This window comes from Pyrgilauda ruficollis, unplaced genomic scaffold (assembly GCF_017590135.1).
Source record: "Pyrgilauda ruficollis isolate IOZ18807 unplaced genomic scaffold, ASM1759013v1 scaffold24, whole genome shotgun sequence".
NCBI classification, from domain to species: Eukaryota; Metazoa; Chordata; class Aves; order Passeriformes; family Passeridae; genus Pyrgilauda; species Pyrgilauda ruficollis.
Window position 1 is genome coordinate 8,369,179 of NW_024523648.1, and position 72,089 is coordinate 8,441,267.

General features: G+C 41.4%; 1 protein-coding gene across 1 annotated transcript; it reads left to right on the forward strand.

The window, feature by feature from the left end:
- The first annotated feature begins 35,173 nt into the window (after positions 1 to 35,173).
- IYD (iodotyrosine deiodinase) lies at positions 35,174 to 47,383 on the forward strand. The gene is made up of 5 exons (XM_041470110.1): positions 35,174 to 35,462; positions 41,569 to 41,763; positions 43,784 to 43,943; positions 45,156 to 45,312; positions 46,890 to 47,383. Exons 1-5 carry the CDS (start codon positions 35,282 to 35,284, stop codon positions 47,070 to 47,072), a joined length of 876 nt encoding a protein of 291 aa, XP_041326044.1. The 5' UTR covers positions 35,174 to 35,281; the 3' UTR covers positions 47,073 to 47,383.
- Positions 47,384 to 72,089: the final 24,706 nt, after the last annotated feature.

The window sequence follows — 72,089 nt, forward strand, 5'->3', positions numbered from 1 at the left end:
CAGTTCTGTTGCCTAAACAACAGCCATCTAGTGCTGTTTAAGTGCCTTGCAGCATCAGCAGATGTGATCAGAGTCTGTGCATAGTCCATTCCCTACAGGGGAGCAGGGTGCAGTAAACCTGGCATCTTAGGGGGACTGGGGAGGAGTGGTGGATGCCCTGAAAGTATCCAGTGCCAGGTTGGATGGGCCTCTGAGACACCTGGTCTAGTGGAAGGTGTCCCTGCCCATGGTGGGGGACTTGGAATTACATGATTTTTAAAGTCCCTTCCAACTCAAACTATTCTATGAATCTATGATATTTAGAAAGGAGAGCTGGTCCCATCCTCTCCTGGTGGCATCCATGCATGACAGAGTCAGAATGAGGACCACATGGATGGATGGACCATGTCCTTCTAGCAGGAGGCTTGCCTTGCAATTCCCATTGGCAAAGGCCACAGAGGAGGTGATGGGGCGGAAAGGTAGGATTAAAGTGTTTTAGGAAATAAGGACAATTCTGGGACAAGAGGGACCTGTGCAGGCTATGCCATGGTTAAATGAGGTCAGGCTGTGCTTCTGAAAAGGCTGGGAGGGAAATAAACAGATTGGAATGAACAAGGAAATGAGGCTGCCTGTGGTCCCTCTTGGCCAGCAGTGCTCAGTGACAGAGACGGGGAAAAGCAAATCCATGCTTTTACAGCAGCACTTAGTGTTTAAAAATGAGGATGGGAGAATGAGCATTCCTGGACTCAAATGGGAACCCTGGCAGAGCAGTCATCCCAGGCACATGCTGGGAGGAGTAGGATCAGTGGGAGATGGTGTTGCCAGGCTACCAGTCTTACAGGAAAAGAAAGCAGGACATATTGGTGGGGGAGTGACATTGTATTTGAAGGATAATATGAAGTGTAATGGCATAAAAATGTTCCAAGGAAAAGAGGCACGCAGTGGAATCCCTAGTTAATGGTGGCATGGTGGGACTGTACTGACAAGCCCCTGATTAAGGATAGGGACTGATCATTGTAACAGGACTGGGCAATATGGGGCAAGAGGAGCTGCACTTGCAAAACAGAGAGCACAAGGGTACCCCCTTGTGTGTTGTGCTGTTCCTCTATAGGCTGGATTGATGCCTTGTCAGGGAAAGGTATGGAGGTAAAAAAGTTTGACATGCAGTATTTTCTGCTGTGTAGAACAACTTGAAGAAACTGATCTCTGTTTGGACTCAAGTGGTTCACAAGACCTACTTCAGGAGGTAGCTGTCTCAACATGATTAGATTTCAGCAAAAGCAAGCCAAGTGAATTCAGAACATGAATATTCAATTTCAAGACAGGGTGCTCTGTGGAAATGAGGAAATTTGTCAAAAAAGAAAATAAAACAACCTTGAAAACACTAGTCTAGGAAGTGAGAAAATTGAGGCTTCTAAAAATTACAGTATTAGAAGTTGAGGAAAATGTTGCATTACAATTAGAATCCAGTAAAATCCAGTAAAATCTCTTCAAGACTTAATAAAGAAGTCGAGGCTAGCACAAAGAGCAGATTGATATTAAAAAAATGGGAAAATTGCCCAAAAGAAGAGACTCCATAAGTTATGACAAGTAAATAGGCAATTAGGAAAAAAGATAAAACTTGAAGAGAGCCTTTTGCCAATGATGCTTAAGCTGTTAGTGACAGGTTCTTCAAATGCATAAGAACTGGGAAGCCAGACGTGGGGTCAGTGGGACCACTTGCTGGCCAAAGGTGCTCTCAGTGCTTCATATCCAAGAACCTCGCTGTATTTGTGCAAGTCTTTGCTGCTGGGGAGATTCCTACACCCAATGATTTTTTTTTTTTTTTTTCACAGCAGGAAGGTCACAGGACCCAGATGAGGTTTGACTAAGCAGGTAAATGGAGAAGTTCCTAGGACTAGATGGCATCTAGCCTGGACTACTGAAGGATCTCCAAGATGTAAAGTTACTGCTCTTTGGCCTGTGTGACGCATTGTACCTGCTGTGGCAGCAGACTGGTGGGTCTCCCTGGTAATTCCTCCCTATGACATGGGGCTGGAGAGGATCAAGGCATGTACAGTGAGTCTGATTTCCACCCTTAGCCAGTTAGTGTTGGAAAAAAGGTGACTGAAAGTATGGATGAACAAGGTTGGCTTGGAAAGTCTTCGTCACTGCAGTGAGATCCTGTCTTGCTGCTCTGCTTGAGTTCTGTATGTCCATTAAAGAACATGGATGAAGAAGTTCTAGTTGGCACACTGTAGCTTGGATCTTTCACATTCAGAATGCCAATGTAGATGGACCATTCCTCTAACCCAACAGGCTGTCTCTTGTGCTCTCTGACACTAGATTTAAACCTGTGCAAATCTTTGCAAACAGAATGAATTCTATGATTCAGGGTGCTGGGGAAGATGATACAGGAAAGCCTTATAAATATGATTGCCTGGCAAAAGATTTTGAGAATATGGAAACTATAAGCGAGATTGAAATGAAAGCAAGCTTTGAGATACCTTAGTTACTGAACAACTGGAAAACAATATATGGCCCGCTGAAGGTAATCCCCTTTTGATGAAACAATACCCTCTGCTTGCAGGCAGGTCCAAGGGTCAGAGCAGACCCTACTAGCTTAGCAGAAGGGGTCCAAAGAGTAGTTTTTAGGGTTAAAAATGTAACACAGTATGGTAATGTAATGATTCTTATAGGCTGTATGTAAATGCTATAGGATTTGTATCTTGTATTAGATTGGTTAGTAAGAATTAGAATATTCAACACAGAAGATTTATTGTATTTTAATGGGAACCATCCATTCATTCTCTCTTCATTCTCTTCATCTTTTCTTTACCACACTCTTGCATTCATTCTCTCTCTACTGCTCTCTTTGCCTCTCTCTCTTTGGGGCCTGCTCTGAGCTGCGGCTGGCAGCTCCAAGCAGGAACCCTGCACCCACGCCCTCTGCCATAAACTGCAAGTCCCAAGACCTGACTTCAGGGATCTCTCATCTGCGTTTTTCCCGACCGTCCTGAGCCCCTGCAGCTCCTACAGCAGGGCACTGCGCAAAGTGAAGAGCCACTGTGGGCTGCTGCTGTGGCATGGCAGTCTTTCTCCTCTTGGAGTCTACCTGCTTGTTATGCAGATAAATGTTTATCCTTCCTTTCTCCAATTTTGTCTGAACATGGGACAGAGAAAAAACTATATCTGATCCCTCAGAACTTACATCTAGTTTCCCCTGACTGACAAATCACCAATGTAATTTATTTGCTGTTAAGAATTGGCAGAGCTGTCCCAACAAAAATGAACTTACAGAATCCTTCAGAGCAGCATGTGTTGTTAATGGGGGTTTAATTACCCAGGCATTTGCTGAAAACAAACATGACAGAACACAGATGGTTCGTCCAATTTTTAGTGTACTGGTGGAGAGTTGTGATACTAGGTGGTAAAAGGAACTGGGAAGAAAATACTTAAACCCTTATTTCTTACTAGAAGGAAGAGTTGAAAAGGTTATGCTAGAGAGCAATTAATATGATGGTGATCGTGAAATGATACAGTCTCTGATCCTCTGGATGAGAAGAAGAGGTGACAAAACAGTCAGGGTCCTGGACAACGAGAAAATTACAAATGTGATACTGATAATTAAAAAGGAGGAAGCAGGTGAGTCATTTTTAACCTGTCACTTCAGTTCTCTGATAAATTCTGAAACAAATAATTATGTGATATTTCATAGGCACCCTTGAGATAGCAAAATAAAGATTACCATTATGAATTTGTCAAGAACAAAGTGTTAAACCAGTGTTTTGGATTTTTTTTTCTAAAATAGCAATGCATTGGCAGGTAAGATAGAATCAGCAGGAGCTGGCATTTGACACTCTTTCACATGTCCTTATAAGTAAACTACATAAAAATGGTAAAAATGGAATTGTTGAGGTGTAGAATCAAAATGTATACAGTACCCATTTTCTCAGGTGACATTAAAGGTTTGTAGTCAAAATGATAGGATGGATCAAGTGGGGATTTGGGTAGTTTATATTGGGCTTTTCCTTCTTTTAGGATCCCGAAGCATTTTGATAACTTGAAGGAATTTCTGGGAAATACAGTGGGACAGTTCAATAGGAACAAGTTCAAGGGACTACAAGCTGGTAATTGATAAATGGAAGCAGTCAATATTTACCCTGAGGCAGTCTGATGATTCAAATAAGACACAGGAAAATCTTTCCAAAAACAAAGCACTAGAATAGATTCCAGAGTGGCAGTGTTGGTGATGCCTCATCACTACAAGTGGTTCAGGCAGGTTAGCCAAATCTGTCCTGGAAAAGACAGAGGTACAAGGTGATCCTGCTGTGGGACAAAATTATTCCGAGACTTCATTTTCTTCCCATCTTATGTTGTTCTGACTTCTTAATTTTAAATTAAAAGCCTTTTCTGAACTGCATTCCCTTCCCCACTGCTCTATTTCGTGTTCTCTTTGATGTGATATGTTCTTTGAATAGTGCCGCTGATACTTTTCTGCTCATCTGTTACCCGATTCAAAATCATTGAAATTGTTTGCATGACACTTTTATTCCTAGTCTGCAGTAACAACCTGATACTTAACACAATAATCACTGAAGAGCATGATTGCTTCAGTGTTCGATGAAAATCTCAGCAAATACTGAAGGAATTAGAAATACCTTCCTGTGTTTGCTTTCTGAGTACCCTTCGGCTTTTTTTTTTAATTCAATCCTTTAAATATTTTATTCTGTGTCTCTTCTACCTCCACCTGTTGTATTCTGTTCTCCAAAGCCAGTAAGTTTATTAGGAAGGCATTTCTTGTTCCCTGTGCTTGCACAGTCCTGTTCCCTCTTTAAGCATGCTGCTTCCCTTGGTGTTGCCTCGGTTAAGTAAAGGAGGATGTAATGTAATTACTTAGTGAATTTGGAGAGAGCTTGCATTGTTGGTAACTGGGACTAATTTGGGTGTTTGCTGTATGTCTGTCTGTCTGAGCAGAAGGAGTTAAAAAGATAAAAGGCTGCTGTCTGGTCTCCTGAGTGCGTTGTTTTACTCCCATGGCAATTTTTAACCTTTGCTGGCAAGCATGTTCCCACCCATTCTTTCTGTCTCTCTTATTAGGAGAAGACAGAGCAGTGAGTCAACATGTTTCTGCCTTCTGTTGGGGAGCATTAAATTTCCACAAGGCTTCGTGCTGTGAGATAGTATGGTGAAGCATTTATTCCTGTCACCATAAGCTGGAAGTTTTGCGTGGAAAAATTGCTTCAAACTATGTTCAGCCATTTAGCACTGCTTCTGAAAAAAACCCACCTTTTATTCTGTGAGACACAGGGAACCTGTGCTGAAGCCATCTGTTTTAAGCAGACACTCAAAAAGCCATAGGAAGGTGTCTCAAAACTCAGATGGGGTGATTCCAAATAAAGGCTGAAAGAGGAATGGGACTTCCATGAGCAGGAAGCAGAAAACCACATCTGTGCCTCAGCCGCCCCAGATATGAGCCTGTATGAGTTGCGATGTGTGTTGCAGAGTGTGGATGAGAAGATCTGAGGTGCTGGTCACCTCAGCAGCCTTGGGAATTGCCAGCTGCACCTGCCCCTCTGTGCTGATGGAGGCTATAGAAGATAAAACAAGCTTGCAGAAAGGCAAATGAAAAGATGAGAGTCTTCAAATATTTGCTTTTCCCTTCTGTCAGGGTTTCTCACTTCTGGAAGTGAATGGGATATCCCTATGAGATTTGCCTTGTTTGCAGGAGGAATGAGTGTTGTGCTCTCTGCAGCATCCTGCACAAGGGCAGCAGCTCAGGGGAGAACAAGAAGACAGCTGGGCACAGAATAATCAGAAAAAAATGTCGAACTGTTGAAGGCCATGAAAAATCTTTTTTCTGTCCTGCATGTTAAATTCACTAGTAAATCCCTCTGGGGCCATTGCAGGCAGCCTCTGCCCTTGGGATTGGAGTGGCTGGTCAGAGTGGCCACCGTTGTCCTGGTGGGGCAGCTTTTCATGAAGGGGCTGGGGAGGGCTCTGATTCTCTGCTCTGTTTGTTGCACAGCTGCACTAAGGCAGGCCCACATAAGATTCAGCAGAGTGGCTTTGGCTGGAGACAGGGCTCTGCTGTAGATGTGTGGGTGCCTCTGTTTGGTCTTCATGCTGCAGTGGTAATCAGGGGTGTGACCCTCTCGGCAGGCGCTGTTGTTTTGGAGTAAGCGTTAACATTGATGCCTTGCTTATTGCTAGGTTTGATCAATGATTTCAGTAATCAGGGGGGAATCAGTGCTTATCTATTAAGATTCCTCCATAAATCAAAGAGTGACAGACAGATAATAGACCTTGATGGGTAGTGACCTTTCATTTCCTTAATAAATGCAAATCAATCGTATTCCTTATCCAAAAGCAAGCTAAACAGCTGTCAAAAGAAAGGACTATCTTTTCCTTTGTGAGGTATCCTTGCACCCCAAAGTGTGCCAAAACCAGGTTGTACAGAGAGCACAAGCACCCAGATTGCTCCTGGTGGGGCCAAGGTGGAGTATGTTGATTACCAGAAAGGTGGCTGTATAGAAGCCAAATTGGTGTGAACTCCTGTGGAGAGTGGGAGAGTCGTGATCACTTGTTTTCCATGAATCAGCTCTTCTGACTGTTTCTGTCTTGGAGGGGTGGGTGGGGGAGGGAGGATGGCAGTCAGAGGCAGCAGAAATTAAATTACAGCAACTTGGGATAGCAAAGTAGCATTTGACGTGAATTCCGAGGTTGAGATTCTTATAATTATAATTCTTATAATGATCACAGCTGGCATCAAAACGTCTGAGCTTGGGGAAATGAAAATTATTTGTGTTGCTAGTTCTTTGTGACAGGGAGTTTAGTTCCTTACATTCTAAAAATATGCAAGACCTCCCCCCACTTTGAACAGCAGCATTTCAACATAAAATATTTCCCTCTACACAACCTTATTTCTCAATGGAAGGGTCTTCTTCTGTAGATGTTATTTTAAATTTACTGTACAACAGACATGTCAAAGAATTTCCCTCTCTAACATTCTTTATTAGATATGATTTAAATTGACTTGAGAAACAGTTCTGTCAGCTTGAAAATACCCCAACTCATTAGTGTGTTATAACAAGATGCTCATTCAATAATTTCAGACAAGTGTCTCCATTCTGGGGTTTTCCTTTGATTAGCACCCATTACAATGCTTCTGTGAATGAATTCTTTTAGTCCTCAAGAATCTCATGCTGTTCAGACAGTGCTGAAGGGAAGATAGGACCTCTCCTTTCAGTGTGTGCATTGAAGTATACAGCAGTGTTTTACAGCATGCCTTAGAAAAAGCAAGAAGTCAGGGACTTTGTGAATTGCATTCATAAAACCACTGGACTGGCACTTTGTGATGCTCTTTTCTGGGTGACCTGTTATAATTCCAGGCAATAATCCCTCCCGCTAAGAAATGCCATTCTGTGTGATTTAACCAGACCTGTTCCTATGCAAGGCTTGCCTCTGCCTATGTGAGAAAGGAAGCAGGTGCAAGTGTTTGGATGTCAATACAGAGAGAGCAAGAGGCTGCTGCAGGATATGGGGCTCAGCCCACTCTGTATGAGTGGAGAGCAGCAAGCCACTGCTGGGATCCAAGAGGGGATGGGGAGAGGGTGTGTGTATGCAGGTGGATATGTAGGAAACAAGGACAGACAGTGATCTTTCAGGACTGCTACACATCCAGAGCTTGCTGTATGTTGACCTTGGGATACACTTTAGAAGAGATGGCACAGCCAACTACAGGAACAAGTTATACATTCTGTACCAATTTCATCACATTCAGACACATGAATGGGTGAGGTGTGCTCAAACCTCTGCAGCAACTTCTACCAGCTTAGTTGACAAGACATGATGCTTCTATCACCTTGTTAGGAGCCTTTTCCTTTTTAAAGGAAACCTTTAAAACCTTTTAAACATGTTAAACCTTTTCCTCTTTAAGTTCCTGTATCTCACTTGTTTCTGTATTAAATGTGGTGCTGCATTTTCTAACTGTGTTAAAAAATGTTTAGTGTGCTGTTCAGTGCTTTTTTTTTATTACAAGAACACTGCTTTATACTTAAATATCTGCACTCAAGTAATGTGAGCTATATATTGAGTCAATGACTGCTAAATAAATGAGGCTGTAGTTCCCTCCACAGTAAGTGTGAGTTATTCCAGATTTTGCAAGACCATCTGTATTCCAGACTTCTAGCTGAACTTAGTGCAGAATATGTTTGATAGACAATAGTGTTATTAGATAAATTAAGTGTTAGCAATTGGCTGTCAGCTTAATTATGGTAGCTGCCTGCTTCTAAAAAAACAGTGAGTTGTTTGGGATGGAAGTGTCTGTGTGATAACCTTCTCCATCTTCTTGCAGATCTTGAGGCTGGTACAGCAAGGCAGGAAAATGCCTGCAGCAAAGCCCTGCTCAGATGCCTTATTTACAGGTTCCTATTAGCATTTTCTGTTTTGACACATGAAACAACCATTGACTGAATGAAAAGATGACCGCCACAGCTCTCTGACAGGGCACTTGGAGATTCTCTGTTATTCACTTGGCTTGGCTGTTAGATTTTTGTTTTCCCTTTTATCAGCCAATTCGTGTCAGATGCCCTATGTGTTAACATGAGGCTGAAATGGTCAGGAAGCAAAATGTGCATGAAGCATCCTGGAGATGTCTCATGCTTTCTGTTGATGCTTGAAAAATACATTCATTCAAAAGTGAGCATGGGGCTTTTTTCATGGACCTCTGCCCTGGAATTCACTTTCTCCTGCATTAACTTGTAACCCAGTCAAAACCTGTCTGCTTTTGCAGTCTTTTTCCTTGCTTGCTTCAAGGACCTGGGATGGAGGTTAGCTTTCTGGTAGGAATAACTAGAGTCTGCAGTGAGAGCCGTCACTAGCACTGGGTTTTGTAATAAATAGGGACTCATAGTAGAAACGTATTACACAAGTGTCTTATATTCTAAAGCAATTATTATAGTTTGCTTTTAAATGACACTTGCATAACATCATCTGCTGCATTTCAAGACTAGGGCTAAGGCAATATCCAGGAGCCACAAAACCTGACTGTAACAGGGTGCTGTACCCCGGGGAGTGGGAATGAAACTGGAGGCTCCTTCAGACAAAGTTCCACCGAGTGTGTTCATGAAGTGACCTTGTGCCAGCTTCTTGACTGGCTATGCAGCTACGTGACCAGGCCTTTTCCCCTGCTAAATTCTCCTGACAAACTTATATTCAATGGCAGTGATCTATGCTGTCTCTCCCAAACAGTGCTGAATGAAACATCTCTGTCTCCTCTTCATCTCATTTGCCCATTTATGTGAAAATATCGCGTTACCCTGAGACTGGATTTCTCCCTCTTTCACTAATGTTAGTTACCATGGGGACTGCTAATAGGAGAAAAAAAAAAATCAGTGATTTACCCAAGTAAAAGAGGAAAACACTGCCATGTTATGTTTATGTTATACATCTAGGTTCCTGAAGGATGGATATATTAGTAAGGATTATTGTGTGAACGACCTGTAAATGCTAAGTGACGGAGTGTTGTTCTTGCCTTCAATATATCTGGTATCATAAAAGAGTGTTCTGATACTTTTGCTTCCATGTACTCTGTGCCATAATAGAGGGATTTCTCTATGCAATCATATTTTTCCTCATTTCAAAATACTCATAAAATGCATATATGTCCCTTCGCTGAGACTGGCATTTTTAGGATAACAAATAAATTCTACAAAGTTTCAAAGAGAAAGAATACTCAGATCTTAACCAATGACTTGATTTGACCTGAGGTGAGGCAAAAGGCAGATTCCCAATGACTCTTTTGAATGTGGTGACAAGTGTTTTATGTGTACACTGCTTGCTGAATGGCACCAGGCAACTGCTCAGAAATCTGAAACTGCTTTTTTTTTTTTTGTTTTTTCTTTTAAGTAGAAGTTGTAGATGACTGAAAGAAATTTCAAGAGAGTAATTTCCACTTTTCATTACTGCATAAGATTTTCCTCTTTGCTGGTGGCTTTCCTATAGAGGATAAATTCAACAGAGAGAAGAAACAGCTAAGAAAAATTTCAGAGCAGCCCAGCACCAAAGATCTGATATTTGGCTGGGGCTGCTGGTAGCTCTGCTAAAGAATGTGGCTTCCAGGGAGTCACTGGCTGGGTCATCCTGTGTGATGTGATGAAGAGGAATGGATGCAGCCCTGCAGCTTGCCTCTGCACACCTGTGCCACACTGCCATGGGGTAAGGTGAGGGCCACCCTCTGTCTTTGGTGCCGAGCTTGTTCAGGCACTGATTTTGGGTATCATACAGGTTTGGTGCATGCTGAGAGAGTTGAGCAGGAAAAGGGAGCGTGTTGAAGTATTCTAGTTCAACCTTTAGCTTGCCCTTGGGATGCGTTAGGTGTGGGTTTCTGGTCTAGATTCGGCAAATGGTACTTACAGAGTTGAAAAATCCCCATGTTAGTCTTTCCCCCTCCAAAAAAAAAACCCCAAAATGCATGTACATATCAACAGACACGCAGAAGAAAGGGTGTAATGGAGGAATTTGTATGAAAAGCTTCTTTTTTTTTAATGCCTATTACATACCTATATCTAAATATGTGATTTAGCGTTCTGTTCTTTTCCAGCAAAGCAAAAAATGTATGTATGTGTTACCTGCTCAGCCCCGTTTCAGTTCTATATAGAATCTCTTCCAGCTGACCTTTCCCAAGCTGGCATTTATGTTTTGAGGGATTGTCCTTGAATCCCTCACCCTTATCCTGCCTCCTTCTGTCCCTAACATCCCAGTGAGTTGGCTAAGTCATCATGGAGTGCTTTTCTCCCCTCAGACTACTGCAGAAATAAAAGTTGGAAGCTGTGCAAAACACTGTCACCCAGATTGAAATGAGTGAAGACAAGACCCCACGTGCCAGACTGCATGGGAAACAACGACTGAGTGATGAGGGGCACGGTTTCCAGGTGGAAACCCCTATTCTTGATATGCCTGCTTTTTCAGGGGTCTTGTGTCTGGGGCTTCAGCGTTGCTGCTGTGGACATGTTCACTGATGCAGGATGAAGTGCTCTCCTCAGCTATTCTGTGGGGTTCCACCTAAAGCCTCTCACATCCCTTGCCCAATCCTTCAGTGAATGCTTCCAACTTGAGTTCAGCCCAGGGAACCTTCACGTCCAAACCAAGTCATCCCAAAACTCTAAAATATTTCATTTGCCCCTTTTTATAGCAGGAAGAGAAAATATGTCCTTCTGTGGGGTTTTTCCAGTGTGCATGGCAGTGGAATGTATCCTGACCTGAGAGCACTTTTACAACCCCAGCTCTGTCCAGGGTAGCTGGTTTGAATGGCTGTTTCCAAAGAACTATGAGAAATGTTTATGAGGTTTTTTGTCTTTTTTTTTTTTTAATTGCATCTGCTGTAGAGAACCTTCCCATTGCCTGCCTCTGTTATTGATATAAAGCTCTGTTAAGGTTTTTTAAATGTTGTACGGTGTTTCACTTTTTATACAGTAAGAACTAATTCTGATTGAATACTTTCCTTCACTGAACTGCAGATAAGATGAATGGGGAGCTGCTGGCTAAGAAAAGGCTCTCACAGTGTGTTTTAGACCTGTGTGTCCCTGAGCACTTGTTCTATTGATGGGTTTTGTAATGCTGTTATCCTGCTGATCTAGTTGCAGGATTTTACCTCATGCTGCAGAGTGCCTGCAGAAGAAAAAGGGGGGAGAAGGAAGTAGTGGTGACCCAGTTATTGGCACGTGTGTGCACACAGAATATCCTGGATGCCCTACAAGTCATTTCTGGTGAACAGGTTTTTTTGTGCCAGGGTCGGTCTCAGAGTTTGTTACTCCAGCTGATGTTCTTGAGGAAAAAAGGAGCAGGACAGAGTGGATGGTATGCTCTGTGTAAATTTTTTTTTAAAATATCCAGGGTTGTGGCTCTCATACTACCTTGCAGAAGGTGAAACTGGGGTTTTAGAGCTGCTTGGGGAATGTCCTCAGATGTGTCTCTTCAGGCTTAATGCCCTTTGGTGTGAGCTGTGCAGAGTGTGGGAGAGAATTAGTATTAACATTACTCTTTAAAAAAAAAATGTGGTGGCAAACCCTCAAAATCCCAATGCTGAAATTGCATTTATCTTCTTCCAAATGCTTTCTCAAACCATAAGCTTAATATTCACTTGGAGGGAAACCAGAGATATTTTTGACTGGAAGACACCAGGCTGCAGGGAAGGGGCGTTTAGCCCAGGACCTTGAACATTTAGTGCTTCTTCTTGGCTCCAGCCTCCCTGAAGGAAATGAAAGGCAACTTGTTTGCTTTGTCCTTGTACCATTGCAGCAACACAGTGCCAGTGACAGCCTCGTTACCTCCTGGAGTTCTCCCAGCTTAACTATTTCTTTAAAACAGATACCTATAGGGCCAGATTCCAGGTAGTGTACCCCTTCTCATTGGATATACATCCATATGGATAATTTACATTTCAGGCACTCTCATTATACATTATTCTTGACTAAGCAACTGATAGAAAATCCAAAATACTAATTATGAGTATGATATCAAAAATCTGTACAAATAGTGAATGTTTTGGTCTTATGAGAAGTCTGTTCTCATGTCATAGGCAGGGACTATACTGATTTGGACCCCACTGTGCAGTGTGTAGAAAATTACACATGACTGGACCAGAGTAAGGTCCTGTTCAGGTTCATAACAATTGCCATTTATATCAGTGATGACAAAGTCGCAAGGCTGAGGCATATCTTTCAGTGTCTGACAAAATTATTGTTATTTTTTCTGTCAGATATTAAGTGCAGTAGATACCTACCTCAATGCCTTCCACATGTTTTCACAGCTGGCATGTAAATACACATATATCAATCCCTCCTGGAAACTGGCTGGCTGCCAAAGTAGCTGAATGCAGTCACAGCCCTGTTTGAATCTGGACACACATCTTGCAGCCTCTGAGATGCTAAATAAGTCATGAGCTGTTGCAAGAGTCAAACTAGTATTTATCCACTCTCTTGTAAACAGTTCTTGGAGTTCTTCAGAACTCCCTGGCACTCTGCTCGTGGGTTTCCTGTAGGGCTTCTTGCAGGGGGCAGAAGATCTCTACACAGTAATTCTGAGGTTGTGCTATGAGAGACAAATAACTTCACTAATGTTTTAGAGCATGAGGATTGCATTGGTTGCAAAGCTGCACATAATTGTTTGTTTGTTTGTTTTGGTTTTTATAATTGCCTCAATAAATTGATGCTATCTGGTGTTCAGGTAGATGGCCAGTGAGAGACCTATCAGGTCTTGCCTGGGCTTCCCTTTAGAGCAGTGGCCTGAGACACACAGGTTTGGTGAGTCAGGACATTGGGGGAGTTATATGAATTGCCTGGCTGATCTGTGTGCAGATCAGAAGGCAGAATTAATTACAACCAAAATTAGAGGATGAAGATCACTGGGATAAGTGTCTGCCATAGGCATGACCTTCACATGTAGTAGCTGCCCTTGTTCCAGAGAATACAGTACAGCACAAAACCAGATGTGTTTGAGTATGTTTCAAAGTTGATGCTTGCCAATATAGATGGTTCTTTCTGATCTAGACATCAGCCTTTGAAATTAAACAGAGAGCTGAATGAGCTTTTCTTGTAAATTGGGCATTTTTACCTCCCTTGCATGGGGCTTCCCTAGTTTCTAATTAAACACATGTTAAGCCAGAGCAAGAAAAATTCACTTTTCTTTGTGGCTATTTATTGTGGTTATCTATTTTCAAACAACTTGAAATAGATGAAAATTACTGAGACTACATAAAGGCATTTTGCTCTTTTGTGAAATTTCATGGAATTTGGCCTGTGGGTTTAAGAAGCCCATAACATGCACGCGCACACACACACAGAGATTGCATTGACTGTATTTCCACTAAAAAAATTAGGCTAAGAAGGTCAAGCTGTGTTTAGCCCCAAAGTCAAATATCACACATTGGAAAATGTGCCTCTGTTCCTGGTTTACTTCTAAAGGAAAATATTATTTGTTTCTAACTTCTAACAATTCCTAGCACTGCAGTGTTTCCCTACTTTATTTAAGATTTTCTGCAATTAGAAGAAAATGAATAATGCAAAAATGGATTTGCAAATTAATAGGTTGAATTTATGGTGCTGAAAATGAGGCTGCATTATGAATTATTAATGTATACCTGAATGAGCACTATCTTTTCTTATAACATTTGTGAGGTCCATAAGATTGAGTCTCTTTCCTCACGAAAATAGTCTTGTTTGGTAGCCAAAAATAACAGCATCAAAATCACATAAGAATAACAAAAAAAAAATCCCAGATGAAATAGGTTTTATGAGTCATATTCATTAAATATGTAGAAACACAATGATCTGTTTTAAATACAGACTAACTTTGAAAGAAAAAAATAGTCTAAATATTAAACAAATCAATGTGGATGTTAGCCTTTGTAGAAAGGAAAGGTTGTTAGAGGGTGGTATGAATTATTTGTACAGAAACTTGCATTAGAAGATGTTTAAAAAAGACTTAGCATATTTAATAAAAGGGCAGAAAGCCTATTCCAGCACAACTATGAACAATGAAATTCAGCTTGGGGACTCAAGTGCCCTGAGGACATCTTCTCAGTACTCAGCTTCTGCAGCTCTTCACATTGCTGCCTTTGCCCAAAGGCTCTGGAAGCACAGGAAGATCTGACAGAGGTGACTTACTGAGTCCTGACTTCTGTCCTTCAGATCTGAAAGAGAAAATATTTAGCACCTCAAGAATGGGACACATGAATGTTGATGTACTGACAGATCATCTTTGTTTGCATTTACCAGGAACATCCTGTTAATTAGACATGAGGAAAATCCAGAAGTCCCTACGTGAGGTGCTCCCCTCTGGTTAGGGCTCTCTTTCAGGACTCTGCACCTGAGTGACACGGTGATACTGCCTCTGTGAACCCTTGGAGGAGGCAAAAGTCCTGGACCTTTCTCCTAGTCTCTTTTGCATGTGTGTGGAAGATTCTTGAGTTTGTTTGTAGAGACAAAAGTGGGCTCAAACCCTGATGCTTTTCAGATCACCCTTTAGGTTTCTCCTGTTTAAAGACAGATCAGATTTACAGCCCTTTGGGTAGCCTCTGCAGGTGCTGGGTTTGTTCAAACCAGCTTCCTGAGAAGTGAAAATCCCAAATATACTATGAGTTTTCTTTGCAGTAAGTGTCTCCAGCTTCTCTCCCTCTGTAATCCCTTCCTTTGGGGCAAAGTGACTCGATACTGCTAGTGATAATGAGCAGACCATTTTGACTGATGAGTACTTCACACTGATTCTGTGATGCTGGGGTAAAGAGCACAGAAAATTCCCAGAGTGCAGCCTGAAAATGTGCTTCACTCCAACCTCTTTCTTCGCACTGATAAAAGGAAGGGGATAAAATGGGTGTGAGGTTAAACACTGTTCTACTTTCAGGTTTTGGCTTTTAGACCCATCCTTTTCATGAACAAATATCACTCTGTTTAAGCAGTTATCTATGCAGTTAGAGCACACCAGGCTTTTGTCCATGCTGGGGTCCCGGCTTGCCAGGTGCTGGGCAGAGAGTGCCAAATCATTTAGAGTCTAGTGAAGCCAAGACACTATGAATGGACAGAGCAAACTGCTGAAAAGAAAGGAGAAACGTGAATGGAAAAAGTAGCTGTGGGAACAGATGTACATTTGCAGGCCAGAAGGAAATGTAATTAAGAGGCTTTGAATGATTTGTACTACTTGCATACAAACATCACCTCTTTAACTCGCTTTTCTCACTTTCTCCCTAGATCTCATCTGATGTGGCACATCAGATGGACACTCAAGTAGAATTTTGTATAAAAGGAATTAGAGGAAAACAAATATTCTATTTGTTACATCTGGGAGACTCTACATCTGTTTTTGAAAACAAAAATTAACAGGAGGTTTTCCAAGCAGGGAGAATTTGTCTGATGATAAGGTATTGAAGAAAAGCTGCTGGTTGTGTTTGAATCTAGAAGTGGGGGAGATGAGCAGTGCTATCTCTGGACTGCTGAGAAAAGCAATCATTTCTAAATTACTCTTTTTCTAAAATGTGGTGGCTTTGCACTAGTGAAACTAACTCTGAAATATCTTGGTGCCTTTTTTCCTGTTTCTAATACTAACCCGTCTCTAAGACACTGGCTATGGCTTCCTTTTCTCTCTCTCATGATGTTTGTCAGTGCTTTTACAGCCTTTGGCAGCTTCCCAGCCAGAGCAGGTTCCCTGCCAGCAGAGTCCCCCCATGGCAGCTTGTTGTATAAAGGGCTGACTGCTTTGATGGATGATAAGGCTAAAGAGAATGAAGGAACAAGGGATATTTTTTTTATTTTTAAGGAAAAAGTCCCTCTCTCATCTGAAAGACACTTAGTAAATAGAATAAGTCCAAACCTTGCAAGCTTTTATCAAGAGGGAGCCCATCAGGGTGAAAGCTGTTCCTGTGGTGCTATATATGTGATACTGGGTGTGGGAGGTGGAAACATTAAGGCAGGAAATTAAAAACAGAGCAAATTAGAGTTTTAGGCTATGAGAGAAAAGAACAGTGAGTAAGGGAAGAATAATCAGTCAAGGGAGTAAAACTGGAACAAAGAAGGAAAGAAGTTGGAAAGCAGAAATAGAAACAAAAATTGTCTGTAAGCAGAAGAGAAGCTGAAGAGAAGTGCTGGAGGACAATAAGGTTGATATATGTGCATCCATGTATGCACACTTGGTAAAGGAATAAGGAAGAGCTGAAGCCAGGATGAAACATAAATCGTTAGAAAAGATAAAAAAATATTTTGCTCACTTCCCTTCTCATCAGTTCATCTGGTACCTCTCAATGTCGAATCTAATATTGATGTTGAGTTCTGCTAGTATCTGGTTGAGCCTCAAAGGCCTTGGCTATAATCATCTTCTGGAGACTTGCCTCAGTGCTTATAATTATTGCAGACACAGAAGGAAATACATGTTTTGAATCAGTCCAGTGTTTCCTTCATTTTGTGTGTCCTGGCTGGACTCTGATATTGGCAGCTACTCCAGCTTTGCCCACCTTGTCTTATCTTACCTTAACACATATTTTGTTTATCATCTTAGCTATTCACATCTCAAGAACTTCTAGTGCAATGTGAACCTCTCCTGTAGATTATGTTTCACATCCTCTGGCTGTACAGAAACATAAAATGACCTGTTCCCTCTGTCCATATGCTCTTTCCACAGCATCAATGCCACTTCAATTCTTTGCTCATTCCAACAAAACCCGTATATGAGTGTGATTACTCAGCAGCATGTAAATTGTAACTTATGGGAGAAACCTGTACAGGTCTCTTGGCAGGAGTAATCCCATCCTACATGCCCGTATGCTTGGGTAAAACTGTCCAGACTGGCTCATTACAAACCCTGCATTTACAATTGCCTTTTCCAGAGGCAACGTCCGGCATATTAATGGTTGCTTTGTTAAGACTTTTTTCTCTCTTTTTTTTGTTGGTGTTTTTTTTTTTTTTTTTCCCCAGCTGAGGAGGTCTGCAGGACTGTCATTAATTTAAAGTAACTCTCAAATGTCTAGAAATGGGGTTATTCTTCCTTTTGAACACCTTTCTTATCTATGCCTGTAGCTCTTGGGGCACTCCTGTCTCATTCACATTTACTGCGATAGCACAGACAAGCACTCCCTGAAAATGATGCACCAAGTCTCTATTTCACAGTAAATTTTCTGGATTTCTGGGATACCACAGGTTGTGTTCCCTGTTTCCACACCAAGTGAGTGGTGCTGCCTATCTTCCTGCTGCAGGCTCCGCTGCCCGCCTGCAGCCAGCAGGAATGGCCGCGGGCCCAGCTCCACTGGAGATGCCTGTGGTGTACAAGAAGGGACCAATTCCAGTAGACAGGATTGAACTAGGTTCAAGCAAGCTGTGCCTTTAAAGCACAGTGATGTTCTGAGTACTTGTGGTGAATCTGGAAAAAGATCCCATTTTTATTGCCTTTTTTCCCCCTCTTGGTTAATGGTTGCTCATGCTGTTACAGTAATTAGATAATGTATTTATACCTGAGCCTGGCTTGACTCTTGTTACCCCCTACCTTCAAGGCTCTGTCCCTGCTTCTGTCTTTGATCTAGTCTACTTTACAAACCAGTTCCCTTAGGATTTAGACAGAACTTTTGAGGTTTAAGCAGCAGTTGTCTGCTTAGTCACAACTGAGGTTTTATGGGACATAAATGCTGACCTGGACTCTGGATTTTTTCAAAACCAGCCCTTGTATTCCAGTGAAGGTGGCAGGTGCTCTCCAGTTCACATTGAAGTGTAGGCATTCCAGCCTAACCTCTGATTTGCAAATGCATGTGGATCCTTCCCATGAGTGCCTGGGTGCTGGAAGAATGATATCTTCTGGGATTATGCAGACTTCAGTTTCTGTGCGTTTGATGTGAGCATCTAATCTGACCTCCTACACTTCAGGCTTACTCTTAGATATAACCCTAAAGGTCCTGAAAATAATATAAATGGGTTTAAAAAAATATGAAGGTAAAAGTGAAATAAATGAGTTAAGAAAATTCTAAGAGTAAAAGTGAACCCACACAGGCATTCTGCCTCTGCTTATTTTGTGAATCTTTGCTTCCTCTATCAATCAAAAAGAAATTAAACTTACTCACTTGTTTAATACTTGGTTAAACATTACACAGTCCATTGGCTCCAGATAAATGTGTCCCCAATTACACGGGACTTCTACTAATAGAACTTGAGCTAAGTAGTAGTCATTGGAGTAAATCAAATATCCCAGTAAAGTGGCTTCAGCTGAAGTTAGGAGCAGTGCAATCATGGCCCTCGGGGCTTGTGGCTTGATTGCTTACAGCCTTGCATGTATGTTTCTATAAGTGCCATTTTCTAATGAAAAATGACTTCTTTTTTCATTCTTTTTTCCTGTGGATCCTCTCAACATAAAATAACAAAGGATCTCAAGTAGTTTTTGAAGCCTCCTTGAGGGAATTCTATTTTTACTGGGATTTTATACAGGGAAAGAAATGGGAAAACAGGGAGAATTACAGTGTTTCATCTTGCTCACCAAAACCTCACCTTGTTTGAACTCAGCAGTCAGAGTATAGTCAAACATCACAGAAGCAGAAAGTGTTCAAGTTTGTGGAATAATAGGCTTTAAAAATTCACAGAGTGCTAAATATTGGATGAATAGCTGAATGAAAATTCCAGACCTAGAATGTGGAAAGATTAGTCAAACTTCCCAAAGGAAATGTAGCTTGGGCAGCTACACTATCTTTCTAAACTGCCTATCCCTCCTCCCCCAGGTGTATTGTTTGAACCCACCAGTCATTTGAGCAGATCTGATGGAAGCCTGGGGTTTCAAAGACATGGAGTTGTTCCAAGTTCTGTCAGGGTGGTTAGAATGGAGGAACAAAGAGGCTCTGCAGGAGGAAGTTCTACATGGGGCTCAAACCCCTTGCAGGAGGTGCTGCCTCAGTTTGGCAGGGAGCAGGACGAGGTGGGGGATGTGCAGAGAGCCAGAGCTGTTTGGGGTGGTTCCAGGGGGCCACCGTGGAGGGGGACCACAGGCTGGAGATGGTGTGCTGAGATCAGGAGGGTGCACGGGGTGCAGAACATTAATCACCAGGAAACCAGCTTCATTAATCTTGTTGGGAATGGAACAACTTGTTGGTGCTGTGTGAAGGAAGGGAGAGAGGGAATGACTCTCTGTGCATTTATATCAACAATTTTCACTCAAGAATACAAAACATTACTGCAGCTTCCTCAGCCCCTTCCCTGATCCTGCTAATAAAGTAAGACATCAGGGAGAAACTGGGCTGTTAGAGCAGAGCAGGCAGGAGGGGGAAGGCCCAGCTGGGACTATGCAGGAGGCACCCAGGAGGGCTGGGCACTGCAGCTCAGTGATGCTCCTTGGACACCACCTGCACTGTGGTGGCCTCTGGTCAGCTGGCCACTGTGATCTCCCCGTGCCACAGTCAGAACCTGTAACTACATCAGGATTTTTTTTTTAAGATCTCTTTTCTGTGGTTGTTGGTTTTTTGTTTTGTTTTGTTTGTTTGGGGGTTTTGGGGTGTTTTTGCAGAGGTTTGTTTGGCTTTTTTCTGGGCAAGAAGGCAGGATGCTGCTGCTGAGCAGGAACAAGATGTCTTCCAGTTACAGCTGCTCCTGCAGAAGCTCTGTCCGGTGATGCCCTGTTTATCTTCCTTGTGAGGATTGTGAGAAAGGGACCAAAAATACCAGGTGAGCTCTGCTTTAAGGGATAACCTCTATTATATCTCTCCTTTTGCATTAGAAATGTGCAAATAGAAAATGACAGCATTATTTTCCTTCCCCTTTTTTCTTGCTGCAGTATGCTTTCTCCCCTGCCTGGCATACTGATTTGCTTGAGAATCCAGGCAGCAATCTGGTGGAGAAAAAATTATTAAGCACACACAGGCTTTGCTCAGCACTATATCATGACTGGACACCTACTAGAATCTAATAGTTTTTGCTCCCAGATCTCAAAGTACTTCATGTGTAAAATAATGTCCCATTTCAACAATTTCTTTCTTTTTTCCAAGCTTTAAACAAAGAGAATTTGTGAAATCTATTTCACAAATTGTCTCATGGATGTCTTCCTTGTCCTCATATGTGTCACACAGCTCTGTGTCAAGCATTTTTGCATACTTGGGACAGCATTTTGCAATGCCACGATATTCTGGTTGCAAGGCTTTTTTCATTTAAACTGAACTTTAATAGTAGCAGTAAAGCTTTGTGTGAGCCCTGAAATCATCAGGAGAGTAGCCTATAAATTTAATTATGTTTGTGCTCTTTTGTATTTGTGCTCTTATTTATGAACCTGGGAGATGTAGCCAAGCTTGCCTCTGGTATGAAATTTTTAAAAATATGCAATTCAGACAGAATTTAAAAAAATTATTTGGGGAAGGAGGCAAGGAAAATGGTAGATTTGACACAGAACCCCAGAAGTAAGTCAATTCGCAAAGAAAGATGCCGAAATTTCCTTATAAGAGAGAGAATTTAGTTATTTCAGAATATAACATTGGTGGTGCAGACCCTGACCCAGGTTTGCCCAGCCCAGAGTGCTATTTCTGACAGTATCCATAGGTGAGGACCCATGGAAGAGTCTGAGCAAGACAGGTATGTGTGGTACTTGCTGTTCTCTCAGCCTTCACATTTTGAACTCAGTGACTTCATGGCTAGATGTGGTCCCAGGCAGTTGCCCTCTGTGAGAATATGTCCAGCCTTCCCTTGAAGCCACAAAAACTTGTACCATCTGTAGTGCCCTTTGTCAAGGAGCTCCTGCTGCCCTTTTTGCTGTTATTTGGGCTCCTTCAAGCTTCAACTGATGACCCCCTGTTGCTGGTACTGTTAGAGAAGCAGACAATCAGTCTTTTTGCAGACTTTTTTTTGTATTCCCAGAAGTCACCTCTTTCACAGACTGATGTGTCCTACCTCACTCATTTGTTCCTTGCGCAGCAGCTTTCTCTATCTTTGATCTTCTCTTCTTCCTTCCTCTGAACATTTGCCAGTTCTGCTATAAAGATTTGAGGGATTTTCTTGCGCAGTTGTATGAGATTCCTCTGCAATTTTTCACAGATGATGCTAGTCCTTACTATCCTGAATAACTTGGTATTCTTGATAAGTTTTCTCACTTCACCCTTTCCTAAAATTTCCGCAAGTACACTGAACAGCACAGACCCCTCTTGAACTGTTGCTTACTCTTAATTGAACAAATGTTGCTACTCTGTTTCCTAACCAGGCAAAGACCTTCCATGGATACTTGGTTTCTTATAATGCTTTAGAAGATGTTTTTGAAAATCAAAGCAGTCAATGTCAAGTAAATTACTCTTATCTTCAGATTTGTGGATCCCTTTGCAGTTCTCTAGGGAGAGCAAGAAAGATCTCATTATAAAAACCCTACTAACTTTTCATACTCTGATCATCCCAAGTAGCTTGTGCTTCTCTAGTTGACCACTAATTTTTTTCACTATTACAATTCCTCCTAATTATCTTGGTTCAAAGGTCAGGCTGCTTTTCCTATGTTGCTTCTGATGATGTTTTAGGAATTGGTGCCACTTTGGCCCATAGCTGTGACTGAATGTTGCAATGCATCCCAGAGCTGAAGAGATGGTCTTCAGGAGCTCAGCTCCCTGCTGGTGTCCCGGCCCCATCCTTGGCCAGTACCCAGGACACATCACACTGTTCTCAAGTGAAAAACTGTGTGCTCAGAGAAATAAAAAGTATTAAAGCATACATAGGTATGCTGGGCTGGGTGCTCACACGGGAGGGAGGTGTTCAGTCCCTGCTGTGCCACTGCTCAATCTCTCTGCCTCTCTCTCTGCATGTGCTGTGGGTGTAGTGGTATTTTCCCAGCTCACAGGGTTAGGGCTGGATAAGTAGACTGCAGACAGCAAGAACCTTATTTACTACTGGCATCTGTGCCATAGTACAGCCAAAAATAGGTGGGTGAGTGTACTTACAGTACAGTGGAGCATTGCTAACCTTGTGTGACAGTGAGGGCTAGCACACTACACACTTGTGAAGAGGGAGTGGGAAAGCCCTGGCTGAGCACAGCAGGATCAACCTCTCCTCATGGAAAAGGTGCTGGTTCCCCTTGTCAAAACATTTTCTTAGGCAGGACTTTCCAAACAGGACATTTTTTGTCTGATTTGACCCTTCGTGTGTGAGCTTTAGGGCCTGCTTAGGATAGTAAACCCATACCTTCAGACATGCTGGAAGTTCTTCATGGTCTGGAGACGAAGCTGGGATGGCAGAAAGGGCCAGGCCTTGTGAAACACAGAACGACAGAAAGGGACTGTCACAGAGGGGCACAGTCTGCAGAGAATAGTTAAAACTGGCTAGAGTACAGTTATTCCTTATGTTGCACTACACCTCTAATTTAAATTACTATGTGGAAATTACTTTCAGCAGGTAGTGATTTGCAGGCAAAAAATATTGTTCTGCTTGGCATTATGAGAGATATCTCAGGCTGTTTGAGGTGCCTTGAACTGTGTGCTCTCCCTGCATTGTGCATTAGTCCAGCCACACCTAACAGAGGCATTTGCATGAGTAATTAACTGCCATTTCCTGCAAATCAAATTACTTGGAATTAGAATTTAAAACTACTTTCCAATTACTGAACCACACTTGTTAGTGAGAGCAATGTTTTTACTGTGCCACATTTAGAAAGGGCAGAGGCTCTTAACTCTTTCAAGAGGGCAATTATTTCTGAGAAGCACAGTGTGTCCAGGGATCCCAACCTTATTTGCTTTACACTGCTAACAACCACTGGAGCTGGTGATGCTGTTCTCACAAGTGAGGCAAATTAATTTTCTTCTTAAATTTTATGAGTAGAACAACATAAAATTTCCTTTATTAGCATCACTTTTCAAGGACGGTTGTATGGGCTTCAGTACAAAGTTGGTTTTTGTTTTTAAGGTATACAAGCAAAATTGTGCAGAGCCTTTTCATTACAGGCTGTATAACTGTATGTGCAGATGTATATGTAATTCAAAATGGTGTTCCTATTATCACTTAAAGTATCAATTTAAATTGCCAATAGGAATGTTGCACTAATATCAGACAAAAGTATTTCCTAAAAATATTCTTTGAAAATTTACAGACCCTGAATTTCCTCACGTCTTGCATCTGATAGTGATCAGAAAAATTGTCTTTCTGTCTTCCTGAAACACAACTAAACAATAAAAGGGATTATGTAAAAATGATGAAGCTAGGACATCATATTTTAAAGTTGCACTGTGGGAACATTGGCTGGCATCAATGTGTTGAAGAAAATAAATGTATTCATGTTTCTTGATTCCAGCAAACCAAGTCTTGCATGTAACTTAAATGACTTCCTGGCTATCTAGTGTGGTTTCACAGAGTCAAAGCCTTGTTATTAATGTCTGCTTGAAGAACACAGTACCCTGTTAACTGTTAATAGGAGTCAATGAATCCTAATTGATTCAGCAACCAGGGAATATTTGATGTTCAAGATCATAAAATATTATGAGAGGAGACATTAATTTTTGCTATCTCCTGCCTAGAAATGGAACGGATTTAGTTAAAAGGAATACTAGAAGTACAACTTGTTTTTTCTGTATTATATATAAAAGCATAATGACATTGTGTAGCTAACTTGAACTGACAAGAGCAATGAAATGTAAGGCTAAGATTCTTACTACATTTAATCTTGCTGAGGCTGGAAGTACTGCACTGCACTAAGCAATAACACTAAGGAAATAAAGAGACCAACTTTAATTGTAAACAGGGACACGGAAAAAGGAGAGCTTGACTAATTTCTTCTCAGATTTATTGGCAGACTGTTAGTTTAATCATAGAATAATCCCTTCTGAAACCAATAGAGGTCCCCAAATTAAGAGCAAAAAGAGAATTTTCCCTAAATTTGTTTCATGTCACCCCAGATGTCGCCTTTAATTTACCCTGTCAAGTTTGGGCATGGGTTTAAGGAGGAGTGATGGCACAAAAGGCATGTCATTGGTGCCGCCTTCTTTCTTTTGCTCAGGACAGATGGTTCTGCTCTGGGGAGCCTGCAGTGCATCCTGGAGGGCAATCGTACTATGGGAGGTGATTGCTGAAGGTGAGTTCCTCTGCCAGCACTCAGACTACTTGAGTTAGAGTTTCACTGACTCTCATGCCCTAATTGTAAGGATTGCAATATTTGTGCTGTTAAAGGGTGTTTGGACCTGTGATGGAAGCTGAAAAGGGAAGAGTGTTATGAAGTTGGACACTGGAAAATAAAAGGAGAGGGAAGAGGTGACCCTAATTGTGAGGATTGCAATATTTGTGCTGTTAAAGGGTGTTTGGACCTGTGATGGAAGCTGAAAAGGAAAGAAGTGTTATGAAGTTGGACGCTGGAAAATAAAAGAAGAGGGAAGAGGTGGGGAAGTGAGAGGAAGATGAAGCAGGACAGCATGGGTGGATTGAGCAGGTGAGTAGGCTGATGGTAAATGAGCAGAGCTGTTTGCTGCCAAGCAGCTTCCAGAAGGCAACAGTGTGGAAACAGAGACTTGTCTCTGTGAGACCTGAACTTACTGCCTCCCCCTGGGATATGGCTGAGCTTGTCAGCTTGTGTCAGCATGTTTTCAGAGTGTCCTCAGGAGGGTTGGATACAAAGGTGATGAAAAGTGCAGAAAAGAAGCATTTTCTTAAGCCACCTACTAGCACAAGAAACCCATCAAGCAGAGGGTCATGGTAATTCAAGCCTTTGCCTTCTAAAGAGAAGGCTGACATACTTTCAGTGATCTGCCTTAACCATTGCCATGAAAGGGTCTGGTTTTGAAAGAGATGAGGATTTAGCATCATCTGAGGCATTTTTTTGCCACCATTGCCAGGATGCTGGAACAGCTGAACAGTTGCTTGGATCTGTCATTTTGGTGTCTATTCAGAGGCTCATCACACAGTTTTGCTGGACAATTAGCTCCCTGAACCTTCTCTAACAGGAATAATGCTGGGCAGAAACCAGACAGGACAGTGCTGCACAATATATTTAGACAGTTAAATGGTTAACAACAGAGCTCCTGTTGTGATTCAGTCACGCCAGTAGCATAATGCCAGCTTCTGTCCTCATCTGACACTTTCATGCTGCTCGGAAGGAACCGCTGGGGAAATATGCTTTCACAGATTGTTAGTTGTACAGCCACAGCCCTCTGAGCCGTGTATAATAAGGCACTGGCTGAGGAAGGGGAAATAACCAAGCGCTGGTCACATACCACGTCTATTTTTGCTATCAGCACAGCCTCAAAGGGAGCTGATTTTGGGTGGGAGGTAAGGCTTCTCAGAGGTCACCTCAATTAACATCAGGGCTTGCACCGGGGCCCCGCCTGGTTTCACAGATAAAGCTTTGCTGCTTTTTCATTTACTGAGATGAACCTGACTGAAATGAGCAATTGGCTTCTCATGCTGCAAAAAGCCACTGACGAAGCTCTAAAGTGGGATCCTCGCTGTATGCATGTACCTGCTGGCAAAGCACAGGATGACAGACCATCTCACAGTTAGCAGGGGCAGGACAAATCTGTAGCACTGAGAAAGCAGAATATAGGTCCTAATTCTTTTTTATTTTGGAGTGAAATCACACTGAAAAGCAAACAGTTGCAGTCAATACTGAAAAATTAGCTTATTTATCTCTTTGGACACAGAAGATGCTCCAGCATTGATTAACTGTAATGGACTGCAGGGCACTGATTGCAGGGTAAGATATGATTGATTGCTGGTGGGAAGACACTTGGTATTGGGGCAGCACCTTGGCAATCTTTCAAAGAGCACCAGCCATGCGTGCAGAGCTGTCCCAGGCTGAATTCCATGTGCAGGGAACAGGGACTGTGCTGTTGCTGCAAGATAATCTGGGAGCATCAAGCAGTGCAGAAGTCTGTTCTGTCACTGTATTGGTGACAAGGCAAGGTGAGGGTGAGGATGCTGGCAGAATGCCTGGATCTCTGAGTTCACTCATTTACGGTGCGCATTGTATTTTCTACAAATACCCATTCATAAGTTTTTAAGTAAAGTAACCTCTGTGGAATCTGAGTTTCTTCTTTCTCATACCAATGACTACAGTCATAATATATCTGTGACGTGAAGATTTTCACAGTGGGTTTTGCCTATGTAGTCAGTCTGATCTTTTCAACAACTTTAGATGCCAAAGATTCAGAGGAAAATTTCAGAAAGCCCATTTCCAAGCTCTGTATGAGTAAATCAGATCTAAGTCCACTGGAAGAAACCATGTGCCAAATTCAGTGGCTGGTAGAATAGCAAACTTCAAGAGGTTTAATCATCATTAATACACAGTTGTATTTTTCAAACAGTCCAATAATATACAGTTTCAATTTCAGAGAGCAATTGTCTGTAAAGAAGTGTCAGCTGAGTAAAGTGAATTGTTTGAACAGTGCTGGGATTTTGAACTGTCATTGTGAGAAAGGCTGGTGGGTTTTTTTTTGTTGGTTTTTTTTTTCCCCTGTTTTTGGTGTTTTTTTTTTTTTTTTTTTTTTTTTGGACCCCCGGGAAAAATGTGCCTTTTTTTTTTTTTTTTTTTTTTTTTTTTTTTTCTGGACCAGCCAGGTAAAGCTGCAGCTTCTTTCTATAGGAGGGAAGATGGTGAATATTAATCAACCCTTGGCAAACTCTCAGGTGGTGGATTACAATCCAAGAGAACTGATTTGCCGATTATCTGATGTGACAGGCTAATAAACAAATATTTACACATAGGGTGAAAGTTACAGTAGAGTTGGGCAAGACATCTGCATCTCCTGAGCTCTTGGGTCAGTGATTTGTGTGGGAAAAATGTTTTCCTTTCTGGCCTTGGAGAAAAGGGTGGAAATATCTTTGTCAGGAAATACTGTTTAAATTCTCTGTGTGCTTGGGATTTCTCTTCAAGAAGATCATTCAAGAAAAGAACAAGATTGGCAATTCTGGGTTCCTTGGCTAACTTTCCACCCTCAGGACTGCTGTGGCACACGCTGACCTGACCACCCAGCTATCCTACCCTCTCTGGGTACCAAAATATTTGACATTATCAGACACTCTAAAAATGTCTCCCACGGTGTCTGATGTCTCTGTGGTTTACCCGAGAGCTGGGTCAGCACATGTGCTGTTCTGGACTTTGTGTATTGCACAGGTATTTACTTCCCAGCTCCACTTCATAAGCAACAAGTGCTGGAGCAAGGGAGGGGGAAATACTGGACAGCATCATCCTTGATGCAGGTGAGCCAGAGTCCCAGTGACAGCTGATCCTTGGCCACTGATTGTACTGCGGAAGGGAGGAAGGCTTTCACTTGGAGGTGATTCCAGGGGGCTGCAAAGTCCCCTTAGGCAGATGCTCTCTGTTAGGCTGGGCGAGGAGCCTGTGTGGCAGCTCCACCATCCAAGGCAACCCTGTGGACAGCAAGGTGTGACTCCTGTGAAGGACAGCAGCTGGAGAGAGTAGAGCTAATGATGGACAGACACAGCTTCATGATGAGAGGAGTAAGGCAGCCCTGTCCTTGGCAGTAAGGACAGGGCTTCAGACTCGTAATAGATTTCTTCAGGGGGCTAGGAGAGGAAACTCATTCAAAGCATGTAAAGAAGAAGAAAAAAATTTGAAACAAGCAACCCACAAAAAACCCTGAACCCTTTGAACATTGTTATTTATGATTACATAGAAATTCAAGGCTTCCTTCATGTTCATAGCTAGAAACTGTTTTCCTAGATAAAGTTTTAGAGGCTTAGATGTAATCAGCTAAGGAACTCTTCAAATAAGCTAAGCCGTGTTTTGATTTGGTGCAAATAAGAAGTGAAGTAATAGGAATAGCTATTCCTGGAACAGCTGAAGCTTTGAAATGCTGATTTAAAATGCTCCGTGCTGCCATTCAGTTGTCCTGTCATAGCAGTATGGAACAAAAGACAGTTTTCCTCTCTGTGAACATACAAAAAGAAGGATATATTAGCAATTGGAAATAAAAATCCAGCTCTAAAAAACAGGGGAGATAATTTTTGTCCTCTTTTACTTTATATTTTATTCTATTTTTTCTCCCTGTATTTCTTCTTAGCATCAAAAAGACAATTAGCAATGTTTCTTACATCAGCTACAAAGGACATCCAGTTATCATTTCTCTACTGCTGTTACCTCACTTGACATCATGATCTGAAAAGCCTGATCATGTGGGGCATGACTATAAATTTGCTATAAACACTCATTCTCCTGCCTTGTGAGCTGACAGGGAAGAGAGATCTGGGATGATGCCTGTGCTGCAGTCAGAAGCCCAGGCAGAGCAGGTATGGGCTCTGTGGCCCTGGGGGTGAATGGAGGCTGGGGAGCTGCAGGGGTGGCAGCACGAGGAGCTGTCAGAGTCTTTGCCCAGGTCTTGGATAAGCCTTTGGCATGGTGGTAACTGTGTTGGCTCTGATAATGGAGCTGGTTTAGGTCTACCTGTACATATGCTCCAGCCCCACACCTTGGGCAGTGTGGTCATACGGAATCTGCCTTCTGGATTTCTGTCTCTGCATTCCGCCTCTGCCTTCCCCTCTTTGGCCCAATATGCAGAGAATATTTCCTGTGATATTTTATCTGAAAGAGGCTACTCTCAGCCTGCTGAGAGAGACCATTGCTACCCCTCCCTCCTGTTCCCTAAGCACCCCTATCCTGAAGAGGTTTTAACAGCCTCTATTAGGCTTTGTACTCCCATGGGGCTATTCAGAAACTGACTTTACTTCTCCCCATCAGCTGGTATCAAAGGTAACTCAGAATAAAAACAGTTTTGAACACAGCCTATTATGAGTCTGTGCCTAAAAGTGGTTGTGGAAAAACAATATTTTGTCTTTATTTTGCCCCAGTTTGGGGCATATATCTTCCAAGGTCTGTGTTGGCTGCAGACCCTTGGTGGTTTCCACGTAAGTTCAGTGATGTTTTCGGGACCTTTGTTTAGAGTTTTAGTGAGTTTCTGAAAACTGAGCCATGCAGTTTTACTTCAGTGAGTAGCACTACTAATGTCCACCAGATTCCTGCCATGTGGAAACTCACTCATACAGCTTCATGGTGGTAACATCAGTACAGCAACAGCAAATTTCTTGTTCTGCTATGAATCTGGGGGCAAATTAGTCTCGGGGCTAAATTTATTTTCTGAAATCAGAAATATTTTTAGGAGCGCTTGTTTGTCCTGTTGAGAACAACTAATGGTGTATCTGATAAGACAGATCCCAATAAAAGGATTATTCTATTTAGAAAGATATTAGTGAATCACGTCTCTAGTTAGGCTATCTCTTCTGCCTGTGATACATAAACGCAGGGAGTTTGCAAGTGAAGGGCGCTATACTGAGGACAAATGGAAAGAATTGCTCTGTTGCATGGTGCTCTGTTGTCTTGTGCTTTCGTTGCTATGGGATGTAATTCTATTACCCACTGTACTGTTAGATTTCAAAAGGGTAGTTCATAAGCACTAATAACATTTGTGGCAATCTGAGCTAAGTTAATGAAAAAGATAATCAAATCTAATGCTCCAGGGCAAGATATGTGATATCTCCAGGGGTCATAAAGAGATCATACAGTTGTCTCAGGGCAAGGGGTGGTTGTATATGTGAGTGCAAGAAGAGGCAAGAGGCAGCAGAAAAATGAGGGTCACCTTGCTCAGAAGCACTGTGTGCTGGTCACTGGCAGAGGCAGGAGGGGATTGCTAGATATGTCACAGAGATGGAGATGCTTATTAAGCTAATGATATTTTTAGTAATGCCGATACCTAATAGATAAGTTTCAGCTGATCCCAGACATTGTCTCGATGTGTTGATTGGGAAATTGGATGAAGTAGCTCATGCATGGTTCTGCCTTGTCCACAGCAGGCACATACTGACTTGGGAGCTGACCAAGGATGGCATTGAAATAGCTTTTGGATTTTTTTTTTTTTTTGGTAAACATAAGCTTCGTGTGAAACTCACTTCTGAAGCAAATGTAGTATTTTAATGCATCTCTAGACGATACTCAGTGGTGATTTTTTTCTTGCTTCCTAGCTATAAACACAGATTCTTTTGTGGACCGTTTCATCACCCCATACTGCTATATCACCTGAGGGTCCAAACAGGGGCTTTGTGTTCCTTGTAGGTATGTAACTGATAACTGTCAGCAAAGGATACTTGCAATGGGAATTATAGCCAGCACCCAAAACCATGTTTTCTCTCACAGGCTTATGCTGTATTTATTGCAAGTACCTCCTTCATCTTACTCTGCACTTCTGTATGTTCACTGTAAACATTCTTCTATTTCTACTACTGTTCTCTTTAACACATATCTGCTTTTTACTACAGTAAGACTTCTGTCCTAGTTTCAGCCAAAGACATTTAATTTTTAGCTGTAGCCACGAGATGGCAGAGCCTGGAGCTGTGTGGGTGTGCCTAGGTTGTTACTCTATACCATGCACTTCATCAGGGCGAAGAAGAAATAAGGGATTCTCCCTTCCAAGGGGGATGATGTGGCTTGTTGACACTGCCAATGTGTTTTTCTCCACTCCTCTGGCAGCAGAATGCAGGTCTCAGTTTGATTTCACCTGGATGGGAGTGCAGTACACCTGGAATTGACTCCCCCAGGGGTGGAAGCACAGTCCTACCACCTGCCATGGACTGATCCAACTGCACTGGAAAACAGTGATGCTCCAGAACACCTGCAGTTCTTTGATGACACCATTGTATGAAGCAACATGGCAGAGGAAGTTTTTGAGAAAAGGGAGAAGATAACCCGATCCTCCTGAAGGCTGGTTCTGCCTTAAAACAAAGTAAGGTTAAAGGACCTGCCCAGGAAATTCAGGTTTTTGGAGTAAAATGGCAAGAAGAACATCGTCACATTCTCATGGACATGGTCAAAAACCAGCAAAACATCAACTGTGATCCCACCAACAGGCAAGAAGGAAACATCATTTTCTATCTCAGTTTCCAGTAAATTTTTATTATCTCAGCTAAGGATACCTGCCCTTGTCTGTCTCACTGAAGGCACGGGGAGGAGGGGAGTTGGTCCTGGTTTTCATTTTAGTGGGAGCACTAAATTATGTAATTCTATTCCTCCACCACAACAACTTCTCATACCAAATCCTAGCCATGTGAGGACATCAAGTTCTATAGCCTGTGGCCAAAGGTAGATGATTGGGAAAAACAAGAAGGCTAAGGATGGCATGAAATGGTCCTGCCTTCCTAAGTCTCAGAGATTTTCTAAATTAGGTGCTTTAACTACCATAGTTTGCCTTTGATATTTAAACAATTCTAATAGATGTGTTGGATCCCTTTTTGAATGTCTAGATCTTACTAATTTTCTATAGCAAATAAGGAGCCCTAGGAGTTCTCCAATAAAGAGACTTCTCAAAGTAAAAATGTGTGATGAGCAGGTGTCATTTGTTGCCTTCAAGTGTCCTTGCAGCCTACAATGGTGCATGTGCCCACCACGTGACAGTTTCGTGCCCATGGGTGATCCTTGTGTAATCCCACCATGGGTCCACCCACTACTGGCATTTGCTCATCACAACTTTTTGAGGAAAAAAAATAAAGGGCTATATTTGGTACTAGAGTACTTTTTTCTTTTTCCTTCAGAAGGACAACAGCTATCCACAGAATTTAATGGGAAATATGAAAGTATTTTGGGACCAGAAGCTTTTAGCATGATGGTCTTTTTAGGTCTACTTTTTAGGAGTGCTTACATGTTTTCTTGTGATAATAATCAAGTACTTTGCTGTTCACAATTGTTGTATTTCTATCAACATTTTCTAACTTCTTTCCATGTTTGTCAGAAAAGCTCCATTAATTTCTAGGAGTAGGATTATTTGTAAAGTTTCTCCTGACTTTTTTGAGACTCAAAAAACCCTAAAAATTCAGCTGCTAGTTTTTAGGGTTTACTGTAGAGCTGTTACTGTTTACTGTAAATTGTTATAAATTTTCTTGAATTTGCCACAATATTCATCACATTTCTATAAAGCTTGGATTGAAAAAAAATTAACAGAAAAACTGATTGAAAGCTACTGTACAAAAATTAACTGCTTCCCCCCACCCTTTCCCACAGTTCCTCATGACATCGCCATGTTTCTCTTTTAAGTGTCTACAATATAGAGTTATTTAAACTAATTCAGGTTTTAATTAAATGAGGTAGGCTGGGGTTTCTGTGGGCTTGAAGTGCAACCTAACAATTTTCAATATGTTTCAATTTTCAATAGATTCTGCTTAAGTTAATACCAAAGTGACTTTTATTTAACTTCCTTCCCTTTCCTTCCCTTTCCTTCCCTTTCCTTCCCTTTCCTTCCCTTTCCTTCCCTTTCCTTCCCTTTCCTTTCTGTTCTACAGAAGAAAAATTAATATCGCCTCTAAGGAAATTGAAGTTATTCTGGAACAGTGAGCTATTACAAAGTTTCCAGCATTGCAAATAGAGGTAGTTATTTTAAACAATATAATTCACCCTTCTGTATTGCTTCTCTCTCAGCACAGACCTGTCTCTTCATAGGATGGAGTCTCAGCTGCAGAGCATCCAGATGCTAATTTATGTGTATGTGAATAATCAAGGTTAATACATTCCCTGTGGGAGAAACAGTCAGTGCCATTCAGACCACATTCTGTTTTCCTCCCTTGTCACAGAGTAGTCTGTTGAAAATGTATCTGATGAAATTTCAGGTTCCTCCTCTATTATCATGAATTAATTTAATGTTTCTAATTGGGATTAGGTAAAGTACCCCTCCCCATGACTGGACAGCCAGCAGGTGGGACAAATGAGTTTAAATATCTACTCTAAATCAAGGAGAGAGAGGATAAAGTTACATATTTTCTTTTTTCCCCTTATGATAATTGTTTCCATACCTATAGAGAGTACTGGTTTTGGGGCTTTTTATACATGCAGCCCAAATCAAAGATCCAAGCACATGTCTCAGGTCACAAATTGACAAGAGAGTAGGAAAGACAAGATTCATGGCTTGGATTTTCAAGAAAATTGTCCTCTTAGCCAGAGGTAGATGGAAGTATATTGCCAACTTTACTGAATTAGATTAAATTAGGAACCTAAATACAACTTTCTCATGTCCTCTTTATTAAATCTCTGATGGATTTGTGCAGTTCCTTGGCTAGTGCTGGGGCCACCCTTCTTACACAGATCCCAAATACTGCCTGTAAGGACCGGTACCTACAGGAACTGGGGGTTTTTGTTGCGGTAGGATGCAGTGTGACAGCAGAGAAGTATTTATTCTGTATCAGGGCTGGGCAGCTGAGAAAGCCCAACCTGGGTACAACCTTTGAGGCAGTTTCATTTTGCCTCTAAGCATGTCTGGACAATATGTGCACAGCTATGCAATTTGCTTGACCGTGCCCTTTTAACCAAGAAGCTTGAATTAAAAGAGGATACAGGTCTGGACTGTCAGCCAGACTACCGTTGTGTGTGGCCAACCAGTGTGGTCACACATTCCCCTTTTTGTGCAGCAACCTGGTCACTAATCTGTCCTTCCCAACACACAGACCAATCCTCAAAGCAACTGGCAGTATCTGTTGGAGCATTGGAAGGTAGGGAGCCCTTGGAGTGACAGTGTCAAATGTGACCAGTGAGGGTGTGCCCAGTGCTGCAAAACTGGTGAGGCGAGAGGGATGAATGCTAGGGTAAGAGCCTGTCAGGATGGGACCTGTGCATAGCCCACATTCTCTCTCCCCTTTGTGTCCTGGTTTTCGTGTTGAGGAAAGGGGACTGCAATGACCCCCTGCCGGTGCCAGCTGGGACTCACCATCTCCTGGTGTGGCTACACTCACAACTGCTCCCACTTATCTTGTGGGGGCTTATTCAACATGTGATTATCTTGCCACGGATGCTGGGACGTCAGAAATGGCCCTGTATGGCACGAGACAAGGCTTGGCCAGGACGGTGCTTAGCAGGTGCTAAGAAGAGCTGATGTACACTGGTGACTGCATGCAGAGAGCCATCCTGCACCCTGCTCTCCAGCACAGCCCTTGGCACTCACTGCCATCTGACATTTCATTATCCAGTATGTCCCAACAGCCCCAGACAAAGACAGCAAATTGGTGTTGCTGTGTTGGTTCAGTTCCCAAGCAGCTGGCTGAGGTAAAAATGGGTTAAGCATTTAGACATTGACCATTATTGGATTATACCAGGATCCTATTGGTTTTTAATCTTCCATAACATGCTGAAACATGCCTTTTAAATTCACTGCAGCCCTCACATATTTTTTACTTTGATTCCTTGAATTCTTCCTGTCAGTTCCCCCAGAACAGCCAGGATGAATACAGGGCTCTGTGAATTGTCTCACTCATGCTTTATACAGAGGCAATGCTGCCCCTTTACTTATCTGTTCTGTTGACCTGTTGACATAGCTGAGGGTGGTTCTGCAAACTGATTTGCAATTGGTGATATTCTGAATTCCTGGGATGCATGTAAAATGTTAATTTTGTGAGTTAAACATTGAAGAGGTGCCATTAGTTTTTAAAAGTCATATTCCCACTTGGCTTTTCTCATAATCACTGTTACAAGGAAGATTACTGGGATGACCGTAACAATAAAAATAAGAGGGGAGAAGTCTTTTGCCTTAGTCTGGAGTTTGAAAAGACCTTGGGGTTTTTAAATTTATTTTGCCCTCGACAGCATTTATGGGCATGGTCAGTGCCGCTGCTTGCTGTTTGTAAGATGTTTCTTCTCAGAAAATACGTAAACCTGGCTTTGGAGGTTTTTTTAAACTGCAGAAGCTATCTATTAACAGCAGGAGTCCACCACAGATGAGATTGTGGGGGCGGTGTCTGAAAAGTAGAAGTAAGATAGGGTGGAGGACTAAACATTGAGTCCACCCCTTTTTGCTTACTGCTTTGCTGCTCTTCCCTCTTCAGCCTCTCCTTTTCATGAGAAACTACTGAATGTGGAAGAAAGGCTCCACATTTCTGTAGTCATGGCACTCTTTTCTTCCCTCACACCACTATTTATAGCCATTATATGTGTTTTGATTGGGGTAATAATGAAGAAGACGAATGGAGAGAAGGAAAAACGTGACACTAAAAGCAAGCATCCATCTCGCCCGTGGGTGGATGAAGATTTAAAAGATGGCACTGACCATCCCTTAGAAGAAGAAGGTAAGAAAAACCTTACCCCAAACACTTTTGTTGTTTGAATTTTATCTGCTGATATGAATAAAGGAGGTGCAATCTTCTGGACTTCTCCACATGACAGTAATGCTCAGTGCAATGCTGCTGCTGTGCCCTGAGCTTGTCAACTCCCAGGAAGGAGGCAGTCCTCATGTTATGTCACTCCTGGTGTCAATTTCTATTCCCTCCAGACACCAAAAATCAGAGTGCAAAAAAATATATATATAAAATGTATTCTCAGAGACTCCTGTCTGTTCCTCTGTACAGCAGATCTCAGACCTAGGAGGGACTCTGTGGACAGTGTAAGGAAAGAGAGGAGATCCTGCTGAATTCCTCACAGTCTCTTCCCAGACCTTATTAGTGTGAGCAAAGGGAAGACCTGAGCAGAGTGTTTCTACCTGCAAATCAAACCACTTTATCACTCAGTGCTACGTGCTTGGTCTCAGCACAGCTAAAAAGCTGGAAATTGGTTTATTACTGTTTTTACAAAGGTCCTCCATTTGTGGCTTCTGAGAATGTCAATGAGAGCTTTGTTGAGAGCTGTGTTGATCAAATATTTAAGAACAAAACGTGTTGGTGGTGATAATCTGGTCACTCAGCTGCATATTTGGACCCATACAGTATGTCCTTTATTTTCGTTAGCTTTTTCTGATTCACAGCTTGGACAAAAGTCTAAGCTAAAAATGTACCCTTCCTTTTTCTTCCTTCCTAACTATCCTCCATAAACTCACTTTATTTCTTTATGAAATAAAAATCTACCATGTTCTGTTCCTATCAATTTCTTAAAGTTGTGGTTAATGCAGCTTCTTTGTTTCCCCCTTTTTTTCCCCTCAAGCTTGTTTCAAAGCCTTTTTGAGGGGTCTGTCTGGGTTAATTTTTTCCCCATAATAACACTTCCCTCAGTCTGCTTCTAGGAATCTTAAAACTTACAGTGTTCTTCTGCATATGGACCTATTTCTAAGAACTATTATAGCTCTTTTCTCAGTGTTCAGTGTACTTTGAACTATTGTTGTTTATCAGTTTCTGAAAAGAGTTGATACCAAGAAAGATTTAAACCCTGCTGACTATATTCCAAATATTTAAAATTTCTTTACAAATCAGTTCACCGGTTGTATCCTCCTTTGTTCAATGCAAAATAGATTCTGTATAGAATAATTCCATAATTTCTTTGTCACTAATGGCTTACTACTTCAGTTAAATTGCTGCAAATTAGAATTCCTGTGGGTAGTTCAAATGATAATCTATGAATCTTGGACTATAGCTGTTTCTATCAGTTAAAAAATTTAGATCCTTTGCATAAACAAACCTATTAGCTTTTAGCAAGGAGCCTCACTGCCACAGCTCCATATATAAAATTTTATTATTTTATTTGTTAGTTGCTTTCCCTGTTATTCAGGTACTAAATTCAACATTGTACTAGTTTTTGTTGCAAAAAATATTGCTTTCAAAAAATTTTTGACAGGTAAACATGTTGGTACTGTTGGTAAGTTTTATTCACTTACTAAGTTTTATTTACTTTTAAATAAGATCTTTCTCAATATACTATGTCATCCAATATTAAATTTTCTTGCTATTTTTATTTTAGTAACAAATAATGATCTTTCCCTTAGTGGCATGTGATTCAAACCAATTTCTTTGTAAAATAGTCATGTCCTTTATCTCTAGAAATACTAAAATAATTTCATCTTTCATAGGGAAATTTGTCTTCAGCCCAGCATAAATGAGAAGAGTAGCAAGGAGAAGAAAAAGTGTTAGTGAGGATCTGCTACTTTGCTAGAGCCTTAATTAAGGATCAAAACATGTTAGCCTTGTTGTCAGTGTTAAAGTTTTCACTGACTGCACTAGATGCTGAAACGGAAACATGGATGTAAAAAGAGATTTTTTTTAATAGTAAAGAATACTTTACCTGCTGTGTAAATTCTGTTATTAATGTATCTTACTTTATCAGACAAGCTCAGGTCTACTTAAATGTCTTTGGCTGGTTTAAAGATGAAGTTCCTCTGAAGAGAATCTGAGTTAGGTAACATGAAGGTGACATTCTTAAGGCCTTGTCTAAAGCTAGAATCTAGGGCTGCCCCATGTGAACAAGCTGAATTTTCAGCAGCCCCCTGAACAGGAAGGGGCAGCTGAAGACCAAGTCTTTTGATTCACGTCCCTGACCAAAGCAAGGTCTATTTGCTGAGAGAGTGAAGCACACAGCTAGGAAAACAGAAAAACACCGACCTCACCTGTAGCCCCACGAGCCTTCCCTGCAGTGGAGCCCTGGGGGATGTTTCCCATGAGAAGGACATGCCTTTGAGCAGCAGAGCATCCAGTGTAAGTAGCTGAACTGCTTGGGCAGACTCAGTAGGGCCACTTATTGGCAGTGAAGTGTAGAGTGGTGAGGGCCAAGTGCTCCTGAGCTTGTCTGTGTTGTGCTTTCCACAGCTGAAGAGATTGATGTTTCTCGTAGCAGCCAGAAACCCAGTTCTTTTAAGTGCAAAGCACTCAGTCCATTTGTTTAATGCTTTAACTGGCAGTACTTCAGATTTGTTTGCATGCCCATCTGTCCTGTAACTTTTTTCCTTCATTTATAAGATCCAGAATGAGAGATTGCTGTGCTGTGGATTGGCAAGGACACTGATGATACACTCTACTTAAGGAGTACAAAACAACACACAAAGTCCCAAACGTTCCATTTATCCTGAAAATGCACTGCTAGTTGCTTGTGATTCTCCTTGTAATAGACCTGTCCCACTTAAAAGCACTTCTCCTCTCCCCAGTTTCAAAGACTCCCCATATCTTAATAATACAACTACTGACATGGATGAGGCAGTGGCAATTTAAAGTTCCTTTTCAATGACAGTTCATGTTTTGTATCATTTAGGAACATAGGGCTTGGACACTGTGTGTATCTTCCTGCTGTTGCAAATACATCTAGCCTTTGTCATCAGCTGAATGAACATGGAAACTGGACTTTTGTGACCCCTTTTCTTTAATCTTGCTGAAAAGCTAGTCCAGAATTTCTTAGTATAGGTTAAAACCCCTCCTCTACCTTTCAGACACTTTCTGCCTGCCCAATTTCTGCCTTGTTTAATACTACTGTTTACGTATTCAATCTGTTCCATCCTCTTGATTTCAAAGGATTCTCTTCCAGCCCTGGCATAAACCCCTCTCCTGTGGTTTATGGATTGCAACCAGATTAGCTCTCAGCTTTCTTTATACTAGGTTTTCTCTTTATATAACAGCCACTCTATCTTAAGATTGTAAGAAACCTTCTGCAACTATATTCCAGTTGAAATAATTTTCACAATATTTTGATGCTGGGTTATTTTTTCCAGGGTCTGTGCCTTTTGCTTCTTTTGCTTAAGATCCCTGACCCACTCTTGAGGTTTCCAGGATCAGCCTGCTAACCACTATTTATAACCCACTAGTAGGGTAATCCATCTCTTTTAGTTCCCTATTAGTCACACTCACTTCAGGGCTGGATTCACTACTGGGATTCCTGTGGTGGCCCATTTTGCAGCAGTCTGCCATTAATCAGATAAAGAACCCACAGGGTCAGTTACCCAGCATTTAAGACTAAAGATGTGAAAACTTTCTTTACATACATTGAATTTTTTTTCCTATGTATCATGTCTTTAAACTGGAAAAGAGAGTTAGAGAGGAATTGTATGCTCAGGAAGCAATTTTCTAGAGAAGAAACTTGTTTGGAAAGCAAATGCAGTAGTCTTGACTGGAGTTTCTCAAGGATCAGTCTCAGGATCAATTGCTAATATTATCTAGTGGTCTTTGCATAAAACCAAGGAGAGTAAAAGTGAAATATCTTAATGACATACAACTGGAAGTCAGCAACACAGAGAAGTGTCAGTTTACATAAAGTAAGCGGCCAACAGAAGTGAAATGACAACTTACTGTTCTCAGTATGAGTTTTTAATTAAGAACTCATGCTTCAAACTGAGGTAAAATTTTTTACATGATTTGCAGGCTGATTATAACCTCCCATATGGACTGCTGGGAATAACATAGTTATCATCCTAAAATGTATCCAGAGAGGAATTTTTGATAGAGATAGAAAAATGTACTTTTAAAATGAGATTCCATTTGGGATGTCTGAGCCAAAACCATTCCAGATTTACTTAAAAAGCAGGAAGCTTGATGACTACTGTAAATGGCAATTGATGGAATTGATGGCAATCGTGAGAATGTGGCTAACAAGGTAATAGACTTGCTAGCAGGATGTCTGTTGTCCATCAAGTGGTGGAATACGAAGAGATATAAACAAGACACTTGTGGTATTGTATGACGTGACTGTACAAACAGGAGTGTGTCTAAACACAGCAATTAGAGATATAGAGAGCATGCACTAAACAGATGGTGCTGATAATGATTTAAAGTTAGCATATGGATAATGTTAACTGCTAAGAAAGAATGGTAGACACATGGTGGAAGAGAATATATAATAGATTAATTTATTTTTAAAAAAATAATTTGCCAGGAGAGTTTTGGTTTTGTGTGTCAGTTCCGGCACTTCTAGGTTTTTCTGCTTCAGTCAGTATTCCCATGTTGAGTGTACTGAGGTTTTCCATTCTCATTAGCTATCTCACCTTTGTCCCATGTTCAAAATCTTTGAAAGTACATTTCTTTTTTCACCTTATTATTAAGTTGAACTATCTTGACCAAACAGCAACTTCACTTCTCTTCTACTTACATGGGAAACCCCCACCACAACACAAAACAAGCAAGCACTCACTATTTTACCAAGTGTAAATCACAAAGGGAACATTATCAAGAGGCACCCTTTTACTTTTTGAGCGTGCACAAGATGATCACTAAAATAATTTTTACCAGGGCTCACTGCTTTCCATTAACCTGGCGCCAGGTCCTTGCAGACTATGACCAAGAGTGCTTAACACAGGAATGAAATGCTGAACAAAACAAATTCTCAGGGTGAATTCTTTGTGCACAAAATGAAATGTGTGTGGTTTGGGGTCCAGAACCATTCAGTTTACATTCAATTTATGAAACTGGATTTATTTTGCCCCTTTGCACAGCCTGAGCCACACGTGAATATTTTGCTGCTTTTAAAATGAACAAAAAACCAGCCTAGTCTCTAAGGCAACTGCATAATACTAAAACACAGAAGTAATTGCTGTTTGAATTTGTGCTGGAGATTGCTATGATTTGGGAATAATAGCCTAATAGCAACAGAAAAAGAACTGGAATATTTTTTCCTGACTCAGCTCTCTGTAGCAGATTGCTCAATACTATTGACTAGTCAAAATGCAGCATTTAAGTGGCTTTAACTTCCAGATCATAGCTGCAAAAAATGCTATCCATGCTAATTCTAGGAATACGGGGGAGAAAGAGACCTCAGAGACAACAGAAGATTCATTTTGTGATATAAACAGACAGATTTCAGTGAAATGGAGAATGATTTTGAGTTTTTAATTAAAGCCAAGAAACACAATATCCTACATTTGATATGTTGTTATCCTAAATATAGATGCCTAACATCCATTTCCTCTTATGCTGAAAGTATCGGGAAACCAAAGAGCTTAACCACAAAGTCACATTTCTGCAGAGCCAAAGCTTGCAAAGTTTCTGCTATGAAACATGAATATGGAAGAAGTTGACATTCAGCTCCTCAGAGGAGATTTTACACATATTGCTAGTTAAGCTCTCTCCTTAACTTCAGTAATTTATTTGATTTTTTCCTTATTAAACAGCTCAAGAAGGAACACACATGTTCACATTTACTTGCTGAGAAAATTGGGCTGGAAGCCTGTCCACTTTTTCAATGCTGTTTCAGCTTGTAACCCATTTTTGCAGGCAGGCTTGCAGGCTGAAGTGGAGAAGGCAATGACTTCTCTGTGGATCACCTGCTAGAGCAGGCCAGGACCCTCCTGCCTCTTGGTATTTAAACAAGGTGTTTATTCAGTAGCTGGAGCTGGGGATCAATGAGTTGTGTCAACTGGAGCCTCAGACTTTGCCTTACCAGTGGTGTAGAAGTGCAGGACAAGGTGCCTTACAGTGTGAATGCCAAGGATATCAACAGCATTCTCCAGAAAAAAAAAAAAAAAAGAAATCCCTAACCACTTGTATTTTCTTGCAGAGGGTGAGGAAGAGTGGCAAGGACTTGAAGAAAACGTTGCCCACGTCCCCTTCACTGGCGAGCGCTACTCTGAGGCTGAAATGATTAAGAGGTCGCAGACATTCTATGAGCTTCTAAACAAGAGGCGATCTGTCAGGTTTCTCAGTGATGAGCCAGTCCCCAGGGAGGTTATTGATAATGTCATCAGAACAGCAGGTGGGTACTGAGTGGTTCAAGGTCTGGGGGAAAGAAAAAGGATCAGCATTGCTGTTCAACTGTCTACCTGCGAAAAGGTGGTGTGGAAAAGCCAAGGGAACTGGAATTTTGCTTATGGTATTCCTAGATTCACCTGTAGCTGGAATGAATGAGCACCCATTGATTGACTGAAAATTACTCAGCTTGAACAACTGTTTGTCAGAGACTGTTTAGGAGTACTCCCAATTTCTCTGTATTTGCAGTTCACCCAGCAGGGAAGAAGAGCATTTCAACAGCACGAAACAAATAACTTAATTTTCAACTTTTAAAATATATTATTTAAAATTAAATTTATGTGTGGTTTATCAAGACATCTTTCAAATAGAAATATTGAAGTGTTTTCTCAAAAATGTCAAGCCATATGTACTTCACATGCTCTAAAATTTAATGCATTATTATATTTATCATGTGTGAGGTTTGCATTTTGGGGTCCCCCCATAAACAAAGAGATTAAATTGTCTCAGCCATGCAAAATATTTCATACATATTGAACATTTCTTGACATAAATCGTTGGTGCTTAATAAAGGGAAAGAATTTCAGTCTAGAACAAAAAACCTTTTCCAATCCTTCCAACAGTAGTGCCAGATCCCTGTTGCATATGATTGGAGTGTTATGCTGAGGACCCTAATAGAGGTTATTAGAGAATTTATGTGTTTCAACTCATTACTGTCATGTCCTGGCTTAATCTCATCTCTGCCTTACTAACACCAACTTCAGCCAGGAGTGGTTTTGACCCTCATGATTTCTCTTATTCTATGAGCCAGCTGCTGCTACTATAGAAAATATTCTCAAGCTGCCTTAGAGAAAAGTTCAGCAGCCTTTAGCAGGGTTAATAATGTAAAGAATCTCCACATTTGAAGTGCGTTATTTTCCCTTTAAGAACTGTAAGCAGCTTTGTTACTGCACTGTAAAGAGTCTCCATCTCCCTCTAATTAACTAGGCATCATTAAAACACTGAGCATGTTTTGGCAAATGCAGCAAAGCAAACAAGCCTGGCGTGCAGATGAAGTACTTAGTAACCCTGAAAGCTTTGGGCTGTGTAGAGAAGAAGAAAACAAAAGGAAGCATGAATGCCATCAGTTTTTACCCAAACCTGAAGAGAGGCAAGGTTCACAATATAAAAACATTTTCCTATATCAAGAGAGTTCAAGCTGCTTATTCAATGTTTCTTGAACTAAAACTAGTCCTTAGTATTGTATGCATTCAAGTTCTTAAAATATTTTTAAAAGTGTATGAGGGACCAGAGAGATCTAAACAGTCTTAATCTATATATCTGTGAACCTGTGCAGATATAAATTCTTCAGCTTCTGGCTTTTAACCTCTAGGCAGTTAAAATGTTTCTCCAGTGGTGTTGGTAGGTGAGTACATACAGATTTAATATATATATATTATATATATATATATATAATATATATCACATATATGTCTACACCTATGAATACCAGCTATCTTTGGGACAACATACTCAAACCTGTATGCTCTACAGCAGATGTCTGTGTTGTACAGCTCCTTATTTGTCTTTGTCAGTCAGCAACAGGTCCCTGCTGGTAGTCATTCAGCCTTGTTTTCCTGAAAGCCATTGTTTTCACCCTTTAGCTAAAACCACGTGTCAGAGTTGGCTGTGTATTCAGACAGAGCTCTGCTTTTGGTACAACACTTTGTAATAGCATTACTGCATTCATATATATGGCAACATATTACTGCCAACAAAAAAAGGAATTTTTTACAAATCTTTAACACTGGCTTCCTGTAAGATGGCAGTATGAAAGGACTCACCTCTGTTCTTCAATGGGATTTCACATTCTTTGAGAAAGAAATGAACAGGATTGTCTGCCAGAACTTAGTCCTTTTCTTCCCATCTCACCCACTTGCTTTCCCATTGCTCAGCTGGTCAGCCTAAAAGCTCACAAGGAAGAGCTGATACCTCTCACTGCCCACCCTCCTTCCTGGGTTTTTATTTTTCCCTGTTTTTGTATGAAGGTACTTCACCTAGTGGAGCACACACTGAGCCCTGGACCTTTGTGGTAGTGCAAGATCCATATTTAAAACATAAGATTCGTGAAATTGTAGAAGAAGAAGAGGAAATCAACTATAAAAAAAGGATGGGAGACAGATGGGTTAATGACCTGAAAAGATTGAGGTATGAAAAGTCAATTACCCAAGGGGTGTGAAGATAACTGTTGTTTCAGTGTAGGAAAGACTTCTATAATTTTCTATTTCTTCCTTCCTCTCACTTTTAATGTTTTTCTAAAATCTATGTTTGGAAACAAAAGCTTCTAAATATATGTAGAACTGTGCCTTGGTGGTTGGTTCATAAAATTGCTTCCAGTAAAAGGGATTACATGCTCTCTATTTTGAAAGTTTTCCAAGCACTTGGCTCCATCATTATTTTTTCCTACGTAACCTCTGCGGCTGAAACTCTTGTCCCAGATTTTTTCTGTTGTTTGCCAAACAGCCAAGCTCCCAAAGTCACTGGGAGCTTTGCTACCAACTGAGGAAGCCCCAAGGCCTGTCCCTATCCAAGTGCTGAATTATGCAATATTTAATTGTTCCGAATGCCCTCCCAAGTCTGACTGACTTGCTTAACTTCACACAATGGGAAGATGTCTACTGAGTCCTGGCTTGTCAAATGGAGCATGTGCACAAAGCTTTGTAGGGTTGACTTGCTCTACTTGTTTGATTATGTTACTATTTTTCAGTTGCTTAGGTGCTATGCAAATGTGTGTGCTATGCAAACAACTAAATGCCAGAGGTTCTTATGTTTTGAGCAACAACAGTAGAAAGCACTCATTTTCTTGTCTAAATCCTATATAATGATTGTAATTTAAGAAATTGGGAACCAAATGAATTGTAACAGGGATGAAATACCCAGGAACAGAACAACAAATTTTACCATTGGAATATATTTAGGTTTAGACTTTAGACAAAAATGTTTTGAACTTTTCTGACAGCAGTCTTCCCTGCAATGACAAAAAAGTTGGCACTGCTGGTAACAGGCAAATCTGCAAAATTCCAGGAATTAAATAATCACAAAGGCAAATACTCATGAGACCAGTTCATAGATAAGAGGTCAAGAACTCTCTCTTATTTGTATGCAATTCCACTCTTCAGAGTGAGCACATCAACTCCTCAGTCAAATCTGTTAAAATTGAGAACTCTATTCAAGCTTTTTTTTCTTTCTGAAATGTTTCTATTTAAGCTGATAATACTTAATCCTTTGCAGTAAATGTTCTAAGGTTTAGTCTCCTGCTATAACTGTCATGTACCTTTAGTGGCCCTTTGCAGACAGTAAATGTAACTTACAGGAAAGTGAAAAGGTTGCAAAATAAATGTCTTAAACATTCTTTTGCAGAACAAATTGGATCAAAGAGTACTTGGACACTGCTCCGTATCTCATCCTCATTTTCAAGCAGGTATATGGGCGGCTTCCAAATGGCAAAAAGAAGACCCACTACTACAATGAAATCAGTGTTTCCATTGCCTGTGGTATCCTGCTTGCTGCACTGCAGGTACGTTGACAGAACCAACACACTGTGAGTCCATATATTAATTTGGATTACCTACCAAGACTGTTCTGCTCAAAAGAGGGTAGAACTCAGTTTAGATTTAACATTTTCTGTCTCCTGGATTACTCCAATTTCTGGCAATATGTCTTAGTTTTGAGTTTTAATGTTATTCTACACAGGTCTACATCGGAGAAGGTGATTCTTATCCTCAGTACTGGTTAACAGGAAGAAAAACATAATGTAGCTTCCAGAGTTGTCACTCTCTTCTCGGCACAGGCTTCAGCCCCTGTGGTTTCTGCCTTATGCTAACAGGGCTGACAGGCTCCTCAGACTACCCAAGCACGACTGTGTGGTGCCACACTGGCCCCTTCTTTCCAGTAATCCCTATAAAACAGCTTGAGGCCAAACCACTTTTACTATACAATGCTGAAAAAAAGAATCAGGGACATATTCCGCAGAACACTCTGTACTATTTCATTCAGTCTTTCTGAGGCATTTCTGAAAGTGCACTGATCTCTAAAGCTCAGCATGTCTGACACCAGCCAGTTAGATTTTCTCAGCGGTTTCTCAGTGCTCAGTTCTGCTTCTTGTACCTGACGTACTCACACAAGTGTTAAACAGAGAAGCTATTCTGATAGTTAACCTGGCCTGTCAGCAAGATAACAGCAAGGTGCCTCCTCTTACATTAGGCCAATTTCCTACCAGGCACTGCCATTTCTCCTCCATTCTGTTTTGAATGACACTTTCATGCATTGCTGCTCCTCAGGCATCATTCAGCACCATCACTATTAGCTCTTCTCCTCTTGAGAAGATCGTGGAGGTTACTTAACGTGACAGGTGCATTTCCTGGGCACCTCTCCCTGGCTGACTTGTATCTCAAAGCCTCCCAAAATGCTTGCATTGCATAGACAGAGAGACTGAAATCCACATGTGCAGCTCTCAGGAAGTGACTCAGCTGTGTGATCACACCTTGGATGATGTCAGCTCTTTATTGTTTGCCCAGCTTTTTTAGGGTTTTTGTGAGATTTTGAATGAGAGGAAGAGTGATACATAGACTTATTTTGGGATTCTGATGTAATCCATAACAATGGCCACCGTGAGAGATGCCAACAGACTCCTGTGACAACTTCTGAGGCAGAGCCTGTGCCCCCTCTCCCTGTGAGGTACAGCTCTTGAGGAGGAGCTCAAGCGTTCACAAGGCTGTAAGGCATCTTCCTGCCAGCTGTATGGAGGCAAGAACTGAAATAGTTCTCTGTATGAGCCAGATCTTAGAATCATGGAATAGTTTGGTTTGGAATGGATGTTTCAAGACCATCTAGTCCAACCACCAGCACCATGGGATGACATTCCAATCGTGCTGCTGCAGTGGAGAAACGCTCCACCTCTCTGTAAGCAGAGCAGGCATCCCTTATTGTGCCACCGAGGCTGCTAGTAAATCAGGTGCTACAAAGGCTGTACCAGGTCTAACAAAGCAGCTTTTCTGGACTAGTTGACAGAAGGGTGTGTACAGGTGTGGTGGGAACAACCGCTACGCATAAAGAGCACGGACCTCTGTCTCACTGCTGCTGTCTGTCCTGCAGAACGCGGGTCTGTACACAGTGACCTCCACGCCCCTGAACTGCGGCCCCCAGCTCCGGGTGCTGCTCCAGCGGCCAGCAAATGAGAAGCTCCTGCTGCTGCTCCCCGTCGGCTATCCCAAGAAAGATGCCACCGTGCCTGCGCTGACACGGAAGCCACTGGAAGACATCATGGTGGTCATGTGAGCCCAGTGCCAGGAGCAGGAGAGCGACCCTGCTGACAGCTGAAGATGTCACTGCTGTTTCTGTGCATTGTCCCCCTATGTCGCTGTTGCTCTGGCTGTTTACACCTCTATTTCTTTTAGTCCTAGTAAACTACTAACAGCAGCGAGCAGTCAAGCACTGTGCCTTGGACAGCTGTTGTTACCTATCTGGCCAGGGCATTGTTCCAGGGAATATGTACAATGGCATTTAAATGATCTCATCACTTGATTTTTCTCATGCGTTGTGGGGACGAATCTCTTCTTGAACGGGAATATATATTTTCTTTATACTTCTGTGATTGCCATTACACAGTTATTTTAAGAATTTTAATGAAGGTTGTATTAAAAGATACAAAGTGGTCAAACTGAGCTGTCCTATCTTGGCCAGTGTGTGCTGCTTAAATGCCCCTTCCCCTTTACTGTGTTCAGCTGTGTGTAAAAAGATGATATTTTTCTCCTATATGGTAGGATTTCTCTACTTAATTGATCTCAAAAACTTTCTCTGTACCAGGCTTTATTAAATTACTGCAGCTAGGAGTGTCTCAGGTTGGGGGGAAATTTAGTAGGAACAAGGCATACAAATAATTTGCTTGTTACCATTTATTTGTACGTGTCCCGGACACAGTTAGATCATGTGGTAGCTATCATGCATGCCCCCGGTACTTTGCTGCTTCCTCTGGAAGCAGCGCAGAGGGAACAACTATTCTGATTATCCTGTTCATACCTACAGCTACACCAGTTTAACACCCTGAAACCGGGACTCCTTTAGAGACCCTGCCACGTGCGAGGCGCTTCCACGGCAGCCCCAGTCAGGGATTTGGGAGCGGCGCGCTGGAAGGGCTGGCGCTGTCCATGCCCGGGCGGGCAGAGCCCCCTCGTGGGGCCGCGCGTCCCGCCGGCTCCGCCAGCAGCCAGAGGGGAAACGCGGAGAGAGACATTTCCTTCCTGGAAAACACTTCCCCACCCTGATCTCTGCTGCAGCCAACTCAGGCACATTCAGCCAAATTGGCTTCAGCTGTGCTTGAGAGATGAGAGGCTGGAGAGCAGCACTGCGGAAAGGGACCTGGGGGTCCTGGTCAGTGGCAAGCTGAACATGAGCCAGCAGTGCCCGGGTATCCGGGAGAGCCAAGCCTGTCCTAGGGGGCATCAGGCACAGCATGACCAGCTGGGAAAGGGAGGGGATTGTCCTGCTCTGATCTGTGCTGGGGCGGGCTCACCTCCAGTGCTGGGGGCAGTTCTGGGTATCACAGTGTAAGACATAAAGTGGTTAGAGAGCGTCCAAAGGAGGAGCAATGAAGATGGTGAAGGAAGGACCTGAGGGAATGGCCTGAAGTTGTGTCAGGGAGGTTTAGGTTGGTATTAGAAAGGGGTTCTTCACCCAGAGGGTGGCTGGGCACTGGAACAGGCTCCCCAGGCAAGTGGTCACAGCACCAAGCCTGCTGAAAGAGTTCAAGAAGCATTTGGACAGTGCTCTTGGACACTCGGTGTGACTCTTGGGGGTGGTGCTGTGCAGGGCCAGAAGCTGGCCTCGATGATGCTTGGGGGCCCCTTCTCACTCAGGATATTCTGAGTTAACTCACTCCTTATCTGAAGTATAACCTGGTCTAGTGGAAGCCTCAGCAGGGGGACTGAAAGTACAGGATCTTTGAGGTTCCTTCCAACTCAAACCATTCTATGATTCTACAAGTCAAATCCCATTTACCATCACTCATCAGCTGAGCAAGTGGAGGGGATAAAGTTTTGCAGAGGTACAGATTTTGGCCGTGTCAGTGCCTCTGTCAAACTGTTTTCTTCTTTGACAGACCATTTTGCTAGTATTTAGCAGATATGGCAAAGTCTTCATCTGGTCTACTAGCCTGTTTCATGTTCTCAATGGTACAGCTATGGCAGGAAGTTTCTTGTGCAGGCCTAGTCTGAAATCAGGTCTTGTAAAACAAAAAAGGGGAAAAAAAAAAAAAAAAAAAAAAAAAAAAAAAAAAAAAAAAAAAAAAAAAAGGATGAGCTGATGAGCTGAACCAAGCCAAGAAGCCAAGGCTGATCACCTGCACGTGATCAGGAATACATATTCAAGTCACGTTGCATGTTTTCCTTCTGTGTAGATGCTGCTCTGTGCCACCATGTCCCTTCACAAGCAGTTTGTACCTGCTGGTACTACTATGTTTTAATTCAGAGTTCACATCAACAGAGGGAGGACTGATTCCCTGCCATGTTGCAATCTTTCCTACAGAAATAAACTCTCATCTACAGAAATAAATTGCTTCTGCCCGGTCTCAGTCTGCAAAATAGATGACAGTCAGAGAAACTTTACTAAATGAATTCAATTTCAAACAGCAGGAGCTTACATATATAAGGCTATTTCTAGTGTGATTTCATAACTAAAAACAAAGAACTAAAGCAGTTTAAAAATACATTAAAAATTGTCATAATAACAAGCATTGGTATATACCAATATACCTCTTCACACCAAAGAAGCTTAATGGTTGGGTTTTTTTTCTCTATGGATTCATTCTGGACACTAAGACACACACAGTAGTTTAAAACCTCAAGCCCTCACACCTACTAGATGGGAAAGATTCTATCCAAAAAGCATTTCTGGAATCATGAAATGTAAGTAAAATAAGCTTCTATTTTCCTTCTTTTTTTTTTTCTTTTTTCCCTCCCTTAAAAATGCTTCTCCAAATGGAAATACTTCAGTAGTATTACTACTGCTGATGATACTGCACAGTCCTTTGTAAATCATGTTAGTACTCCTGTTGTGACAAGTCCACTTGGAATTGCCACTGTTCTCTAATGAGTGTAATGTCTTTATTTAAACACAATTAAATAATAATAAATTTTGCCTTTCCATGCATTACACTGTTGAACAAAACAAAGGTTAACATTTAAATTGTTTTACATTTAACTGGGGATAGCTGGTTGGCATTTGTTCAATTTCAAGGTAAAAAATGTTTTTTCTGCTATCTAAATGGACTTTCCCATGTTTTCACTAGTGTCCATTGACTGTTGGCCTGGTGCCACCCATCTCCAAGAGAAGTCTGATTTCATCTTCCCTATATCTTTCCATCAGGTAACTGCAGACAGCAGCTGGCTCTCTCCATTTCTGGGAACTTTCTTCCTTGAACTGCGTGGACAAATCTGTGTGCATTCAAGGACTCTCACTGTCTGAAATTTGCCTGAAATCAGGTGCAACACGGTGGGTTGCATTTTGCTCTTGAAATCAGGTGCAGTGCGGTGGGTTGCATGACAATCCAGATGATAATTAAAGGAATAAGTATCACATTTGCTGGAACCACGGCCAGCTGCCCATCTCCTCCCACTGCAAGGCTGACTGAACTGGCGTTGGTTTCGGTCCGCCCTTGAACAGGCAGCTGGAAGATATTGCAGCTGGGGTTCATCAGCAATCTAGCTGGCCATGCCATGAGGCAGGGAATCATTGCTCCTGGAACAGCACCACCTGACCCACTCCACCATCTTCCTTTCAAGACAGGTGAGCCAAAATCCAAATAATCCTGCTAGAAATGTTTTGAACTGAGGACTCTGTTCCACTGGTCTATATGCCCATCTCCTCCATAGGATCAAATTCAATTCCTCTATGTGATCAAATTCAAGATTCCCCTAAATTAGCTGGGCTGTAGTAACCATCTAAGTGCTCTCTGCTTGATGGAAATAGCAGGTTGTCAGTACAAGCAGTTCAAAACAAAGTGCTGTTGTCTTGAATTTGACAGAAATAATTGTTCCCAGGCACAGTTACTGGGTCTGAACTGGTCCACAGGGATGTAACAGGCTATAATTTATTAGCTGTGTGTTTGAGCATTTCTTACCATACAAATTCACACTAGTACAATAAGAGTAAAGCAACTTCTGGGCGTGAGGAAGTATCAGCTTGGTGCTGTGTACCCCAGATGAACAAAAGCACACAAGCCCCTACCTCAGGTTGTGGTTTTGCTCTGATTAAGCTGCAGCACTTCAAAGACATTTAAGCAAGTAGATGTGTAGTCAGCATCTGATTGATTTATTTCTTTAATTGCTACACAGATGTCACGGGCCCATGAAAAATCAATCTTGAGAAATAATCCAACTTGCACTCCAAGGCAAGATCAGCTGTACTTGAATGCCAGGTACTGACAAAACATGAATCCACAGCACTAATAAACTGCTCCCAGCAAAAGACTTGAAAGAAATAAAAATGCAAATGCTAATTCTGCCAGCACATGCAAGTCCTAAGAAGTTTTTGTTTCCAGAAGGGTTCAGCCTTGGCATCATGTTGTGTCACTGATGAGACCTCCATGGAGATCATTAGGAAGATGTTTAGCTACTGTATTGTTTTTGAAGATTTCCACCCACCTGAGCTTAGTCAAAGCAGAACAGCCATTGTACTCATGACTTAGAACTCTCAAGGAATTTAATTATTTTTTTGGCTAACATTACCTATATCAAGCATCTACGAGAGCCAAGCCTTTGCCCATACAGACAGAACTCTTCTGTGCTTGTGGAGTGAAAATAATGAAAACACTTAATTACATGAGAGCTGAGCAACAGTTCCATTCATATTTAAGATGGAAGAGCCATTGAAACTTGAATCAGTGCAGACAGGTAACACAGTGTAAGACATGGGAAAAGAGTGCTCATCAGCAAGATGGATAATAACCATGACCCCAAGGCATCAGTTGCCAAGTTTTTTGAGACATACATTTGAGAGGCGAGGTGTTTGAAGGATTTTAAAGAGAACTCTTGGGATTATTTTATGAGGAGCTACCCTGTGCCGGAGGGTAAGTTCTTGTCTATTACTTGAGGTCAGGATCTTGTAGCTGAGACCAGAAGTGACTCAGCTTGAAAGGGCAAGACCAGAGTCAACAGTTTTGCCCTACAATGTCACAGCATTGGTGAAGTTATCCTGAGGAGCACCTCCTGCAAATACCAGGTTCAAAGTGTGAATATTGGGAGTCAGATAGACAAAAGCACAGGTGTGGAGACCCACAACAGGCACAGATATGCTTCAAAGAGAGGAACTGCTTTAATAGGCTGCCTTTCATTTTTCAGTTGTATATGCAGTGGTGACATGGGTCGGTAGATATGCACTGGATTTTAATGAAGCTTTTGTGTCATTGTTTTTGTAGTGCAAATGGTCCAAATGTCAGAAGGCTTTTAACATCTTCAAACTATTTCTTTAGCTCACTCATAGGGTAATAATTATTCATTCAGCTTGCAGAAGGCTGTCACAGCCAATTCTCTGTGGGACTAATGCCAAGGTACCACTCTTGGGTAAAGAGAAAAATCTCCCTAGTAGTTTGCTGTGAAAGATCTCTCTATGCAAGTAGCATTACCAAGTAGAAGGGTTAACAACAACCTGCTGGTTTTGCCTTCCTGGAGCAAATAAATACGAGATGTGATATAAGTCACCCCTTTTTAAGTCTGAAGATCTTAGTTTGATTTCAGTTCTAGTGTACCAGTAAACTTGTTCTTTGTGGTTTATGAATGAAGGAAAAAGAAACAGCAAGACAAGCCACAACTACTAGGCAATGCTAAGTGTCCACACAAAGGAGTCAAAGAGCTGAGGAGAAAAAGAGCTTTGCTACACTGGCCATTCAGTTTGTTCTGCTTGTGAACTGGTATGCATTAAATTTAGATCTGATTAAATTTCAGGAGACTAAGTGACCCTTGAAAAATCTGTGTTACTCTTGGAATTATGTGTTAAAAGCTACTAATGAGCAATGACTTAGCTGCTGTCAAGAAGGACAGCATTCCTCTTTGGTACAGAGCCTTCTATTTCTCAGGGTACTTTTTAGACTTAATACAATACAGTCGCTCATTCTTCAGTATTGGTCTCCATTTCTCTTTTTTGCTGGAAAATGGAGATGAGGCACATTATAGAAGAAGAATAATTTTGAATTCAGTGAAATGTAAATATTGGTCAAAGCAAAAAGGTGGTGTAATCAATAAACAAAGTGATGGACATTAGCTTTATAAATTTAAATGTTAAATGATCACATATTTTACAGTTTTGCAAAATGGTATGAAGTAAGAGCATCCTCAACTTTTACCTAGGGTGAATTATCAATTAACTTTAGTAGTAGCTGGTCCTGAAAAGGGAACAAAAACTTCAAAATGAGTACTTGAAATATTTATAAATAAATTTTCTATTTAGAAATCAAAAGCCACTGAAAATACTGACTCATTTTGATTAACTTTCAAGAAGAATGAAAGAAATTGTGATTATTTTCTTTCACTGCTTTTGAGACCAAAGCAGCATATGCAAGTATAATTGCTTGAAGGAGATTTAGGATCTGTTTCATGCTGAACTGTATTTCAGATTGCCCTTGAAATGAGAAATTGTATTTCCAGACTGTCTACTAGCCAGGATGTCAAGGCAACAACTGATCATCTCTGTGTAGGATTCCAGATTGTGTTTCAGTAAGGATATGTTATGCACTGAACAGGGCATGGTGGCTCATTTCAGTGGCTCAGTGAGATCTGAGAGACAAACATGATGCACAAACCTTAAATACAATGTGCCTCAAATGTTTCTGTTTGCTACAATAGCATCATAAATCAGAGGTGGTCGATGGATGGTACTTGACAGGGAGATTTCTTGCTGTGACCACTAACTCTGGCTGTGCGAGTACATGTCAATGTCTGTGTATAAGAGGGGTACGTATAAATATAAAACATAGATAAGGACTGTGGCACAGCAGAACTGTTCTTGCCTCATGTGATACAGATTGGTGCTATCTAACTGGCTGCAGTTTTGCCACTCTCCCACGAATAAATCTTAGAAAAAAGCACTAAGGTCAGAAGGATTTTTAAAAAGTCTCTTTGTTCTTAGCGGAAGATAGGAATGTTTTATGGAGGGTAACCTCTAACTATTGCTTCTCCCTGATACCTGGTATCAGGTATACCTCACAATTCGAGTGCATTCATGATGAATGAACAGCAGCAAAAGAATATCTGCTTCTTGTTTACCTATTTTCTTATGGTTTTGACCTCAATTTCTTTTCTGTCCTTCATTTCATATCTGCCACCTCACAGTATATTTTTGCTATAGGTACTTTTTGAGCTTTAAGCATGGTGTTCCTATTCTTTAGTAGAACAAGCATGAGTAATATGTAAAGTGTGTTGAGCTGGCAGAAGGGTCAGGAAATTAGCAAGCACAGGTCAATAGCAAGATATCCATCTTTCTGCACTTATTTTTACTATGATTTTTTATCTGTGTGGGTATAGTACCTGAACTCCATCAGATGTGTAGCAAAAAGTGGTTCTGACTCCAAAGTTTGTCTTCCTTTTAGCTGGATTCTTTGTACTATCTGTTTATAATTAGATGACAAAACACAAGTATGAATGAGGTAATAAACAAATATTAGAGCAAACTCCTGTCAACTGCTGTCTGTTTTAACTGCCAGGAGAAATCTGGCAGGCACCTCCTTTCCTGCAAATCACTCTCTGTGAATATTACCTTCCCATTTAATTTAGTAAATTGTTGATGAACAAATTACAAAGTTCAAGAATGTAATTATTTGGGATTAGTAGAGAATTTCTTTAGCACATAATTGATATTCTGTGGATCATTTGATTAGCAGCTGAAAACAGTTTGTAATTGGTGCTGTAATTAGCCAGCACAGTGCTCACTCCATATGAGACTGCAGTGTTACAAATTTGGGTAGATCCAGAATACAGAGCAAGGCAGCTTGACTGGTAACTAATTCACACTTTTTTGTAGGAGACTATACTTTCTCCTGCAGGAATTGAATACAGAAGATTGCAATCAGGTCTGAATCAAAAATTGCCTCAGAATTCACTTGCCTTTAACTCTGTGCTGATGTCAGCTGTCTTTGGGTTCCCACTTTGTGGTTTTTGCATCTCAGGGCAGGTAAAGGTGACTGATTTCTGAAAATCTGCATGGAGAGTAGCTATGGATGGTGATGGAACCTCTGCATAAATGTCTCCTGTCTGTGGGGTGTTCCCTCGGAGCATGAGACACCCTCTTGAATGAAGACTGTGTATTTTCACCTGCACAATCATGCAGCAGACTTGTATTGTGGGAAGAACGTGTTTCTTTCCTGCCCCTTAGATCCAGGAGAGCAGAGTCCTTCTGTGAACAGCTAAATAGGGAAATATTATTTTCTGCATGGATTATGCAGAGTCAGCTGATTTAATGGGAGACACTGTTGCCTGCAGACCAGTATTTGTGTCCAGAATTAAAATGCCTTTTGTAAGAAAAAAGTAAATGAAAAAAGTAATCTTTTTTTTTTTTTCTTTTTTCTTTTTTTTCAGTTTGTTTATGAATTGCATAACTAACCTGGCACCCCTGCTCTGCTCTCTAAGGTCTGGATACATAATTCTATTGTTTAGCTTCTCAGAGAAAGTCTATTCATGTGGAAGGAGCTTCTCCCTAACCTTTTGTAGATACAATCTCTTTTTTTATCCCTAGCTGCTCCTAATTGGCAAGAAAACACACGAAGATCTCCATTACGTTTGCTACCACTGCCTTTGTACCACTAGATGGCACGAAAATACCGTTTAGGAAGAGAGGACCTTTGCCTGGAAATAAATTGACTCCTTAAGTCCTCTTACTCCAGTTACCTTTAACCACACTCTGTTACCCCAATCACAGATCTAGGAATGTGCATCTGAGAGATAAAGGCTGGGGTTTTATCTGTGATCAGAAAAGGCCTGCACACAAAGACTGAATTTGTCCTGCACTTCAATAGTGTAAGAGTTGACTGTAAATGCAAAGGGTGAAACTTCATCCAAGCTCTGACAGGCTTGTATAGGTGGGGCTTTTCTTTGCTGTAGAAGGGACCCAGTTTTATCTAGTCATCTAGCCACACATTGCCACATGCTTTACAGTGATACAGATGCAAAGCTTCCCACTAGTCATACAGCAGACTGTCAAGTTCACAGGTGTCTTCAAATAAGCATATGGTCACTAATTTTCAGCCATTTCCTCTCATTGATTTAATTTCCTATGTGTTTCCCTTCCTCCCCTGTTGGTCTTCGTACTCTTCTCCAGACCTCTGCAATCCTGGCTGGCCAGTAGCTAAGGCTTGACACGCAGACACTCGTCTCTCGAGAAGCAGCTCCAACTCCAGTCTGCTCAAAGGCTCTTCCTTGCTCATGAGAAACACAAGGCATGGCTCTCCTCTGAGCAAAGACTGTAGACTTTTTTAGTTTCTGCTGTTTGACTGAGAGAAAAAGGAGATAGTTCCTTCTTTCTTTCCCTTGAGATATGGTTAAGTCATGAGGGAATTATGTAACACAAGAATGTATGGTGACCTTAGAAGCCTAATGGGAGTTTAGAAGGGCAAAAGGTCTGGGAGTGGAACACAGGTTTGAAGGCATGTCTGTTGTGTTACAACAAAAATTGTGTACTGGGGGAAGGTAGGCTTGGACTTGCCTGCAGGTGTGGAGGAGTTACTTTGATGCCCATGGAGTGAATCAGTCAGATGCCAGCATCAAGTGAAGGAACATTCTCCTCATGGAAGATTCAGTCAGGTGATTAAGACACAAGGCTGGAACTCCTGTCCATGTGACACTGGATAAATCACTTTCCATATTTTTTCTGTCAGTGCATGAATGGTGGGATTTGTGCTGATAATCTACAAAGGAAATGAAGGGGGAAAATTACTAGAGCAGCCCATGATAATCTTGGTCTGATAATCTCAAACTTGCTGCTTACTTCAGTTTTCCAGACTTCATATTCAGCTTATCTGTGATTAAACCTTATCTGTACTTGATCATTAATCACAAATGTATTCTTCCTGTGAGAGTTGTGGTTGCTAAAAGGATACCAGGAAAGTAGAAGATCAAGAAAGGATAAACACTGCAGAAATATTTTAACACTGGACAGGCTGGCTGCCATGAGCTTTGTGTATTTGAGGAAGAAAAGATTTTATGCTTGAACTTAAAATTTGTCTCAGATGCTGCTTTTTCAGCATTTCAGTTACTTCTGAGGAAGATTCCAGGTGTCTGCTTGAAAATAGAAAGTATTCCCAGGCAGGGGTTTCCATCTGTATTCTGTGCTCCTGTACTCACAAAGAAGAAGACAATTTCTTACAAAGGCAAGGCACAGATGGAATATATAGTGTCGGATTTTTTAAAGATAGATTCATACAAGTTTAATGAAAGCCTCCTTACTATGTTGTTTGTATAATGGTTATATAGGTATGAATGAAATTTCTCCACTTAATGTGATGATTTTGTGCTTCCTTGCTGTGTAACCTAATGTACACTGCTTTGCACTTTTTCACTAGAGGCAAAGCAGAGCAGTTGATGGAGAAACTGACTTTGACAAAATACCTTTAATTTTTACCTTGAAAGGGTTGCTAAAGGGAAAAATTGAAGCAGAGGGATCACTGAGAGCTAAACAATGAGAGGGTCTTACAAATTCATGGCATGTGTGAGAAAGAGTGGTTACTATTTTACAGAACTGCATTACTTGAGAGATACAATTCCACAGCAATTTTACCAACTATTCTTTGGTGTTTTCATGAATTACAGCAATAGGAAATTATTAGCTGTACATGGCCTTGGCAGCCTCCCTGCATACATCCCCTTACTGGCTGCGCCTGGAGCTGAGGAGCAAGCCTGCTTTGGGTAGTGTGGTTATGCCTGATGTGGTTAAAATTAAGGAGCAGAAATCAGAGCGATGCTGAGGACTGCAGGGCTGACCACCACCTCACCCAGATTAGCCCATGGCTCATGCTGAGCTTGCATATGCTGGGTATTGGCATCTATCAAAGCCTGTGGTGGTGCAAGGCAGAAGGAACAAGTTCTCCCACGTGAAGGAAGAGAAGTGTGTGGCTGAAGGAGGAAATAAAGCACCGATCCCACAGTCTTTAAAGATAAACTCCTACGCAAATCTGAAGGTTTGATTATTTTTAGTGGGGGTGAGCCTAAGGGGAGGGCTTGTCAGAGAGGCTAACCATTGTAAGGAGCAGAGCAGGATTCTTCTGCAGCACTTTCCTTTCCATCACACCTGCATCCTGATGTGAAATAAAAAGCGTGTGCATGGTGCCGGGGAATGTGGAGGAGGGAAAAGCTGCACTTGGGAGAGCTGAAGTGGTAGCAGTTAGTGATGGAATTGTTATTTCCTGACAGTGCTTTTATCTTATTAGCTTCTCTTATGCTGATTTCTTTCTGTTAATCCCCTGGATAGCCTCTGAGAGTTGTTTATCATCCCGGGGCAAAATGGTTCCAGCCTGCTCTCACCACTCTTTTCCTGCACAGTGTTGCTGATGTGCCTATAAGTACCCAGAAGAGGCTGAGGACAGAGTGGGAGGATATTTTCTCATTTTTCTAATCTCTCTGGGCCCATGACTTGCTCAGTACTGTTCTAGTTTCCCCTGCTTCTCCCAGACACCCAGGCTGTGAGGAGCAGTGCTGTCATGCTGCAGCAAACAGGGTGCTGCACAGCTGCTGGGCATTCATCCGAGCTGGGCCAGGTGCTGTGTAACGTTCCCTTTGGGAACATGCGTTTGAACACTGTTCAGATAGGTTTTACTAATGTGTTTGAACACTGTTCAGAGCAGTTTGATCACAGTGGGATGGCATGGGTGCACTGGGAAGGGTGGGGTATTATTCAATGCTGGCCTTTGCCAGCTAGGTTTTACTAATTTCCTCATTCTGCTGCATGGCTTATCTCCCAGACAGAAGGAAAAACAGGCTGGGAGGGTGTGTTTGCCCCAGAGAGAGAAGGTATTTGGGAGGACAGTTGGAGGTTCAGCCAGGTGTTGTGACAACAGAAGCTGGCTTTTTTTTTTTTTTTTTTTTTTTTTTTAATCTGGAGCAAGAGTGTGAATATGTGACATGCATTCCGAGACTGGGAATTAGGGTATAACCCCATCTGAATCTGTCTTCTCTTCTACCTTTCTATTCAATTGTTTAGGTCAGCCTTCTAAAGAAGAACAACTTTAGGTGGCGATCCATCACAGAAGACTTCCATGAGTCTTTAGTCCTGATACCATTCTCTAGTTTTGTATTGCCCTACAGATCCTCTGCCTTAGGTCTTGGAGTCTAGAAGAGGAGGCTTGTACATAAAACAGCACCATGTGTTTCCTAATAATTAAACTTTGGGGGAGAGGAATCAAAGAAATATACAAACAGATAATCCATATACAGACCTGTTCTCTTTAGAAGCCTGTCAACCAAAAAGTGGAACCTACTGGGACTCCCAGCTTTGAGTGGAGAGAAGGTGGGACTGAAGGCTGTCTACTCTCTTAATAATCTTTCTGAATACTTCAGGAAATGTGCCTCTAAACCTAGTCAGACGATCCCTCCTCCACAGTCCTAACTTCTTTTTACATAGCAGGTTAATCTGACTTTGGGAAGCTCTCGTACCATAAGAAGAAAACGTTTTTAAGCTTTGTCCTAGAGTATTCCCTCACCTTACTTTATAACCTGAAAGGAGGGATGAGACCCCCTCCATAACCTCTGAAGGGTCCAGTGATCCTAAGTGTGACAACCGTCTCCAGAGATGGTAGGTAAATGGCTGAGTTGTATGAAACTGAACTATATTCTTCCCTGCACAATGTAGGCAGCTTGTTTCTCAATTTAGCTCCCTGTTTTAATACAGTAAATTGCCTTCCAGTAATCAAACAAACATTTAAAAGATTAGATATACAATTTCAGGCATCTTCAAATCCGTCACAGATGTCCTTGGGGTTTTGTATGCTCAAGGGAAAGCTTTGGCTTTTAAAGATGGAAGAAACAGGAAGAAGATGAGAGATGAAAGAGGAGAGGCTAGTTGCTTTCAGAAATATGGGAATTATCAGTCTGAGCCAGACTTAGACCGTGTAGTCTGGCTTGGATACATCAAGTGCAGAAGGGGACTCTAATTATCACTCAGCACACACTGGTGGAGTACATGTCTTCAGCCATGTAGGCTCCCGGTGTCTGCACAGCTGAGCCCTCTCCCTTTGGAGCTGGGATCCCTGCAAGCAGAACTAGAACTTAATTACTCTGGCTCTTCCTCCTGGAAAGGGATCCACACACTGACGTCTGATAGCTGTCTGAGCTAAGGGAGGAGCAGGGAAAGAGGAGCTGTTGCCTTACTGTGGAACAGCTGCATTTTGGGCTCAGTGCCAAAAGTGGGGGAGGAAAACTTCTGGAGGCCTGAAGAGATAGAGAAAGGCAAATCCCGCCAGGTCTTAGGCTTCAAGAGATCAACGCCGTGTGTGGGCAGGAGCTGGGACGCTGTGTGGGAAAGATTTGCAGTTTCAGTAGGAGTTCCCTCCCAGGTCTTCATGCAAACCAAGTCCCTAAATCCCAGGCTTTATCACAGATCTAGGCTAGTACTTTGGGATGGGCTGCTGAGCTACAGCCTCCACCCCTTTCCACCCACTGGCACAAGATAGTGGTAACCCCTGGATTTAAAGAAGCACTGCTTTGGCACAGAGGGTCTCAGAGCTGAAACCAGCAGCATGGCCACCTGAACCCCTCCTCAGCAACATGAAGCAGCACATTATGGGAAGCTCAGGCTCAGGGCACAGAACTTGGCAAGTCTGTGTAAAGTAGCTGCCACAGCTCTCAACCTTGCGTGCTTTATGCTCTGTTGGGTGCAAGACAAGGGCATCCCAGCAGGGCAGGCAAATTTAGGGTTCAGTAATACTGGCAGCTGGCTGCTTGCTATGAAGTGAGAGCACAAAGATGAGGTATTGTTTTTATTTTAGGGTGTTTGTGATCAGAAAAGCACTTTGCAACATTGCACACATGCCTGGGCTTCCAATGACTTCATTTAGAAGTGTCCAGCTACACCTGGAGGGAGCTCTAAAGTGCAAGTTGGGATGACAGCATCTTTTGTAAACAATGGGATTTCCTGGGATTATGTTTGAATGGTTGGCCCTCTTGGAGAGGGGGAGAACATATTAGGTCTCTGACAAACTGATGAGAAGCCTTTCTGTGTTATGTAATTTATAAGGCCACTGGTTACCATTGAGCCAAAAGCCTGCTTCAAGTAGAATGTGTTAGGGTTATCCACATGGTGCTGTTGAATAAATTCAAATCCCAGGGGATAAAATTACATTTAAAACATTAGTCTGTTTAAACCATGTCTCTGTAATTTTTATTTTTGATAAGCATAAAAACACCCTGTAATGAAACCAGGTCATGGTGTGTTGCAGGAATGTGTCATAGGATTATGTTGTGACCAATCTAAGTGCTCTTTCAATGTTTCACAGCTTTCTGGTATACTCTCCATAAAACTTTTTTTCTTTTTTTTTTTTTTGTATTTAAAATTTATCCTGATGGTCTGACCAGGACAGTATAAATACATCTTAATGAACCCTATAAAGAATACAAAGCTGCTCTGGCAAACCAGTTTAATTTTCATGAATTGCATTGATAGAGGAATATATTTTTAAAAAATCAAAGTCCTCTTTGAGGGTAAACACTTCCTTTGAAATTAAAGCAATATTTTGTGACCATAATGTTTAGCCCTTGTTCAGTAGCAGTGACCAGGTAAACCATGCTGATGTAGCCCTATTTGGTGGTATATATATGCTTTCTAATGTACACTTTAAATGTGATATCAGCAAATAACGTGTGCAGCTTCAAAACAAGCTTTGACAAGCACTCAGTCTGGCAGCATTTGACTGGACTTTCAGCAAAGTACAAACAGGAAAGTACACTCTTCTTCAAATTTGCCCTGTGCGTTGGTGGAAATAGTCCTTGTGGTATTTGTCCAGTTGTGTTACTGAATACAATCACTGCAGCAACTTACAGGCATTTTCATTAGCTGGGACCACTGATGTAATTTCTGAAATTCTGAGTGGTAGTTTTAAGAAAAATGCTTTTTAAAGAATCAGTCTCACTTGCCCCAGTGATTGTGGCTTCACTGCATTTTGGCATGGCTGCTATCAGCATCAGGCCATGCTGACAGGCATCAGGAGCTAGGAGATAACCAGGACCTGTAGCACTGCGCATAATATTATTGGAAATCTGTCTTCCCTAGCAAATGCAGTGGTCCATTCTAAGAAAGGCTATCAGGTTTTGATCTTCTGAGGTTTTTTTGCTTCTAAAGTGAAGGGACTGAAGAGTGCCATGGAAGCAGTTCAAGTGGTTCTTTGTTTTAATCAGCCTTTGGATCTCAGCAAACATCAGAGAATTTTGGGGTACCAGACATCGCCTTTGCTATCTGAGCTGTATCTTTTCTGGCATGCAGTGGTAGAGATAAAATTTTATTTTCTAATATAGTGAAAGGAAGTAAATTTTGGTTAAGGTTGGTATTGTTAGGAGATAACATTTGCTTGAAAATGAAGGTGTTCATTTGTTCAATTTGTCATATTGTTCTAGCACAATATACTGTAATTTAAATCATTCACAGTACAATTTCTTCTGTGGTTCCAGTCTGTAAATTAAACCAGAAATGGATATTTTAGCTGGTACATTCAGTTTCAAAGCATTGAGTACTACACATAATACAAGCAAGAATTCTCATTTTCTTGCTTTGTGTAATTTTAATAGGTAGTGGTACTACACCTCTTTCTTCACCATCTGAATAATATCTCTGAATTCCTTTTCCTTCATTACTCTGGAAAAATACTGTAATATCACTCTGGAAAAATACTTTAATATTGTCATGTTCAATATACCTGTCACAGTTCACTATACCAGGCAGATGAATGATTTAGAGTTTTGTCTTCTGAGACAGAAGCTGCTTGAGGGAACTTGAAGTTCACTGCTTTGCTCTGTACCTAGATGTTCACTGAAGGGTAGTTTTCTTCCCTGAAAGCATCTTCTTTAGCTGTACCAAATTAATCTTTGTCAGTTTTGCCTTAAGGAGTTATACCCTTCTTCACTGTAGGTTTAAACTTGAGTGTGGGGACATGATAGCAGAGTTCTGTGAATCTGAGCATACCTGGCATGGGCAGAAGGAGGCCTCTTTACATGGTCTTTCAGTCAGCAGAGGATATGCTGCTGAGGATGCAGGGGAGCTGGCAAGAATCCCTGCTTTTACTCTTGCTTAGGAACTCTGCAGAGAAATGGATTTGTCTCCCTTCAGGTGAGATTGCTGCCACTCAGTCTTGCTTTCCTGGCATGGAACCATGGAGGCCAAATTCTCTTTCAGCCTATGCAAATCATGATTCTGCTTGTTTGCTTCTCTGTGCAGGTTTTTCTTTCAGCCCCATCTGCTGTCCTTTTACCTCTTCCACTATCTTTTCCAATGCGTCATTCATTCTTAGTGCACCCAATTTGGATCTGGTGATTCATGTTTATGCTTCCCTGCTGAATAACCAGCACAAGGCAGGAAAGTCTACCTTCTGACTAGTGACAGCATCTTTCCTACTTTGTCTTTTTCAGAGTAGATTGAAGTCCAGCTTTTAATGGAGAGAAGGGACAAGAGTTATGCAGTGCCATGAAATTGAATGCCACCTTCATTCAGCTTTTGTGCAAGCTTTAAACAGTGTTAGAAAATAATATGAGAAGACAGAAACCTATCATATTTACACCATATCTAGAGAATTTTCTTTAGATCTCACTATTACTATTATATTCCACATTAACAAACTTGTTAATAACTTTTCTGCTTGTTTTTTAAACCAAACTTTAGCAGGGTTTTGTTTGTTTCCTGTGGTGACATTTAGGGATTTCAGTGTATGGCTGCATCACTTGAAAAAGATGCTAAGGCTAAAATAGACCTCATGTCACAAAGTCTACAGAAGTTTATGTAATGTGGATTTCTCCCACATCACTGTTCTGCTCAGTGCATGGTAAAGTGGATTTTCCTAGTAATGGTTGTGTGATGGTACAGGCTAGGGATAAACCAATTGGAAAACTGGGGAGTGATTCACAAGTCTTGCGTAAAGAGCTCTGTTTAAGCTCTGTTTTCACTCCATTCATGAGCCAGCTTCCACATCTTTCTCTCTGTGCTCAGGCTTTCAAGCTTCTAGAAATAAGCTCAAGCACATGAGCCTGAATGGGATTTCACCATGGTGCACACAGTCATGAAATCAAAACTAAAGAACATGCCAAGTAAAGAACTCACCCCATGGGCTAGATGTGGAAGCTATGTATTTTTTTGCAAGAGGAGTTGTCCCTCCAAGTAATTCTTTACTCCAAAATCAAAAACCTCAAGTCCCTTCTGAATGGCATCCACCAGGGTTTGGGCTGGGGCAAAAGATGGGAGCTGCTGTGCCTTCAGAGGGATTACTGTGACTTCTAGGCATACTCTGCTCCTGAAAGATGGAAGTTCCTGTTGTGCACAGAGGTAATGTACAGCTTTGAGCATATGGAAAGTGGGAGCTTCTTGCCTCCTTGAGAAGCAGTACGTGATTTATCTCTAGTTCAGTAGGGAAAAAGATTCTGGCATGCCTTTGTGGAAAGGTTGCTGGGCCCTGACCTCCTTTGACCTGATTTAATTGAGGATTTTGCCAAGCTTATTACATGGGATGTTCTTTGGCAGCACTGAGCAAACAAAGCAGGCTGATCACAAATTATCATTTTACACGTGCACAGAATGAAACATAAAAATAGCTCCTAAAAAAAAATAATTTCCTTTACACTGACATATAATAACCTTCCTTTAGTAACCTGTCACAGACCTCAAGATCAGTATGACAAAACAGCTCAGCTTCCTCAATTTTATATCTTCCCAGACACATTACTAACACAAGGCTGAAAATTGAAAAAAATGCATAATTTTTTTTCTTTTCTTTAAATTACATTACTGGTTCTACAGAAGCATCCATTTTGTGTCTGCCTACCAGCAATGTCAGCCAATATTTACTGATGCGCCAGCTTTACCTTTTACATATTCCCACAAACAAAATACATGGGACATGCTAGCATATTTCAGGAAAAAATATCCTTTGTATGCAAAAAGCATATGCTTTTGGAGTATTAAACCTCAGGTTTAATACTGTTGGCCTGATAGCTACTTTCAGGACAGCGCATTTCATGACATGCATGAGTGAGACAACAGGATAGATCAAAAGGAAATTAGAGGTGAATTTGCTTTTCCTTACTGTTTTTAGGCAAGATGTAATTTTTTTCAGAACATTATTCATAATGTGAAAAGGTGGTTCCACAGTCTGAGAAGTAATATTTCAAACTTCTCAATGAAAATGAAAATCATGTTACAATGTAACTGGCTTGGTTTTATTTGAAGAAGCAGTCTAGAAATTCTCCTGTGGTAACTCATCACCTCCTTGACACTGGCTATGTTTCTGGGCTTAGGACAGTCAATAAGAAAGCAAGTGACAGCAATTTTTATTGTCCCCATAATAATTAAAAAGTGATACAGTGTCACAGTGACTCCCCTACTATTGAGAGTTTTTCCATGTTTGGAAGCTAACAAGACTAGAGATTTTCACATTTATGAAATGTTATTAGCTACAAGACAGAATAATTTGCCAAATCTGTGGAACAAAAAACCACGGGTGTCTTAACAGCTTTTAAGGTTCATTGCAGAATTGGCTGTAGTTTTCTTATTTAGGAGGTGTCTACCTCTGACCATCTCTGACCAAAACTGCATACTGTATGTCGACATCAGTAGCATTCCTAAGTGTCAGGAAAGGAAACTAAACCATGGCTGACAAAACTGCTAAAGATTCATATATGAGCTGGTTATTTTCCCTTTACCTTCTTTTTTTGCTATCTCTTGTTTTCTATTTGGCTGTTTCATGTTTATGTTATAGAAAGAAACAGATAAAGAATCACTTACCTGGGATCAATGTAGGATCTAAAAGGAATCCAGAAATGGGAAAACTTGAGTGAATATGAGGCTTAGGTATGGCCCATCAAACTCTGCAATTTCACCAATAAATTCTAAATTTCAAACAAATTCAGCAGAAGTGGTAACTTCTAAGATGATAAGTCCCTAAGAAAAATCATGGAAATTCATTTTGAGGAAGAAGACAAAAGTTTGAGTTCAGTCCTTATCATACTTCTATGATGTGCAAGTGTTGTTGTCAGCACTCAATGTTCTAAATCAGCTGTGACTCATGCTGCCTCTTGCCCAGTCACAGAGGTAACGTGTGGCAGGGAAATAGAAGTGTTGCGAGGATCAGGGCTAGAGCATGGAATATGGGATACTGAGAAACTAGGATCATTACTACAGAAGAGATTCTGGGGATATAAGAGCAATCTGGTGGTGTAATGGGAGCTTTGATTAGTATAATGGGAAAATAAAAGTCTTTAGTGACCATATGGATATGCAGAAAACAAGTGCTGTCTGGATAGCAGCTTGGATTTGTAATACTACTTTCTTCTTTACATGTTTACCCCTTTAGTCACCCCACCCCCTTATCTTTTTTTCTCCCTCTTCTGTTTGACAAGCTTCCTCACTTACGTCACAGCCAAGGTAGTCATAAATCAGCTGAGAAATGAGGAATTAATAATTTCCTTCCCCTTGGGGCACTAGCACGTCACTGCTATGAAACGCTTAGGTCACCTGTCTTCCCAGCAAGGACACTGTGTAACCCAACAACTTCCACCTGTGTCCTCCCTTTGGAAGAGCCACTGTAGTGGCTACAGTGTCGGGTTGTTTATATTCTTAGTGAGTTCTTTTGGCTTTTACCTGCAAGTTTTTTTTTCCAAGTCAAGTTTTCTCACAAACTTCATATTTTCAGGTTTTCAGATACCTCTATAGAGCCCTATGTTTATTTCTGGAACACTGCAACCCTTCTGGGCTGATAATTGCATAGACATTAGTTGTCAACAGCTTTCAAACTATATGAATTTTTAGGAACAAAATAAAATACAGAATCCCAGAGGAGTTAAGCCAAGTGAGAGTTCTGAACAGAGCACAAGATCACAGCAAGGCTGGCAAATGTAAGAAATGTACGTTGCATAGAAAGCCTGGCCTGGAGATTGCATGATGCGTCTTGGAGATGTCAGTTTGTCATTCTGTGCACAGTTTCACCTAGTTAGGAAAGAGGTTAGCACTCCTGTCTTTAGAAATGCAGTGTTGCTGATTTATTTAGCTTATCTTTTCAGAGCATTTCATGATGCACAGCTAGAAGGCACTGTAGAAATATGAATGTCTGTTTGGGAATTAGTACAGTTCTGTTACCATCTATTCAGCTCCTCGGAGAGTGCACTGAAGTCTCTAAGAGAAAATGGAGTTCACGTCAGCAATTGGATGAAACAAAGAAAGAAGATAATGGCAGAGATGGATGAAGAGAAGAGAAAAGTACGCATGGTATAAAGAAAAATATGGGTGAGTGGCATCTGCGTGAGAAAAAGAAATTGGAAGTGAATGAGGGAGGGCTGTACAAATAGAAGGGGTGTGCCCACCCAGCAGTACTGTCCTTGCTGGAATGCAAATGTGAAGTTGCATGTGAATGCAGAGATGGTGCCAGTCCTTGTCAGAGAGAGGAGGCTTCAAGTTTATCAGCTACTGGCACCCTTGTGTGCTCCGTGACGGGCATGCAGCTCATGTGCCCTGAAATAAGAAAATTGTTTTACAGCCTTGGGCTGCTCCTATAACACACTGAACTTGACACAAATCTGTTCCAGCATGACCAAGCTGGAGGAAGTAAGCAACAGCACTTGTTTTCCTGCCTCTGTAAACTCATCCTGCTTTCTCTCTCTGACTTACACAGTAGAAACAAGGCAGTTTAAAAATGGCTCTAAACTGTAGCCCTTGAGATTCATGACAGATCTTAAGAGAATTTCCTCAGTGTAAGCTGAGGTGATTTAGAGAGATCGCCTTTCCTTAGCTGGAAATGTTTTAAGAATGTGTTAACAACATATAAATTAAAAAAGGATTGAAGGCTGGAGCTGTAACACCAGTGCCACAGGAGGACAAGTCAGTGCAAGATCAAGGAGTTGTGGAAGTAAAATCAAAGTGATGTCAGACGGATTAAGAATAAACCACATCAGAAATGCAATTGGTAAGAGCCTTAATCATTCAGAGTCAAATAAAGTAGGGAATATGATATTCCTTAACACCACTTCTTGGAGAGATTTTTCTGACCAGATTCAGAATGGAAGAAAGTGCAGTACAATCAGCTGTGGTCCTCAGAGGAAAGACTGGACTTATCTGGGCTAAATGGGGACATATATGGGATGTCTAGCAGCTGATATAATATAGTTCTCTCTTTTATAGCAAACATTTGTTTTTTGGGATTTTTTTTCCTCCTTTGCATCTGGTGCAGGAAGTGTCTTAACTACAGCAGTGAACTAGCTTGTATTTGTATTTTTCCTATTTAATTCTTTTCCATAGAGGGCTGTGTTGTCAAGGAGCTCTAAAACCTGTTCTCCACATTTTTCAGTATGGAGAACACTTCTATTTGCTAGGCTGGCAGCTGCTGTGTAAGCTTTTCAGTCCTTTTTAATCACTCTGCCTCCCATAGCAAGCTACTGTGAATTAGTTCTTTGGGGCTCATTATCCAGACTATTTTACCACCCTTGAGAAGGAACAAGAGGTACTGAAAAAGCCCAAGGGGATATCCTCTCCTTAATGAATCTCTGCTCTGCCTGCAGAGCCACAGTGCCAAGAGGAGGATGGAAAGGTCATAGCTGGAATGTATCATGTTCTGGATGATGGTGCATGAGAATGGATCAGAGCAGTCATGAAACTGCTTGCTAGACACTGGAAGTCAAGTTAGCTCTCAATGATACCAGGAAACAGAAGGATAAGGACAATGAAAACTTCCTTTACCCATGTCCTCACTTAGGCTGCAGTGCTGAAGTCACTGACAACTGAATGATCAGTAACTGGAAAGAGGAAGGAAAAAGTCCAGTATCTCTGCATTTCCTTGGTGTTTTCTCTGATTCTCTGATTCCAGAGAATCTGACCTTAAGCAGTATGCCAAGGTGGGGAGGCAGGGCTCTTCACATGCAGCAGTCACCCTAATTGACAGAAAAGAAATGTGATTGTATTCCTCGTGCTTCTGTTGATGGATTTTACTTACCCAGATGCTGCAGATTTATAGTGAAGAGCTATCAACTGAGATTTCAAATGAGGGTGTTTACCCCTCTTGTTCAGCAGATGTGGGAACAACAAAGATCCTCACTTTTACAACAGAAAAAGAATTCTTCCCTATTCAGCATTGTAGTTGCTGCATGTTGATTGGAAACCTGCTGAGAAAAAGTTTTATAATATAAAGCTCTTCTCCCTCATTAACTGAATCATGTCGGGTGCAGGAGATAGTAGGAAACAAAGCACTTACAATAAATGCTGAAGCTTCAAATTCAAGACACACCTCTCTGTAGACTGGAGGTGCATGCTACTATTCCGGGTTTTTACTTCATTAAATCTCCAGGGATTTTGACTCATTAAACCTGCTAATCCCAGGATTACTTTTTAATTGCAGTTTTCATCTCATCTTTTGTGCTACCTGTTGCTCCATCAAAGTTGTGCTCACAAGGAAAAGCATGAGAAAAGGAACCAGGGGAAATGTGTTTCTGTGGTCAGTCACTGCCTGGAGCTCTCTCACTGGCTTTTAAGTACCTTGTGAAAGCATGACTGAGACTGAAACAGTTACATATGAATAGATTAGGCTGTGACCATCTTTATGAAGATAAGGAGGTTCTGTTACAGGTACACAGTATGTTCTTGCAGCTAGCTGCATCAATATGAAGAGGGCAGAGAGGCACACCAGCTGTGCACAGCTGTACCACATTCAGCACCATATTCAGTGCTTGAATATGAACAAGGCTCTCATTTCAGTCTCAGTTCTTTCCTTCTCTCCCTGTTGTGTGAATAAATCTGCTTTGTTCCTGTTTATGTGACACAAGTGGGTGAGAATTTGCAGTTTGGAATTACTGGTTTGGGTTATTAATTTGGTTCATGAATAAACAGAATGACTGCTGCCAGGGAATCATGCATTAATTATCCTTGAGCTATGCTGATGGAAGAGTGATAGAGAATCAGCAAATACACTATGAGCTTTTGACTGTTTTATTATTATTAGAATTACTAAAAGGAGAAAACTGGAAAAAACTGCTTTTCCTGTCTGCATCTGGACTGTGCAGGGGGCTGCAATTCAGGTGCCTCCTCTAGAATGTGAATGACAGATGTGTTGTAGTTATTATTTTTTTGTTGTGATCATTAATAGCCAGTCAGGGAAAGAACAGATCCCATTCTGAAATCTCTTGCCTTGGACATCCACTTGGCTTCCATAAAACTGCAAACTGTGGCTGTTGATCTTGGGCCTAGCTCTGGTAACGAAGTTGTTAAGTGAGACCTGCAGAAAACCCCAGAGAAATGCACTGATTAAACACTTTAGTTTTATCTTCTACTGTTCTTCTTGCCTGGTCTTTTTCACCTTCTTCCGGCCTTGTGTTTTTTTGAAAAAGCTGTATGGGAAATTATTTGATTCAACATATGTTAAGGAAGTGGAAACAGCTGGGGGCCAAAGGCAGAATGTGGCTGGCAAGGCAAGTTGTTATTTTTATACAGAGCTGTTCAGTTAGGTCTCTGTGTAGAGACGTCATTACACTTGGCCCAATTTTACCTCGATGCCTCCTATTAATCCTCTTGCCTTTGAGCATTTTGTCTTAGTAGTTTATACACCTGCATGTTTATGCATTGTGATCCATTGCAGCTTCTCCTTATCTCTCCCTTTCCTCAGCACTTTTCTCTTCCTTTTCCTCTCCTACAGCGGTTGCCACTCCTACAGATACCAGAGGCAAAGGGAGAGGTCTGGCCCGGTTTTGTCTGTCACCTTCCCAGCCCTTCCTCTTCCCAAGGGCAGGAGAGCCTAGGGTGAAAGCTGGTCTGAAGGAAAAGAGACAGCCAACTTCTGCCATGTTTGAAGAGACAGACCAAGGATGAGTTGAGAGGGAATTATTAGGCAGAGGAGAGGATGGGATTTCCACGGTGCCCAGGGAAATGGTCTAATTTAAGTAATTTGCATGAAGTCATAATGAGACAGGACTTAAACCTTCAATTGTATGGGTGATATTTTCTACTCTGCATTATTATATGTAATTACATGTATGTATTATATTATTGTATATTCTAGGGTGATAGAGCAGGAACTCATAACCACCTGTTTTGGGGCAGGAGAAAGCCTTAAGTTATTCCATTAGGAAAACAGAGATGTTACTCTCTTAGAAGAGAAAAAAGTAATGTAGTAAGTGATGCTGTATCAAGGCAAAGAATTAAATTGTCTCCTCCTTTTTTCCTACCCTTTCCCTGTATGTTTCAAAAAATTGCCTCTTGAGTCTGTTGCCACTTATTCCCAGTAATGAATTCAGCTGAGCAGACTGGCACATTTTTGCCTGTCACGTGGAGATCTTGCATAATGTGGGCGAAGCAAACAGATATACTTGGGCCTTGATTATACCAAGGCCACTTTATATGGCAACAGGGATCACTCTTGGTGTTTTTAGTCAAACATCAAAGACCAAGGCCATTCTGTTATTTCTTCCTGGTTTGCTAAGGAAAGTGATTTAGTTGCAGAGCTCTTACTGCTGTTTTGTTACTGTTGTGTACAAACCCTTATAAATTCCTGGGAACTGAAAAACACTTCCAAGCAAAACACAATTTTGACCTATTGGCTTTTGTGTGAGAGCTTTGTAGCCTAATTCCTGTGTCAAAGATCCCATAAGACTTATGCAGAGTCAGCATGGCAAGACTTAACTTTTGGTTTTGTATCATCGACTCTGAAACAGGAGTCTGGCAGCCTTATGCAGAGAGGAGAAATGAGGCTCAGAGCCACCTCACTGATTCCTGCCACAGGAGTCTTTAAAACAGCCTTAATTCTGATAACCTTCCTGACGTAATTTCAAACTGTTCTATTGAGTGTGTCACTAACAGTATTTCTCAGAATCCATCTTTATGTCTTCTAATAGTTTGTTTGTTGAAATATATTAGTATCTTCTAAAGCTGAGTAATGAAGTTGCTATTTTTATGTATTTTATGTGCGAGACAGGGCATAGCCTGTTGGTTATGCAGTGCCATTAAGTGAATACAGGAACATTAAGCTTAATAGCTTTTATGCTCAAACAGTAGACATGGCAGTTGCTTTACCTGATTGTTTTTATTAACGCTTTTGAAGTGTTTACTTGTTATGTGTTTATAATGTGCAATAAAATACTCCAAGGGCAAAGAGCA

Coding starts and splice junctions, on each gene's coding strand:
- IYD (XM_041470110.1), top strand. CDS start 35,282: ATGGCACTCTTTTCTTCCCTCACACCACTATTTATAGCCATTATATGT. Junction 43,944..45,155: donor AATGACCTGAAAAGATTGAG/GTATGAAAAGTC, acceptor ATTCTTTTGCAG/AACAAATTGGATCAAAGAGT. Junction 45,313..46,889: donor TCCTGCTTGCTGCACTGCAG/GTACGTTGACAG, acceptor TCTGTCCTGCAG/AACGCGGGTCTGTACACAGT.